Raw genomic sequence first — 72,089 nt, forward strand, 5'->3', positions numbered from 1 at the left:
TATGTATCGCTCGTATACAAATCGCATCGCTACCACTTCTGCGGGACTTGCGGAAAACCCACGATGGCCAGTTCACGCATCGATTCCCACTGAATTCATGATTCTCTAGTACCATAAAATTAATACGTTCACCATCGGCTGAGCATCTTAAAACGAATCATCGTGCATATAGAGAGAACGTCGTCGGTTGTAGAGTTCTAACGTGAACCCTCCCAAACACGTCTTGACCATATTTGTCGGTCGGTCAGTTTCAATATTTTTTTAATACATTACATCTCTTTATTGCAATTTACTTTATAAGTAGGTAATACATATCAAATAAGCCGAACCCTACGCCGAGTCAGGCGACGCAACAGAGCCACGCTGTCACGTCGTCGCCTAAATAGAATATTGTTTTTTTTTTTCTAGTCTGTTTTTAATCTGTTTTTTATTACTATTTATGTGCTATATATTGTTTTTATTTTTTAGTTTCACAGTGCCTTGGTTTTACTGTTATGCTGTGTAACTTATTTGAATAATACGAGTAAATAATCTTTAAGAAAAATGTTTTTTAGAAAACTTTATATCATTTTAAAAGACCTTTCCATTGATACCCCACACGGGTATGTACATCGAAAAAAAAATTTTCATCCCTCAGTTACATGTATGGGGGGCCCCACCCCCAATTCTTTTTTTTACTATTTAGTGTCATAATTTTGTAGCGGTTCATACAACACATATTCCCATCAAATTTCATCACTGTAGTACTTATAGTTTCCGAGTAAATCGGCTGTGACAGACGGACAGACGGACAGACGGACAGACGGACAGACGGACATGACGAAACTATAAGGGTTCCGTTTTTGCCATTTTGGCTACGGAACCCTAAAAAAATACGAAGAAAACCCTTTTCGCACTGCATCTGTATAATGGAAAGTTATCTATAGAGTTAGAGGTATGTATTCTTGACGCATTTCATCCGCTACTGTTGATGCTGATCGTCACGCATGGCATGACTGACCATCGCATTACCTGATTATGCATGTTTGCAGTCGGCGCGGTTACCGCGTGTGTCAACACTATCACTAATGCAGATTCCCGATTACCGAAGCTATTTTAGATTTACGTTTTGATTAGCTTTTTCCCGCGGCTTCGCTCGCGTTAGAAAGAGACAAAAAGTAGCCTATGTCACTCTCCATCCCGTCAACTATCTTCACTTAAAAAATCACGACAATTCGTCTAACATCGTAAAGACAAGGCAACGTATTTCCAACACTCTGTGTTGCAAGTGTTCAAAAGAGACTGATGAACAACTTTTTAAACTATATGCACTTATTCAGCAGTTCTCAAAAGTTTGTACATAGCCACGTCAGAAAAATTTAATTCGATTAAAAGTCGACTTTCGTAAGATATATACAGGATAATTGTTATAATTAAGAAAATATAGATACTCGTACTAGAGAACCTTGATGACGAAATATAACTTACTAAAAACTGAATTCATCAAAAAAAACTTGGTCAAAATAGGAATTAAAAAAAAAAAACAAATTTAACTTTTTCCTTAATTTTTGTACAAACTTTTTGAGAACTGCTGTATTCATAAAAAAGTAGAAAAGCGTTACATATTTAGAAGGCGAAGGAGTAAAAAGGTAAGGTACAGCGGGGCATATCTCGACTGGGGGCAATTGTAACTTATCCATTTTTCCATTATTACACTATGATGTTGAGTTCTGTTCTACATGGATCCACTGAACACGCCTACCATAAATAACCGATGGACACTCTATTTAATAATGCAAAACATTGTAAAACATGGAAAAAATGGACCATTTATATTTGCCCCCAGTCGATATTTGCTCCGCTGTTTATTAATTCAAAGGTAAAGATGACTACTGTAAAAACAATAACATTCCTAACTAGTTATCGTACACAAACCATTCCAATTCAAATGAAGAAAAAAGATAAACTACCACGAAATGACCTCATCTCAGCACGTCGCTATGTAGTGACTGGTTAACTAACATCCCCACAAACTGCTTGTTCTTATTATTACAGATGACTAAATGTATGTACTTACTAAAAAAAAATATGAGAAGTGAAAACCTAATCATGAAGAATTGACGACTCATAAAATGCTAATACTGTGCTACTTCATGCTCTCATCTCAGCTTGACGCTTACGTGTGTTAACTGGTAAACTAGCAGTCTTCGCGAGCACAAAGTGCTTAGTGCTCGGCGCCAAATTGGCCGTTCAGTCTTGTAAATGTAAATGGGACTCGCCGAAAATCCCGTAAACCGGGAAACTGGCCGGGACAGCGCAAGTTGCCGGCGATTGCCAATCTAAAGTTACTAGCTGTTGGCCTGGAATGTCAGTCGGTTAGGAATACGGCCAATTCAGACACTACTATTAAGTTTGTGAAGAGCAAGAGGTTAGGCTTTGGCACAGTATAATAAAGAGTACTATCGTACAGTATAGCCCCACCCGCTCCCCGCTGAAAATGCCGCCCACCCGAAAGAGTAAGCCCATTTATAATTAAAAAATACCGGGTAAGAATGATACATGTATTGGGTGGAAATATCGGAAGATTAAATCAATAAAATAGGAAATCCTGGCAACATAAGTCTAAACATTTTTATATTAAAGGAAAAAATGGAAAAATTTACGCTTCCGGCGGGACTTGAACCCGCACCATTTTTGCAATCCGTGCAATGCTCTTACCAATTGAGCTACGGAAGCCACGCCGGACTTCGCAAATCTTTCCATGCCTTTCCTTTTTGTACACACGTCTTGGGGTGACGTCTAGCGCCATCTACCGACAGACTATTATACATCTTGTAACGGCACTGGAGTCTCAAGTTATATTGAGAATTCACCAGTAACAATGGGTTCAAGTCCCGCCGGAAGCGTAAATTTTTCCATTTTTTCCTTTAATATAAAAATGTTTAGAATCGTTAGCAGACGTTTCTGCTTAATAAAAAATAATTTAACATAAGTCTAGTAAAACTAATCGTGATTATTTTTATATCAAATTTTTAAATATCAAATCATTATTGAACGATAATATAAACTCCTTAACAAAACCCATTATTACATTTATTACTTAAATTATTGAACCTATGTTGCATGTTAAAAGCTTACCATCCATCGACAAGTTGATAAAGACGACAGTAATTTCTATCAGAGTTTGAGTACTTTCTCTACTTTAAAAAAGGATTATTTCCTCATCCACCAGCCAATTTTAACTCACAAACTCCCTCAAAGCCGGATCTCTGATCTCTCAAACTCCAAAAATACGTACCTGTAACAAATAAACAAAGCAATCAAGAGTTTGCAATCGACTTTCAAAAATAGAAGCTAAAGGAAAAATCCCGAAAAACCCCAATAGAGCGGGCGTCCGCCTAATCCAGGCATACGGGAAACGTTTTACACAAAAAATAATTTCGCTCAGAATATTGGCAATTTGGCATACATAGTGAAAAACATTGCACAGTTTTCGAGATCAAATATCTGGTGTTGCTGGAAGGCTTCCAAGCCCGAGGTAGTAAACCGATTATGGAATATATCGAGCACCGCGGAACAATTCCATGTACGCGTCCGGACTGTTGCCAGATAATATGTGAACCTGGCTGCAAAAATATACGCCATAGTTTAAACAATATGGTAAAATCGATAAAATATAATTCGAAAAACATCGAAGGAGGGAATCTATGACACTCTTCCATAGGGGACGGACTTGGGGCACAGAAGGTAGATATATATCTTTTTAATTATTTTAGTTAGTTATTTTATTTTATTTTGTTAGTTTTAGTTTTAAGATATTTTAATTTAATTTTAGTTAATTACATACATATAATCACGCCTGCATCCCATAAAGGGGTAGGCAAAGCACATGAACTACTAAGTTTCTGTGCCACTCTTGGCAAAAAGGGGTTGAAAGAAATGCAAATTGTGACATTGTAGTGACAGGTTGCCAGCCTCTCGCCTACGCCACAATTTAACCCATATCCCACAGTCGACTTTTACGACACCCACGGAAAGAAAGGGGGTGGTGAAATTCTTAACTCGTCATCGTCACCAATTTTAGTTAATTAATTAATTATTAATATTTGTAACAAAATTGTATTTAACATTATTACTTTTATGTTAAACAAACATTCGACATACATATTACAATGGAAATTTCGGCTCAATATCGTCAACAATAATATATATGTTATTTCAATGTTAATTACTTACTAAACCTGATAATTATAATTTGTTAAATCGTTTTTTAGGGTTCCGTAGTCAACTAAGGAACCCTTATAGTTTCGCCATGTCTGTCTGTCCGTCCGTCCGTCCATCCGTCCGTCCGTCCGTCCGTCCGTCCGTCCGTCCGTCCGCGGATAATCTCAGTAACCGTAAGCACTAGAAACCTGAAATTTTGTACCAATATGTATATCAATCACGCCAACAAAGTGCAAAAATAAAAAGTGGAAAAAAATGTTTTATTAGGGTACCCCCCCCTACATGTAAAGTGGGGGCTGATATTTTTTTTCATTCCAACCCCAACGTGTGATATATTGTTGGATAGGTATTTAAAAATGAATAAGGGTTTACTAAGATTGTTTTTTGATAATATTAATATTAGTTTGAAAGTTTGGATGATATAGATGAGATTGATGAATTATGGAGCAACTTTTAAAAATAAAGTTGTAAGTGTGGCTAGGGTAGTGTGTGGTGTGAGTAAAAGGAACAAAGGAGGAAAGGTGAAGAATGTGTGGTTCGATAAGGAAGTGCAAGAGGCGGTATGTGAGAAGAAGAAGCTATGGCGGGATTGGTTAGCAGCACGAGCTAATCAAAGAGCCCATAAAGCCTCTTTTGATGAGGTGAATGTAGCGAAGGATAACTATAGAAGTATGAAAGTGCGTGTGAAAGAATTAGTTAAAAGAAAGAAAGATGAACTTAATGATCAAATGGATGAAAGATTGTCGCAAGATTTTCAGACGAACATAAAGTTCTTCTGGAAATCCGTTCGCCTAGCCAGAGGTAAGAGTTCAGACTCTGAGCTAAAATCGGTGAAAGATTCGAATGGAAGTTTGCTGAATGGGGAAGAATGTATTCTAAAGAGATGGCAGGAGTATTTTGAAAGCCTGTTTGAAAGGGAGGAAGCAAATATGCTAACCTCAGGTTTGAATGGAAACTTATCAATGGATGAAATTAGCATGGATGAGATTGTGAAAGCATTGAAAGGTATGAAATCAGGTAAGGCTGCAGGATATGACAAGGTCTCCGCCGAGATGCTGAAGGCTGGACAGGGCATTGTAGCGAGTCAGTTGTATCGCCTTTTCAATTTGTGCTTCAGTACCGGCCGGGTACCTAAGGACTGGTGCAAGGCCGTCATCGTTCCTCTTTACAAGGGAAAAGGCTCACGACTGGACTGCAAAAACTACAGGGGCATTAGCTTACTCAGCATCATCGGAAAACTGTATGCGAAAGTGTTGATTGAGAGAGTAGTGAGAGTAACCGACGAGAAAGTGTGGGATGCACAGGCGGGATTTAGAAAGGGTATGGGCTGTTCGGATCAAGTTTTTTCCTTACGATGCATAGCCGAAAAGTTTTTGGCCAAAGGTCAAAAGGTCTATTGCGCTTTCGTGGACTTGGAAAAGGCGTATGATAGAGTGATGAGGAATGAATTGTGGTCGGTAGTGTCCATGTATGGAGTAGGCAGTCAACTCGTTCAAGCACTGAAATCTCTTTATGAGGATTCCAGTGCTTGCCTGAGAATAAACGGGTCATACACTGAGTGGTTTAGCATCGAAAAGGGTGTTAGACAGGGATGTGTAGCGTCGCCGTGGCTGTTTAATTTATTCATGGATAGTTGTTTGCAAGATCTGAAAGATTATGATTGTGGGTTGAGAATGGAAGGGTTACTGGTCAAATGTCTCCTATATGCCGATGACCTAGTATTACTTGCGTCGTCGGCCGAGGAGTTACAACTGATGGTAACAAGAGTGCATGCATCCTTCGAGAGGAAAGGAATGAGAATGAATGTCAGTAAGACGAAAGTAATGGTATTTGAAAGAGATGAGATTATGACAGATTACGAAATTGAGATCGATAATGAAAGTTTGGAACAAGTGAAAGAGTTTGTGTATTTGGGAACGTTGTTTACAAGGGACGGTAAACATGGAAAAGATATTGAAAGGAGAGTGAATGCTGGGAATAGAGTGAATGGAGCACTAAACGTTTTTATGGGCAGCCAGAAAGTATCGCAAAAAGCACGTCTGGCAGTGCATAGAGGAGTTTTGGTGCCTACACTTATGTATGGTAGTGAAAGTTGGGTGTGGGAGAAAAGACTTCAAAGTCAAGTGAATGCCGTGGAAATGAGAGCGTTAAGAAGCATGGCTGGTGTAAAGTTGAGTGATAGGATCAGAAATAGCGTGATAAGAGAGAAGTGTGGAGTGGATGTAGATGTGGTGACAAAGATTGAGATGGGTATGTTAAGGTGGTTTGGGCATGTAGAGAGGATGGATGAGAGGAGATTAACGAAGAAAGTATATGAAAAAGGAGTGAAAGGGTCAGTTGGTAGTGGAAGACCTAGGCGAACTTTTCTTGATCAAATCGGGGAAATATTGCAAAAAGGCCAGGTCAGAAGTACTCGAAACCGACGAGCGTGTATGAGAAACGTTATGAAAGTGTGTGAAGCGAAAGTGGTTTGTCAGGATCGTAGTAAATGGAAATCCGTGATCTCTGCCTACCCCTCTGGGAAACAGGCGTGATTGTATGTATGTATGTATGTATTAATATTTTCGGAAATAATCGCTCCTAAAGGAAAAAAAAGTGCGTCCCCCCCTCTAACTTTTGAACCATATGTTTAAAAAATGTGAAAAAAATCACAAAAGTAGAACTTTCTAAAGACTTTCTAGGAAAATTGTTTTGAACTTGATAGGTTCAGTACTTTTTGAGAAAAATACGAAAAACTACGGAACCCTACACTGAGCGTGGCCCGACACGCTCTTGGCCGGTTTTTAGGGTTCCGTAGTCACTAGGAACCCTTATAGTTTCGCCATGTCTGTCTGTCCGTCCGTCCGTCCGTCCGTCCGTCCGTCCGTCCGTCCGTCCGTCCGTCCGTCCGTCCGTCCGTCCGTCCGCGGATAATCTCAGTAACCGTTGGCACTAGAAAGCTGAAATTTGGTACCAATATGTATATCAATCACGCCGACAAAGTGCAAAAATAAAAAATGAGAAAAAATGTTTTATTAGGGTACCCCCCCTACATGTAAAGTGGGGGCTGATATTTTTTTTCATTTCAACCCCAACGTGTGATATATTGTTGGATAGGTATTTAAAAATGAATAAGGGTTTACTAAGATCGTTTTTTGATAACATTAATATTTTCGGAAATAATCGCTCCTAAAGGAAAAAAAAGTGCGTCCCCCCCCCTCTAACTTTTGAACCATATGATTAAAAAATATGAAAAAATTTACAAAAGTTGAACTTTATAAAGACTTTCTAGGAAAATTGTTTTGAACCTGATAGGTTCAGTAGTTTTTGAGAAAAATACGGAAAACTACGGAACCCTACACTGAGCGTGGTCCGACACGCTCTTGGCCGGTTTTTAGAAATAATTTCGAGCAAATGTGCAATTACGATTATTCTCTTTATAAACTGCATATTATGGTGAAAATATACGCTATTTATTACAAAATTTAAAGGATCGAGGCTATAAACCGATTACTGGCTGAGGTCGAAAAAGCTGTTTCGCGTAAACGTTTTTACAACAAGTTAAATTTGCATGTATTAAATATTGAAATTTCAGAGAAAAACCGTTTTACAGGAGTTGGTAATACAATATATTTAAAGTATATTTAATGCCTATACAAAATAAAGTAAATCAGATTGTTTTAAATTGTACTCTAAGCCCAGTATAGTAAATTAATGATTATAAAAAAACACTGGGTGCGCCTTAGACAGATCGACCCAGCCCACAACTAATCATGTCTGGTCCTATGGGCACAAGGCGGCAGTACATGTATACTTATATAGATCAATATAACTTGCATAAATAAAAATAAAAACCATGTCAACCAAATAAATACCCTTAACTGGATTCGAACCCAAGACCATCGGCTTCACAGCCAGAGTTGCTTTAGTACCCAATACAATAGTTTATATTAAAGAAAAATACTTATAAAAGTAGCAGAACTACAACATTTTATTCTTATCAGTAAAAACTGCAATTGAAAAACATAATCAATATCTTTTGGAAGATGTCCAAAGCCCAATGCAATAAACCGTTTATATAATCGCGTTGCGTCGTATAGTTCATGTGCAAAGTATGTACAATTGTACACTTGTACAACCAATATTGAAATAACGGGCATATCTCGTTCCGCTAATCTAAAATGATGACATATTTGCGCTTCCATCCGGCGTATCATGCTGCCAATTTTATCACTTATCCACGTGGATAAAGCATCCGTCACGCTTTAGCAAGTATGTCAGTGTGAGAGTGACAGATGTCTTATCCACGTGGATAAGTGATAAAATTGGCAGCATGATACGCCGGCAGTTAGACATTAAACATACGTACACACATTTATATGTGTATTTATTTAATTATTTGTCTTTCTGGTACCTGGTTGTATAACCAGTACATGTTACTGCATTTGTCACATCCATCTTTTTATCCTCTCATTTACTCAAAGGTTAACTGGAAGAAATTCCTCAAAGGGATAAGTTCGCCTTTGTTCTGTTCTTTACTGTAATTACTGTGTTTTTTGTTATTAATTGTACAAATAAAGAGTTTACTACTACTACTACTAAAACACTCGTGTAGCCCTAGTGTTACATTACAAACTCGCTGTGGCGGAGCGTCGATACAACTCGATTCCCAACGGGTTTCCTAAAATTCTCTAGTATCTGTAGAAGTCCATACAAAACAGATTCCAAAAACCACTCCGGCTTTACCAACGAAAATTTTCACGCCCCGCCACTGCAAGACATTATAAGTCTTTCATTATGTAGCAGTCAGACGAACTACTATTATATTTGTTCATAGTAGACAATTAAATTGAAATTTTCTGGAAGATTTCCAAAGCCTGCAGTAAAGCGCTTACATAATCGCGCTGCACTTGCATAGTTCCTGTGCATGTGCATCCAATATTGAAATAACAGGGAGGGCTCGCTAATGCGAAGGGATGACATATTTGCGCTTCCGCTCTCACGACTATGGTGCTCTGGTACCTGCATACATTATAAAATGACGCATGAGGAGTTTGAATTCAATTTGATATACAGAATATGCAGATAAGTTAAATAGTGTGTTTTGAAGGTACAGTTGCATTAATTGTTGGGTAATTATTTACATTTTGTTGATATGATAAAATTATGCCGGTCCATTAATACATAAGTATTATGAAGGCAATAAAAGCAATTTTGCACAGAAAATTAAAAAAAAGTAAGCCAGCGACGAAAATTTTACCCAAAAAATGTTGACCCAATTTGACATATAAGTAACTAGCTTTCGCCCGCGGCTTCGCTCGCATTAAATTCGAAAATTGCGGAATGTTCCATACTAAATTCCACCCTTCATTAAAACGGAAAGCGGGGTTGGCAAAAAATAGCCTATGTTACTCTCCATACCTTCAGCTATCTCCACTTATAAAATCACGTCAAAACGTCACTCTGTTTTGCCGTGAAAGACGGACAAACAAACAGACACACACACTTTCCCATTTATAATATTAGTATGGATTCAAAAGATAGGCTGACTTTACATTCTGTCAACCATACGCGTATGCACCTAATGAGTAGTTTGTATCCTACCGACTGCGCCAATACATACTCGAATGTAGTATAGGGCGATATATGAAAGAATTACGATAAACGAAAAATAGAAACACATTCACATAAAAAAAAATTTTTTTTTTCCAAACTACTCGCAAGAAACCGGGACAAACACGATGACAATATTACAGTCAAAATTACCAGTAGTATGTATTCAAATCATTTCTCACGTCACTCCACTGAGTTGCGGCTGTATTCTCAGATGCAACTTCCGAATGCCATTAACTAGCAGCTGCCTACACTAACTTTGGACAGACCAGACAAAGACAAGCCTCCATAAATAATAATAGCGCCAATTCTGTTTTAAAAAAAAATCTATGGTTATCATGTTGTTTTGTTCGGATTTTCTTATTGTATAGGATTTTTGATACAATTCTGCTGCATGACGTTGATGGACATTTTCAGAATTTGGGTCCCCCCCCCAATTAGCGTAAGTTGTTAACAAAAATTAACTCACTGTCAGTTTGTTAAAAATATGGTTTTTGGGTTAATTACATAAACTTTAAGCGATAATCTACATTCTAAATGTGAAAAAAGTAATTTATATACAGATTTAATGCTTAATTGTAGTCACAAAACTGACAGCGAGTTAATTTTTGTTAAACTTACGCTAAATGGGGGGACCCAAATTCTGAGAATGCCTTTATATGTCTGTTAATTGTGGTTGAAGCAACTGGTCGTAAGAGTAATAAATAGAATAATGGCGTTACTTCACGTCTATAGAATTCATTCCATACTATATTATGAATTCTATAGAATTCATTCAATAAATGTCTATTTGTATTTTATATTCGATACAATGCAAACAATAATTAATGTTTCATTCATTGCATTAATGGCATGCTAATCAGTACTGATAAAAGCACATAATTAATTCGCAGGTGAGCAATTCCCGAAAAGTTAGTACATTTTGGTAGGCTGATAGAGTCCGTGATGCTGAGCAAAATCCACTAGGTTTCCCAAAATGTCCTAGGTAGCTTGTATGAAACCCTCCTTTTTTGTTATCAGATTTCTATACATTTTCGAGTTACAAAAAAGTATTTAAATTAATTAGGACATTTTTGGAAACCTAGTGGATCTTGCTCAGCATCATGAATTCTACCAACCTACCAATTTTTATCCAAATCGCAGACGTGATCCAAATGTACAAACTTTTCGGAAATTGCTGAGGTTAGCAATAGACCACATTTTGATTTATTTATATTTCATGTCATGTTAGCGAAACAGAATCAGCCCCCTCCCTGGATGTCCGTACCGTCTGAAAGTTTTAATTTCCCCGGGTATGCTTTAATCGGATCTCGCAACAAAGAAGTGCAGTATTTCAAAACTATTGCAGTTCTGTTACAAGTCGGTAAAGGAAGGCAGAACTTCTTCCGTGGAATACAAGACACAAGATAATAGATGGAATCTTTGAAGGGTGTCCGAATGTTATACTGAGCCACTTTGAGTTTGTTTTTAGGGTTCCGTAGGAAAACAAACCGAACCCCTATAGGATCACTTTACTGTTCGTCCGTCCGTCTGTCAAGATCCTTTTTCTCAGGAACGCGTGAAGGTATGAAGATGGAATTTCTATCAAATACTCAGGTCTAGCTGTCCCTTGGATATATGAAAAAAATGAAACATTCCGACACAGATAAAAATCACAGTAATTTCTATTGAAAAAATCATAGCTCTAGCTTCAAGAGGAAATAGTCGAGGCGTTTGTATGGATAAATGACCTCTCCTGTTCCATTATAATTTGCGCGAGGTGTTTTTTGACAAATTTTGGCATTGATGTGATAAAACGATAATAGACAAATTCGACTTTTTCAACATGTTGTGTTGTCGCTTCATGAAGCGACAACTAAATACGTTAACGTAATCCATTTTAAAATAATGTAAAGTAGCGGTCTCACTTATATTTTTTAATTCACAAGACAAGGTAACCGGACCCTCAACCTCAACAAATTTCCCCTAAATTATTGACGCACAAACAAAAACCTCGAAGCAAAAAGTTTCGTTTTATGACACGATTTTTCATGTTAAATTATTTAAAGTAACTTTAAGCGGTGAATTAATTAAAAGTTTGGTAGAGTCGTTAAATTCGAGAGAGCCGCCGGTGAAAAAACGGCTCTCCTTACTTTTAATCCGTTTAGCTGGCGACTGCTTGGGCCTTCTCTTTAAGATAATTAATGGGCTTGATGAAAATTATTTTGATGAAACATATTACTGACCTCAGACTCGCCACGGGGACAATACTAAAAATGTGATGTGTAATAATCGTGAAAGTTTAAATCAGTGTTTTGATGAAAATTACTTTCAGACTCGCATACTAAATGTATCTGAAGATAATAATAAATCTGAACTAGATAAAATGATACTACCAATACTTTTGATACTACCAAGAATCACTAATTTTACTCTTAATGGTAATCTTTAAATAAACGACAAGATATTTTTAGTATTATGTCCCGATATTTGTAAATAAAAATTTTCATTTCATGAATTTATCGTTTTTGGTTTAAATTCTACACCAGTCTACAAAAAAGACTGTATCTACTTAGTTATCGCGAGTTGTTAAGATATTTTTACTGATTTGTTCGTTTTGAGACCACAATAAACCATGTTTATGGGAACCAACTTCTTGTCTTTTGAAATGAGCATCATAATTCATAACCAGTATTTTATAGAAATTTCATAGTCAATCCCTTAAATATTATATAATATTCCTTTAATATTTATTTCCGGAATCAACTCAGGATTATTGGGTACTTCTTCTACCTACACTATTTTCTGAAAACTTCCATAAGTTCCAAAATAAAGGCCCCTCTGCCGTATCCTTTCCCATTATGTACGTAAGCTGTCTAGTTCCACCCGGCATACATAAACACCGAGGAGATTATATATTAATTATTACCTTGCGAAATAACTCCGTAATAGCGAGGTTTAAAATTTAAATAATTTCCACGGGTAGGTGCTTCCGACGGGTTCGGCCGTAATGCCTCGAATTAAATTAACATGAACACACAGTGTCTGCTGTTTACTGACAGGAGCCTCGATATTTTCAATTTGAACATAGTTAACCCTTTAACGGGCAAGAAAAAAAAAATCGTGAATATTAACCTCATCGCCATCCTGTAGTCCTTAAAATTCTGTAACTGATCCATTTTTTCCATGTTTTACAATGTTTGCATTATTAAAATAGAGTGTCCACCGGTTAAACATGGTAGGCGTGTTCAGTGGATACTCGTACATGTGTAACTCATGTTTTCCAGTCGGCAATTGTTCCACTGTACTTACAGGAAAAAAAACAGGAAAACAAGAAGATAGTCGTACAGGGTGGTCTTTGTTGATACCAGTGCCCTATAAAAGGTTAAACCCCCTCTAGGACAGTGGTAGGCAATTTTTTTCATTGCTGGCCAAAATTTCTAGAAATTTTAGAAGAGGCCCAGATTCAAACCAAAAACTAGATCTTACTATATTTAGCTTTCCATATCAAACATTAATCATTTCGAGGGCCGGACCTGACTCGCGGGCCGTAAGTACTTTCCACTGCTCTAGAAATTGACATTCAAATGAATGACTTTTCTTTTCACAGAAAGTTCTGTGAAGAACTTTCTAAAGTTCAAATTATGTTGACATATTTCTGTGAATTGGATCTTTTTCCTTAAACAACGTCAAATTATGTCCCTTAAGTTTAACTTCGGGGTATGAGTTCAGGAAAAATAATTGGATGAATCGACTCAAGATTATATTTCGTCGACTCTGTGTGTTTTAGTTGCTGATCGTGTTCAATATACCTACAAGTTTCCTCTAAATTTCAACACCAAAGCACAGAAAATTAGTTGAGGATGAGTGCGGCCACTTTGCAGGTGCAAATTCAAAGTAGCGCCATAGATTAAATATAACAAGATCATACCAACCCATACATTAAAATGCGACCACGTAAAAACGCGCGTATACTACACCACACATAGATGGAACCACAAAAATGTCTTGTAGCTTTCCATTATACTTGTAGATGGCGTTAAGTGTCACTTTTTACACAGATTTATGGCTCGAAAGTGACACTTAACGCCAATCTACAAATAATCGATGGCAACAAGGCATTTTTTGTGGCGCCATCTATGTGTGGTGTAGTGTATGCGCGTTTTTAGGCGGTCACATTTTAATGTATGGGATGGGATGGTATGATCTTCTTATATCTATGCTAGCGCTTAAAAATGCGAACTCTTAAAAGGAGCTTTTCACGCAAAGAAAATTACTGTTACAAAAAAATGGCTTTAATAATTCAATCTTTGCCTCCTCCTGGCGGTAACGGCGTCATTTAAAATGGTAATGCGTTTTACATACTGCATTTATTACGCTGTGGCATACATTAAGCCGCATGGTATTATCATTAGTTTACATTAAGGTTCGGGCATGCTTTCGCGAGGGGTCACAGACCTTTCTGTTGGTAAATTTTAGCACTTTGCTCTCATCTGAACAATCGAATATGTCGTCATTAAAGGCCACGAACAGAGATCCTTTACATATTTAATAATAATAATTGCCTGAATTAATTTATGAACAAGTAAATATATTGGTGTCATTGCTTTATAACCAATGCAGTTTTATTATGTCCCATATTTGCCAATTGAATTACATATTTAAGTTTATTCCAAAAATAAATAATCAGGATTGCTTAATTGCCCAAACTGTAAAACAAATATATGTTTATAATTATTTTATAATATTAGTCACTTCAGGTCATATGACATTTGAGTAAAGATAATTTGTTCTTTGGAAGTTAGTTATTTCGTCATATTAGTAGTCACTTCAGGTCATATGACATTTGAGTAAACGTAATTTGTTCCTTGGAAGTTAGTTACCTTTCTTGAAGTAAAAACGTTGATTATTATTTTGAACAAAAAAAGGCTGTTTATTATACCCCTTTAACATACTCGGTCGCATAATTAAATTGATATGATCTCTCATACAAACATAAAATAAAGACGTTTCATTATAAATATCCCAAATGCTAAATTCAGAAGTGGAGATACGTTTTACCTAGCCATCTTTTAACACTGGTGAATTATTTCAGAGATAACGGATTGAAATCTGCTGATCAACTTTCATACCACCATTCGAAGTGCAGTTTCTTCGGGCTGCCGATACCACAACATTGTGCTTCCTACATTTGGTCCTACTGACAGCGATGATGGGGCTGCACGGCCGACGCATGGTGCACCGATTTCGGGACCTTCTGAAAACCTGAATGGACTGGCGTTGTTATGATCATTAAAGTCGGTAAGGCCCTGAGGGCTCTGCTTTATCATGTAAAAATTCTTGCTTTGAAGAAATATTTTTGTACCCACTGTGTTTTAAACTGATTTTGTTTACTTATTACGGAACTGCAGTTAATCGAGCTAGTTATTGAAAGAGCTATTGTTATGACATCTTGAATAAATAAATTACCTCATCTTAGATCATGTTGTTTAAAAGAAAAACAGTTAAGTCCTGAAGATAGGGTATAAAAGTCAGAACTGAACAATACTGGTTTAGTTTCTTCCTTTGGGAATAAATTATATTTTGTTAATGACATAATTCGGAAAATAAGTTCTTGTTGTAAAGATTGTATTAGGACACGACTGATCCGGAGTGATCCTATAACTGCGAAACAATATTAGCTATTTCTCTTGAGAAACACTAATTTGAAAATCACTAATATATTTTTTTTTTGTTTATGTATTTAGCAAGTTTTCACTTAATAAGTAAAAATTTGATGACTCAAGATCGATGTTTTCAAGCAAATATGTACATTTCAAAAATCGCTTTCATTTTTTTTAATACTCGCTTTTCAATTGTCCAATATTTGTTTTCGCTTACATTTTATAAAGATTTTTCTCCACATTGACCAGAATGAGACCTTTGTTTTTCTTTATGGCCCTCTAAAAATACTTCTTCCTACAAAATATAAAAGGAGGTTTAAGACTGTAACGATCAGTTCAAGGATTTGACTCTGACTCATTATGTTATAAATTACTTTGCGTTAAACGTTAAGTAGATTGCCATTATAATTCGATACAAAAAAAATTGGCAATCGATGTGTGATTTACCTTAGAAGGCGGTTTTTGTTGTTTATTTAACTACCTATACTATACCAGAAACAAACAAATTAGTAATTAACCCTGTCTACCTGCAAAAATGTCAAATTTAAAGGTAGTATATTAGTGCTTTCTTCAAATAGTGGCATGGCTTCAAAGTGAAAGTTATTGATTTATTTAAATACAGTAGTTTAGTTACCTACATCATAAAAAAAATAGACTCAAAACTTACTGCTAAAAATGCTGTGCTTATTTTAACCTGTTACTGCCCACCATGTAGGTACAGTTTGAGGCATTGAAATTTAAACCAAATTATTTAATAAATATGGTAGACTTTCTTTTCTAGTTAAAAAAAAAAATAGATTCAAAACTTGCTACTAAAAATGCTGTGCTTATTCTAAGAAACGCTTAAACGTTTGTATCCCGCACTAACTTATTTCACAATTATTTTACAAATTGCGGAGCAATAAAATTTACTGTTAGTACCCAACAGTATTGTTACACACACATCCCTATTAGTTTGAACTCAATTAACATTGAAACTTTTTCCAAGTTGCTGTTACCTCGGACAAATTACTGATCTGATCTATTTATCATCATTGCGAGTATGTTTACAATTTTGTTTTCTCTTTTCGTTGAGAAGTAACGATTAAGGACGTGTCTGAGATTTTAATTCTACTTCCACGTTTGTGTGTCTATTATCGCATATCTTAGGCTCAAAAACGAATAAAGTTTTATTTATTTATTTAAACTTGCCATTTTCTATCAGTCAACCATTGGGCAAAACAGAGATAGTTTGGTGGACGCCATTATAAAGCCAGTATGAGATTTTAATGATTAAATACAAGTCGATTCTATTATAAAATAAACATACATAGATACAATAAATGAACTTACATACATATTAACATATACGTAGATAAATAAATGGACCTAGTGCGAGACACATAGACATTTAATCTGGAATGTTTGCAAATAAAGGCTTACGCAACTTGCTTTAAAAAGAAAGTTTACTCTGTGCTTGCCTGGTTTTCGAGTTTGGGTAGATTCATACCTACAACGGCTACAACGTATTTTTATTGATTTCCGTTAATATTAGGGGACGGTTCTTTAGGTAAATTAAAATTAATTTCCGTAAGAAAATATTGTCTTTTCTCTTACTGTTATCGAGTTATTCAGGGAATGAATTTAGTGGCTCAGTAAGCGTAGTAATAAAGGCTGCCTTTGTAATTCCTTATTGTTATTTATTGTTACATGTGAAGTCATTTACTTGAGACTGACTTCACTGTTTCTACGGGTCTCTCACATGATTGACAAATTTATAAATGTATGAAAACGATGAAAAAAAAAAGAGAAATCATTTTTCGAATTTAATAAGTGATTTGCCGGGTGTTTCCTGATATCCTAGCGACTGTCAAATTTAACAAAAAAAAAAACTGTGTTTTCATAATAAATATCACATTATACGTTTGCTACAATATGTTCTCAGCGGGTTCGTATAAGTAATAAAATTAATTTGGTCTCCCAACAAGAAAGTCATTAGTAAAAAAAAAGGGGAGCAAAAAAAATAATAATAAGATTAATAAATTAAATTATGAACAATAATAAAAACACAAATGCCGAACAATAATAAAAATCTCACAGAACAAGATACTGCAAAAAAAGGGTCACTAGGTAGGTACTTATTCATCTTCCATGCTGAATAGAGTACGGAAAATAGTGTGAATAGGTTCAAATAAGATTCTTTGGGAAAGGGACAATTTCCAAAATATAACTGTATAAATAAGTGGGCGATTCTATATGCTTCTTTTCCTGATGATTCGTCAGGGTTATGCTTTACTTCTCAAGATAGCTCATTACATAGTTAATATGTGATACTGTAATGCTTAAAAAATATATTAGGTATACTATTTACTTAAAACCGTTGCTGATAATGCGATATTTGTCATGTAATAAGCTACGAATAAAGGAAGATGGGTTTTCAGTTTGTACGTCATTTGCACCTTACATGACATGCCCTTCATAGAATAATATGTCGTTAGGTCAGACTGGCCGAGCTGTTTGGAAGATATAATAATATTCACACTTGTTGATTGATCATTAAGTAATCAGAAATAAATATAAATATATAGCTCGATTAATTGAAGTCCTAGGATACTGTATCTTTTTACAGTACAAGGATAAAAACATTTTGTGATAAAACTTGATGAAAGATATACCTATCGATGATGCTATATCTGTAATAAAAATGTAAAATGGCATACAAAATGGTAAATGGCCATATAAGTGCTGATTATCTTGAAGCATTCCGCAAAAAAAAAAACTGGCTATATTTATTGTGTACTTATAGCAATTACATCAATTTAAGATTACAATAAATAACTGAAAAAAGGTAGCTTCTTTTTGCCGATTGCTTTAAGTCCGGATTATCCGTGTTGGATATGTACGTATGTAATAAAATGTGTAATATATATTATATACTATGTATAATTGACAACGTTTCAAAATTTTCAGTGTCCCTAAATCGGAAACCATTTCGAGATACATATATTAATATAATATTTTTTTTCCGTATTTTTAGTATAAAAAAAATCTTAAAAAAATAGTTATGGGGAAGTGACGTCAATAGCTGATTTAGAGCTGTCACTATTACAAAAAAATCTTCCAGTTGGGAAGTCACTTGAGTTTGACAGTAACACTTGACAGTCAGACATACCGGACTGTTTAAGCTGACTGTTAAAACTTTTTTTTTTAGAAATAATTTTGTCGTTTTCTTAGGTGTATGAAACAACACATGTGACATCATAAAGCTGTCTTCTTACGCTCTTTCTGCTCGAAGTAGTAATAAGGGATTTTCTCACTAAAATAGTAGTTTTTGGAAAAATAAAAAAAAAATACGTGTATCTTTTAGTATTGAGTTCTTTCAAACCAAACAATAAAAAGTAATACTCAAAAATATGAAATGTTGTCAATTGTATATATACTGCTGGTCGGTTATGTGTCTGATGATTGCTTGACGTCATGGTGCAGCAGGTGACGGAGCTTTCATGCCAGGGCACATAGCTACAAAAATACTGTTGGTCGGTTGTGTGTCTGATGATTGCTCGACGTCATGTCGCAACAGGTGACGGAGCTTTCATGCCAGGGCCCACAGCTACAAAAATACTGTTGGTCGGTTGTGTGTCTGATGATTGCTCGACGTCATGTCGCAACAGGTGACGGAGCTTTCATGCCAGGGCCCACAGCTACAAAAATACTGTTGGTCGGTTGTGTGTCTGATGATTGCTCGACGTCATGTCGCAACAGGTGACGGAGCTTTCATGCCAGGGCCCACAGCTACAAAAATACTGTTGGTCGGTTGTGTGTCTGATGATTGCTCGACGTCATGTCGCAACAGGTGACGGAGCTTTCATGCCAGGGCCCACAGCTACAAAAATACTGTTGGTCGGTTGTGTGTCTGATGATTGCTCGACGTCATGTCGCAACAGGTGACGGAGCTTTCATGCCAGGGCCCACAGCTACAAAAATACTGTTGGTCGGTTGTGTGTCTGATGATTGCTCGACGTCATGTCGCAACAGGTGACGGAGCTTTCATGCCAGGGCCCACAGCTACAAAAATACTGTTGGTCGGTTGTGTGTCTGATGATTGCTCGACGTCATGTCGCAACAGGTGACGGAGCTTTCATGCCAGGGCCCACAGCTACAAAAATACTGTTGGTCGGTTGTGTGTCTGATGATTGCTCGACGTCATGTCGCAACAGGTGACGGAGCTTTCATGCCAGGGCCCACAGCTACAAAAAAAAATGCTGGTCGGTCACAAGTCTGATGTTTGCCTGGCTTCACGGGCAGCAGGTGATGGGGCTTACATGACAAGGCTTGTGGCTACTTACTATAAGAGTTAGATTAAGATATGTAACTATGTAAATACTTTTGTACTTCGAGATCGAAGTACTTGTCAGTATGGCCGTGTTGGATTTGCCATTATAATATTTAATAATTGTAACATTTTAAGGTACGTTTCTCTCAAACATTTAAATTTATGGCAATAATGTCGGTAAACAAAGAAACCGGGTCGGTTGGCAAGTTTACCTGGACTGGTTATAAAAGGGACTGCTCGTCGGCGAGCAGTCACTTTTAGTTCTACCAGCGCCACGAACAGAGATAAGTACCTTAATCTGATTATTTAATAATAATAATTGCCTGAATTAATTTATGAAATTATTTTATTTTATATTTTAAGTACCTTAATCTGATTATTTAATAAATATAAATACCTGAATTAATTTATGAAATTATTCAATGAAAATTATCTGAATAGGTTTATGGAATTATTCAATGAAAATTATCTGAATTAATTTATGAAATGGATTAATAAAAATGTATTTAAAAAGTTAATATGTTTTAGTGTTTCGTAATAACTCGACAACAACACTGTTTATGTCTGATTATTTCATAATAATTGCCTGAATTTAACTATGAAATTAATTAATGAAAACTACCTGAATAAATTGATAAAGTTGACTAATGAAATTGTAATTAAAAATTAGTAGATATATTTTACTATTTCATTATACGAAACTTAATAGTAACCCTGTTTATGATTTTACTCCCTTGTCGAGTATTTGATGTGTTTCCAACAAGTAAATATATTGGTGTCATTGCTTTATAACCAATGCAGTTTTATTATGTCCCATATTTGCCAATTGAATTACATATTTAAGTTTATTCCAAAAATAAATAATCAGGATTGCTTAATTGCCCAAACTGTAAAACAAATATATGTTTATAATTATTTTATAATATTAGTCACTTCAGGTCATATGACATTTGAGTAAAGATAATTTGTTCTTTGGAAGTTAGTTATTTCGTCATATTAGTAGTCACTTCAGGTCATATGACATTTGAGTAAACGTAATTTGTTCCTTGGAAGTTAGTTACCTTTCTTGAAGTAAAAACGTTGATTATTATTTTGAACAAAAAAAGGCTGTTTATTATACCCCTTTAACATACTCGGTCGCATAATTAAATTGATATGATCTCTCATACAAACATAAAATAAAGACGTTTCATTATAAATATCCCAAATGCTAAATCATTAGGAACCTTTAAATCAGAATTTCTCTTTGAATTTCAGATGAAAATGACTATTATTTCAAAACAGCTAAAAGAGAGGCTTCGACTAAATTAAACCATAGTAAATCAATCCGTCAATTTAACAAATATTTATGATTCGAAATCATTATTTACACGTAAATAGGCTACTTGACCCTTTTTTAAAGAGTCAAATACTACAGAAGACAATCATTTGTTTTGCCAAATTCGATATGAGTCTAGTAGCCTACCAGCCAGGGTAGAGGATGTCAATTAAAAATGTGTTTGAACTTCTTTGGACTCTTTTGAAATAAATAAAATATTGTTATCAGTTTTTGAAGTATCAAAAGTATATTTAAGGTACAGTGTGTGGTAAATCCCGAGTATCCCGACTGGGGGCAAATGTAACTGATCATTTTTTCCATGTTTTACAATGTTTGCATTATTAAATAGAGTGTCCACCGGTTATATATGGTAAGCGTGTTCAGTGGATACATGTAGAACTCATCATAGTGTAATAATGGAAAAAATGGATCAGTTACATTTGCTCCCCAGTCGAGATTTGTCTCGCTGTACCTTATTTAAAATAAGTACTGATACTTTTAAACTGTACACTTTTAAAACATGTTTAATTTTTAATTTAAAGTAGGTAGCTTTTAAATTTTGTTGAATCCGTATTGTAATGTTGACATGTAAAAGTGCCCCTGTGGCCTACTTACTGAATAAATGTATTCGATTTTTTATTTTGAAACTGTGTATATTAGTGGCAATGTTGTGAATATTGGAAGCGCGTGCGGTCTCGCTGCGACGTAAGCTGGTTAATTAATTAAGTTTTAATAAGCCGCCGCCGGCCAACTCACTGCCGAGTGCGGTGCGTTTGGGATTAAAATGAACAACTTATTCATGATAATGAACATACAATAATAAAATATTTTTCGAAAAATCGGCTCAATTTATACCACTCAAACATATGTATAGTGAGGAATACCGAGATCCGTCGTCGCACTAAGGTGCAAGAAGTAGGTTTCGTTAATACTTAATACCATACTAAAATGGAGTTGGGCGGGACATGTTGCTAGGCAGAGTGATGGCAGATGGACTAAAATGTTAACGGAATGGTGGCCGCTAACAAATGTAAGAAGTGCCTGGCATCCGTTGGCCCGTTGGGTCGACGACATCCGAAAAACTGCGGGTCACAACACTCACAACTGGTTGAGATTAGCCCAGCACCGGGAAGAAGTGGCGAACTAGAAGAGAGGCCTATGCTCAGCAGTGGACGATAAAGGGCTGATATAATGATGATGATGATGATGATGAAACATATGTATACTTCAATGTACCTATTTAGTTTCCAATATCTTTATATTTCGTCTCGATTTTTAACCCCCGACGCAAAAACGACGGGGTGTTATAAGTTAGACGTGTCTGTCTGTCTGTTTGTCTGTCTGTCTGTATGTGTGTCTGTCTATGGCATCGTAGCTCCCGAACGGATGAACCGATTTAGATTTAGTTTTTTTTGTTTGAAAGCTGAGTTAGTCGGGAATGTTCTTAGCCATGTTCATGAAAATCGGTCCACTTAGATGGTTTCTTTTTAATTTTAATTTTGTGGTTATAACACTTATCAAGTTATCATCAACGACAAACAACCAAAAAAAAACACATGCCTTTTGCTATTTTGAAAGTATTGAAACACAAACTAAAACCTAAATGAATATTGAAGTTGCTAAAAAGGCTTAAAATACAAGAAATTGTGAGGAAATATTTTCCATTATGTCAATATCCAGGAAGAAAATTGGGGATTACGCTGTATGAAAAAGCTGTCGCCCTTTTTCCTTCTGAGTGAAATTCGACACCTTAGAAAATTCAAATCACATAATTTTCTGTAACACGGGTACAGACCGTACAGAGAAATCTGTCACCCGTCGTCCTCTTGTCAAAGTGCCGACGAGGGGGTATTGCACTTTCGTGGACCCAAGTACTAGGGGAGCAATAGTAATCAGAAGGTCGCAGGATCTGCGAGAAGGATTTCCTTCAAGCGAAAAAGTTGTATTGTTTTAGAGCTAAATGGGACAACGTATTTTGGAAAAAATAATATTGTTTTAGAACTTAACGAGACTTAATCGCGTAAACACTTACATTTAATTCCCTTTTAATTCTAAAATTATGAGTGCAAATCTTGTTAGTTTAAATCAATATAAAAAATAATATTCTAATTATTAACACAAGTCAAATGATATTCTGTCGAAAATATTTCAACTTGTGCTAAGTATATCACGATTGTATAAAATCCTATTGTCGATTTTACACCGGGCACATTTAAAAAATCCGACCAGACTACATTTTCCTCCGACACCTACCTACACTCCGGTACCTCTGTCATCTCATCTGTCATCCTCTTGTCACGTTGCTGACAGGGGTGATTGCACTTTAGTGAACCCAAGGACTAGGGGAGCAAGAGTAATCAGGCGACACCAGGATTTGCGGGATTTTCTTTAAGCGAAAAAGTTTAAAGATACCGGCAGGTGTTGAAGAATTTGAAATGGTAATTTCAAATTGAGAGGCCTACAGTACACATGGTTTTAAGATTCATTAGCTCACCCAGTTGCATACCTCTGAAATTAGGTATCGATAACTGCTAACCAACGGGCGGACCGAATGTTTGTTTGCTACCGTGTCGTATAGAAAAAAAAAATACTTAAGCAATTTTTTTACGCGACTCTAGTTCTTTTTAATATCGCTCGCAGACGTTTCTGCATGATAAAAAACAGACTCTAGTTATTTGTTGTTAATATTTATCCATACTAATATTATCCCCCCCCCTCCCCCCTCCCCCCTTTCTTCCCGTGGGTGTCGTAGAAGTCGACTGTGGGATATGGGTTAAATTGTGGCGTAGGCGAGAGGCTGGCAACCCTGTCACTGCAATGTCACAATTTGGATTTCTTTCAACCCCTTTTTGCCAAGAGTGGCACCGAAACATAGTAGTTCGTGTGCTCTGCCTACCCCTTTATGGGATACAGGCGTGATTATATGTATGTATGTATGTATGTATGTACTAATATTATAAATAGGAAAGTATGTGTGTCCATTTCTCTGTCCATCTTTCACGGCAAAATGGAGCGAACAAACGGACGTGATTATTTAAGTTGAGATAGTTGAAAGGATGGAGAGTGATATAGACTACTTTTTGTCTCTTTCTAACCTCCCAAATGGGGGGTAGAAGTTTGTATGGCTATTCCGCAATATTCGTATTTAACGCGAGTGAAGCCGCGGGCAAAAGCTAGCAGTAACATAAAATTCATGGAAGATCCTGATCTTCCGATCCTATTCTATAGTGTGGTTCATAATTGTCCTAGTGTTATCTATTCCGTTGGAATCTCAGATGGAAACTTAAAGCGTAAGGGCCCTTCTGTCGTTGAAAGACACACTTATCCCAGCAATTACGAAAATTGAATTCAAAACTTGGGCCATTCCAAAGTGAACGCGCGTTATTGGCTGGCTTGTATTGCCGCGCTGTGATTGGTTGATGAAGTTTTACGGCTGAGAAAGTCGTTAAGGCTTATTAGTTGTTTATTTCTGTCGTTATTACATGTTTACTTGTATATTTATTGGTTGTTTTGGACTGTTATTGGGTCCTTCTGTTAAATAAATGGAACCAAATTACAAAAATCAGTCAATACAATATGAACTTTGTGTCAAAATGAAAAGTCAAAAATTTCGATGTCAATTTTTAGAGGATGAATAATGAACGCTAAAACACGTCCAAATAAAAAAAATATTTTGGAAAAAAATAAGATGTCTAGAAGTTTAAGAGGTCAGGACTCCCAGCAGGGAAATTCGACGAAATATTTACCCGATTCGACACACAAGTTGTTCGAAAAACCAGCTCACTATATTTCGCCAGCCATGCATGACTAAACAAACAGCCTGTATATCTATAATCGAAACCTATACGTCATACAAAGCTTGTAATTTCCACAAAACCTATTTGTCAGCTTCCGTGTAAACGAGGGGGAGCAAAAAAAGCAAAATACCGCACAATCCAGCCCCGGGGGGTTGATAGACGAGAAATTTATTTTATTCGCCGTAAATCCTCCTAGCGTCAGTACACAGACATGTTTGTAATAGACATCACATGATCTACGATTCACATGATTCCACATTCATCACATGATTTCCGTTAAATTCGACAAGTAGTTAGGTTCATCATCAGGAACCACTATGTGTATCCATTTTTGTTAAAATTCGAAAAAAAAAATTCGCTTCCATACTTAATAAATGTAAATAAATAAATAAATATTATAGGACATTCTTACACAATTTGACTGAATAAATTAATTAATTAGTATCAGAGGACCTTAATCATAACATTGAAGTCAATGTGAAGTGTTTGAAGGCACATGTCAAAACAAACAAAATTAGGAATAAGCAAGGGATGCCACACACGTGTTCAGTAATTAAATTTTTTTTTTAATAATTCGATAACCGCAAGAGTTAAGGCGCTAGTTTCTCAGAGAAATATTGTATTTTACCTAAGAAAGTAACATTAAATTAATTCAACTGCAAATTAGCCTAACCACAACCAATGGCCTGAAAAAAAAATGTGTAATAATAATTAGGTAACTCATTGCTAGACATACATAGGTGAGCAAGAGGTACATTCACATGAGGAATTTGCACTCTTCCTTACCTTAAGTCAAAGAGGACCGAGTATTATAAAGAGTTTCTGTCAAAGTAAAATGTGTAATCACAGTGCTTTGGAAAGTCAGTTTTGACAATTTGGCCCATATTCTAACGGACACACTAGACATTTAGGTAATTAGACCTAATGGACCGCTCCGCATATTCTTAGCTTGATATGTGTTAAAATGTCAAATATGTATTAATATTAGCGCCATCTAGCCGAGCGTCCCCCAAAGGTGTAACGCCATTTAGGCCACCGTACCTTTTTCTGTATGGTTTTGAGGTACGTTTTTTTCTTAGACTTTATCTGTCTATACGGAGTTACATGTGTCTTTGCCTTAAGTTTAGGACAGCGACAAATGAAAAACACGTATTCCGTGGTCTATTAAAACAAATATCTATGTAACCTTTTCATGCAATACAGGATGTCCATAAAGCCAAAGTTTTGGACACAGTGCGGTAAGGGCAGTAAAATTTAAATTTAATCGGATTGACCCTGGGTAACTTCCACATTTATGAGACTACGCACTAGGGGCTGATTTTAACTTACAAATGGAGTTTGTTTCATTCAATTCGACTTCATATGTGTATGACTGTTACTTCGATCGAGTGATATAACCAATTTCCGTCCCATATCAATACTTCCTGTTCTAAGTAAAGTCTTTGAGAAGCTAATGTTAAATGATCTACTGGGACACTTCAACAGACATAGATTACTTACAAGTAAACAGTTCGGTTTCACAAGGGGCCGTTCCACGACCGATGCTGCTTCGGTACTCATTAAACATATATATAATATTTGGGAAAATTCTTGTGATGCAATTGGCATATTTTGTGATCTTTCAAAAGCCTTTGATTGTGTGGATCATGGAACGCTCATTTTGAAATTAGAACACTATGGTTTGTCTATAAATGCCCTAAACTTTATGTCTTCTTACCTTAGCAATAGAACACAAGCAGTAGTTGTTAACAAAACTCGCTCTAGCGGGACTGTTGTCCAATTAGGAGTGCCACAAGGCTCAATTTTAGGTCCATTCCTGTTTTTGGTTTATATAAATGATTTGCCATGTATAGTAAAAAACTTTTGTGAAATAGTACTTTTTGCTGATGATACATCACTGCTTTTTAATATTGACCGAAAATCTACGGATTACAATGTAATTAATAGCATGTTAGCTGATGTACTGCAGTGGTTTACTGTCAACAATTTACTTCTTAATTCTAAGAAAACCAAATGTATTCGATTCTCTCTGCCGAATGTTAAACCAATCGATACAAAAATACTTTTGAATGATGAATGCTTAGAGATGGTAGATACAACACTGTTCCTTGGCTTAACATTGGACAAAAATCTACAATGGAGTCCTCATATAAGGAAACTAGCAAGCAAATTAAGTTCAGCCGCATACGCCGTTAGGAGAATCAGGCAACTGACTAATGTTGAGACAGCTCGCCTAGTGTATCATAGTTATTTTCACAGTGTAATGTCATACGGTATTCTGGTTTGGGGCAAAGCAGCTGACATACAGACTATCTTTGTATTACAAAAGAGAGCCATTCGTTCTATTTACAACTTAGGAACACGTGAATCAGTAAGAGAACTCTTCAAAGAAATTAATATCTTAACTGTAGCTTCCCAATACATTTATGATAGTATAATTTATGTTGTTAAGAATTTAGTAGTAGTAGTAATCACTTTATTGTGTACAACAGATTCATATACAGTTTACAGGAACAGAGCTACAAAGGCGAACTTATCCCTATAAGGGATCTCTTCCAGCTAACCTTAGATTAGATGAGAGGAACATTAAAGTAGGCAAGATAGACAAACTTACAGAAGTACAATAAAGGTCAGAAATAAACCAAAATAATGTCCACAAGTAAATAAACTACATAAATACTAAATAATATTATGAAATAAACTACATATACGAATACACAAATAAAATACGATATATAAATATATATATACATAAATATGAATATCGCAAGAAATATGTACTTCTCAAATAGGAGTAGGTTCAGAAGGAATACACATAACCAGATGACGCTTGGTTGGAAAGCCAAAGCTTCTTCAAATTAGTCTTGAGTGATGCCACAGACTGAGACTGTTTGAGAGACCGGGGCAGTTCATTCCACAATTTCACCGCGCGCACCGTGAAAGACTTTGCATACGTACGTGTATTATTTGTCGGAATGGCAAGCGTAAGATTAGTGCTTGAACGTAAGCGGTGTTCACTGCCTTCAGCCAGATAGTTAAATCTCTCAGATAGGTAAGTTGGCGAACAGGGGTTATAGAGTACGTTGTACAGCAACGACAGGACACGCACATCTCTACGTCGGCGGATCGGTAACCACCCAAGCCGGGAACGAAACTCAGAGATGTGATCGTATTTGCGGAGGCCAAATATATACCTGATACAGACATTCTGCAACCGTTCCAGTTTGTCCAGCAATTCCTCGGTAAGATCTACAAACGCAACGTCACCATAGTCAATAAGAGGAAGCAAAAGAGAACGAGCAAGAGTAACCTTAGTATGAAAAGGAAGGAAATTCTGCAGTCGCCGTAGAGAGTGGAGGGAGCCAAAGATATTTTTTACTCACTTGAGTAACGTGAGGAGCCCAAGAAAGCGTCTGATCCATGGTGATACCCAAATTTCGGACAGTAGAGGAAAGGGGGATAGTAGTCCCATCAAACAAAATGTCAGGTATCACCATGTCTGAGAGCCTGCCCACATAGTAAGGGCTACCAATGACAATTGCCTGTGACTTCTGAGCATTAATCTTAAGGCCAAATTTACTCGCCCAATCCCGTATCGACTCTAAGTCACAATTAACCTGAGCAATCAATGAGGAAATATCGTCTATACAGGCCGCTGCATAGATCTGTAGGTCGTCTGCATAAAGATGATACGAAGACGTAAGCGCGGTGGTGATACCATTAATAAAAATTGAAAATAAGAGTGGTGAAAGGATCCCACCTTGCGGAACACCGGCGGAAAGCTCGCACCAGTTGGACATATTGTCATCCACTCTCACACGCTGGCGTCTGCCATAAAGATAATTACGAAACCAGGCTAAAGAAGTTTCGGAAATGTTAAGGCTCCTCAATATACCTAAAAGGATGTCGAAATCTACCGTGTTGAAGGCGCTACTGAAATCAAGGAGTACAAGGACAGTAAGTTTTTTGGATTCTATATTGAAACGAATATCGTCGGTGACTTTAACCAAAGCAGTAACTGTGCTATGCCCGGGGCGAAATCCTGATTGGAGGGGATTAAAAAGTGAATTTTGATTAAGATAAGATAGGAGACGACGGTTCACATAATGTTCAATAATTTTGGATAATACAGGGAGAATAGAGATAGGACGGTATTGGGAGAAAGAAGCAGGATTTGAAGTTTTCGGAAGAGGGATGACATGGGCATACTTCCAGGATGCTGGAAATGTTCCAGTGGATAAGGAGAAATTGATGATGTTGGAGATGATGGGTGAAATGAAATCTGCCGCAAGCATAAGCATGTCCACACTGAGGTTATCGTCACCGACGGCTTTCGTTTTAATAGATTTCAGAATTTTAAGTGTTTCTTGTGGGGTGATAAGGCCGATTTCAAAGGGGACTGAATTAAAGTTATTAGTGGTACCCGCAAGAAGTGATAAAGTGGAACATTTAACTATAGGATCAAGAATAACCGGCGAAGTACTGAAAAAAATGTTAAGGCCATTTATATCTAGGAAATTAGAACCAAACGATTGAGTTTTACCCACTCCAAGTGTTTTTAAAAATTTCCACAACTTATCAGGAGGACACTCCTCAATAGATTGGTGTATGTACCGACGCTTTGACTCTCTACAGACCTTGTTGCAGCGGTTACGTAATGATAAATACTTTTCACGATTACTGTCAGAAGGAGTTTGTCGGAACTTCACACGAGCACGATCTCGCTTCGCCATCAGCAGCTTAATTTCCGGTGTGAGCCACGGAGCAGGGAAGTGCTTAACGCGTGTGGGCTTCAACGGTGCGTGTTTGTCATAGGTCCTAAGCAATATGTCATTGAAAGTCCTCACCTTCATATCGATATCAGCGAGACTTTCCAGGCCTTGCCAATCCGCACTCGATAAATCGGCATAAAAGGCCTGCAGATCCATGTCACGCAGGTTGCGACGCATTATAATTTTGTGTTTACGTTTTGGAGGACGGATTCTGAAAGCAGCGTATATTAAATCATGGTTGGAGAAACCAGCCGCATTAAATTGGCCGTGAGAAGAAACCAGGTCTGGTGAAGAAGTTAGAATGAGGTCTAATAGGGAAGGAGGCCCGTTATGCGAAAAATGGGTGGCTGTGATAGGTAAGATACTAAGGTTTAGAGAAGTAGCAAGAGAGTGTAGCTTTGAAGAGCGAAGGTCATTTTTAAGAAGGCAGGTGTTAAAATCACCCATGATAATACTATGGTCAAACTGGGGGGTTATGTCAATTAAAGTATTGTGTAATGTGTCAAAATAATTAATACTGGAAGATGGACTGTAAAAAACGCCTAAAAGAACTTTAGTGTGATGTAATATGACCTCTAAAAAAAGATACTCTGCAGAACTCGAGTAGACCGATGGTGATTGCGCGACTATCCGACAAGCAATATTACTCCTAATATAAATAGCTACACCCCACCTCGGATGGCCCCCGCTCCACTTCCACTAGTGCCTGTCCGGTCGTTCCGTATCAAACAGTACCCCGGCAATGGGTAAAGTGTTGAAGGTAGAGAAGGTTTTAACCAAGACTCAGAAATTAAGATTGCATGGATATTCTTATTCGAGCTGAAGGCTGATAGCAGTTCAGTGTAATGTGCTGGCACGCTCTGTGCATTGATGTGAACGACATTAAAGTTTTTATACGAAGAGTCAAACGTACATTGCAAACGGTCTCCCAAATCAGTTATATCTGAAACATCACTCAAAGAATCGTAAAAGCTTGAAGAAGAAAGAGAGAAGAACTCGCTTTCTAAACTAGTATTAGAAATATCTGACATTGTGTATGGTTTTGTACTATTTTATGTATATATAAAATTGTCTATAATATATAAAGTATTATAAGAATAAATAAAATATATATTAAGTACTATTAAGAGTAACTTAATAGTAAACCTCCTCATCTGCTCGCCAGCAGCTTTTACAAATCGTACAATTTTAAGACATTTTAAACTTAGAACAAAGATACAGAAAATAATAGTAATAGGAAAATAGGCACAGAGAGCTGCGCCATCCATCATGAAAAAATAACTTTAAGTTATAAAACGCACAAAATTATTGGAAGTTGAAATAATCAGAAAAATACACCTTAGCAGTGCAGAAACAAAACGTTGAAGACGTCAAATCAAATGTCAGTTCAGTGTGACAGGTGACAGTACTGCACGGTAGTATAATAACAAATCGAAATTAATATCTCTATCTCTAACTGACTCTACCTTTTTGCTTTGCCTCCATCTTGCATCTTACGTTTCTAACGTTTCGTTTCTGCCGAGCTTTCTTGTTGTCTATGGTGTAATTATATATTGCTCTATAGTTGCTTTAAAAATATAAAAAATAATTTTAAATCCGTTTTTATCTCCCTTTCATGTTTATAACTCTCGAAAATTAGCTTCTTCCAATGCCCTTCATAATTAAGTGTTGTTTTGTCTGTGACGTCTAAATAACAATTCTTTCATGTCCATGTCAGGTTCCCAATCCTTCCCAAAATCCTCAGTTCACCGAACATTCTTTACGTGCGTTGTATGTTGAGAAACGTCGTCATTGGCAAAATCCACCTCGGAAAAAAGACCGAGGAGTGAAAGCCATCAAAAAAAAAAAAAAAAAACAAATCGACGAAAAACTTATTTTAAAGGTACCGCTGCAAAAACTGAAATGATTCCATAATGTACCGTAGTAAAAATAAAATGCAAGTGAGGCTTGTGACGTCACGGCTAAAGGTGAAACTAAATTAAAGTAAAATTGTCAGACGTAGAACCACCGAACACACACTGGAGACGTCCTCAACGCTTGCCGGCACCGGAGCCCGCCCCAGACCTTGCCTGGCGAACTGGTCTTGGTGCTACAACCGCCGGGGATACTTTCCCTTCTGCCGCTCCTGCCCCTGCCTGTACACCTCCCACGACATCAGCAGCATTTGGCGGGGCCGGCAATGCCTCCAACTCGGCCATCGTAACAACTCTGCGGCGTACTCCGTCGTGGCACTGCACCACTATGCGCCCATCACTGGTCCAGCTGTCCTTGACACCATACCGCTTGCGGGCCTCCAGAAATACCGCATGCCGAGTGCTAGTAAGAAACTCCGACAGAGTTTGTCCTGAGCCCTTCAGCAGCTTCTTACTAGCCCAGACTGCATCTCTAGTCCGCTGACAGCTGAACTTGAGTAGAATAGGCCGTGGCTTTGTTGGTATCAACTTCTTACCCAGCCGATAGCATGCTATGAGAGCGACCCCCTCCACCTTAAGAGTCTGTTGGACAATTGCCGCTGCTGCAGCTGAGGTGTTTTCTCCCTGTTCTTCGGGTACACCATGCAGAAGAAGTATATTGGATCTTGAGCGGGACTCCATCTCTTCAAGGGTGCTCATCACAACTTCCATTTGCTCTTGAAGACTAGAAAGAGCATTCCACACAAAGCTTTTAAAGGCAGTGTACTCATCTGGCAGCGCTTCTTTCCCCTGGGGGGCCACGGTGTTCTCGAAGCAGGTCATACGGGACTCGAACATGGCCCTCATCCCATCAATGCTATTCTGGAGCTTCACCAGGCGATCCATTGTGTGTCTCGGGAGTACACCACTAACTGCGAACTTTGAACTTTGGTGTATGAAACTGTGAGATGTTGAAATTTTGTATGTGAGTGTTGATAACTGCTGTGGGTGCAAACGAGGATCTATGTATCACATGTAAGCAGTTTTTACATTCATACAATGTAAATTACTATTTTTCCGAAAATTAAATTTTAGCTCTACCAAATTTGACGTGTTGTTTGTTTGGCTACCCACACAAAAAAAAAAAAAAAAAAAAAAAAAAAAAAAAAAAAAAAAAAGACTGTTTCACTAAGAATTCTGATATCCATAATTATAACACTAGAAACAAAAATAAGCTTGCCATAAAGAAGTTTCGAGTCCGTAAAGTACAGAAGTCATTTGTTGGGCAATGCATTCATTTTTATAATAAGTTACCTGACACTGCTTTGAGATTACCCCTCCCAGCTCTTAAGAACTACTTAAAAAAATCATTGATGTTAAAGGCTTATTACAGAGTCGAGGACTATTTGACAGACAAACATGCATGACCCGAACCAGAAACTACAAAAAACGAATAGCAATTAAAATAATTGTATTATGTATAGAGGACACAGTTCAGATAAGAAAGCACATCAAATATTTTATATTTTATGTTGTGTAGGTAAATTACATATTTAATGATATTGAGATTCATATTATCTTTTTCTTCTGTGACAATTTGATATGTTTTCTCTGAAGAAGAACGACGTATTATTAAGCAATAATATAATTGTTCATATTCTTTGATGAATACTTTTGCATGTTAAATTGTATCTTGTTATTTAATGCATGTTAGTTATAAGATGTAATGTTTTGAAAAGAAGTTGCCCGCCGAGTTTCTTGCCGGTCCCATAGTGGATGGAAATCTTCTCGAGGCTGAGGCGTAGGGTTAGAGCCGGCGTAGCTTTATTTGACGTTCATATGCGCATTGTAATATGCCTACTTGAAAAATAAATATTTCATTTTCATTTTCATTTTCACTTGTATTGTACGTAATTTTAAAACATGCATTTTTCATCATCATATCAATTTGCTGTGGCCTATTTTTCACAATACGTAGAGACAATTCTCGCTCGACAGTGACACTTGGCCATTCATTGCCTGTTCAACAAGAAAATATTGACGCTGAGACAATGTTACTTATCAATCCAGAAATAGATATGGCTGTGTCAAGTGTCAATGTTATTGTGGCGACACTTTACCCCAAAGAACACTTTTCAAGTAAGTACAGTTTCGTACACTGACCCGTCTATTGATATCTCTATTGCACGCACATACCTATTTATATTGCTATCAGCGTGCTTAGCACGATAGTGTGATACCGTTTATCGCGAAACGGACACATCGACGCGACAGGCTTTAGTCCATCACGCTCACAAAGTCATGAAAAAGTAGGTTTACCCAATTACAATCAGTTATAAGAAGAATTTGTAATTAATTATACATTAAATTAAATTTAAACGACTTCCTAAAGTATAATGCCACCAAATCATAAAACACCAAAACTCGATTCAGTCAAATCCTCCACGACTGTCGCATTAAATTGACATCTCATTCAGAGTCGTAAAGCCTCAGCTTCAAACAAAACCAGTTGTCCAATACAACATGACCCCCTCAATCCATCGTACACTTTATAAAACAAAGTCGCCCGCCGCGTCTGTCTGTGTCTGTGTTCGTGATAAACTCAAAAACTACTGAACGGATTTTCATGCGGTTTTCACCTTAAATAGAATGAGGAAGGCTTAGGTATATAATTTGTAGAGATTTTGTTTGAATTGGTTGAAATACGACGATATTTGCTAATGGAGTCAGACAAAATTCGTCAAATCAAAAACGCTGCCCAAACCTTTTGAGCTATATCGAAACAATGTATGGCGAAGTTGTGTCTCTCTCATAGGGGTACAAAAAAGTCCGCGATGGCGTACGTTTATCTTTTACGGATAGTCCCCGATCCCCGTGCGTAGCCGGGGCGGGCCGCCAAAGCAAGAGGCAAAAGAGAAGACAGGTCGCCTGATGGTAAGCGGTCACTGTCGCCCATGGACACTCAAAGCACTAAAAGTGCTGGAGGTGCGTTGCCCGCCTTTAAGGTGGATGTACGCTCTTTTCTTGAAGGTCATTTATGAAATCATTGTCTTACAGGTCTTATTTAAATAGTATTTTATACAATCGTGATATATGCCGTATGCTTGTTTGCCACCGACGTAGTATAAAAAAAAATACAAAGCTTTTCAGTCGAGTATCGTGTTTAGGCCACGAAGCTTGCTGAATTGCGAGATTGAAATGATTAATTATACCACTATTGTATACAATACTTTTTCTATGAGTCATCATCTTCATCATCAATGGACGAAGAGTATCATCATTTTAGGTTAAATTTAATGTTAATAGTGTCGTTCACCGTTTTTTTTTTTTTTTTTTTTTTATTATAAATGGGCTTACTCTTGACCACAGACTAGCCAAAGGCAAAGACTTGTATGTTGTATCAACATTGAATTACCTGGCAACCAAATTGTTTGTAATAACCGTCAGTGATTGGTCGATAACGCAATAGATAAAAAAATGTGTTTCAGATGCAGAAATATTTGCCAGGTATCGCAAATTCGTATAGAACTTGTATGAAGTTGTATTTTTGATTTTTTTTCGGTTAACTAAAGTGAAGTGTAATGAAATATTATAGTTAACTAAGTGTCAAAGACTATCCGACACTGAAAATTAAGCACTTATAGTTTAGTTTGTGGTATCCTAATTGACACATTAAAGTCGACGAGTAGAAAAATTATAAAATATAACACTGTAAAAGCGCTATGAAACAAATAAAAATAAGATAAAAAACGAAAGCAATTTCAACGAATCGATTAAGGTCATCTGCATTGAAATATATTGCAAAAATAAAAATCTAGACTTCTGTCTTCATAATGTACGCTTCAGTTGACAGCAATTCAAAAATGTGACAGCTATATTAGGGTGTTTCATATTTGTATGGGAAAAAAAAATTGTGATATTTTTTCTGATTTCGCTCGGCTTTCGGTTCTAGCTTATCTTAAACGCCTATATACCAATTTTCAAGTGATTTGGACGTTGTTTAGAGGTCGCACACATGAACAGTTTGAAAAAATGTCGCTAAAAAGTAATGTTACTCAATTTTATTTTCAAATAAAACAATAGAGTAGTTGTAACTTATTTGAAAGTAAAACTAAACTTAAAATACAACAGTTGTAACATCCATTCTTCATAAAATAAGTCATCATCATCATTTAGCTTACATGTGTAAGCCGCAACCTTATCTTTTGTTCGCAAGTAGTAACGCATTTTCTGTGATGTTCGACGACTTTCAGCGAGAACCGTTTTGCTCTTCATCTTTGACTGGAGCGTTAATTTTTTTATTAAATATATAGGTATACTTACTCTTCTTTGCGGTATGATAGACTATTGTTAGACTATCGACCAAGTCTGGTGTTAGGGCTACAATAATCGCTAACATCCTGAACATTAAATAGTTCTAAGACAAAAATCAAAAATGTAAGTAGGGTCTATATCCCGGTCAATATACTTAAGTCAAAGAACGATCTTGTTTTCTTCTTTGTCGTCACACTCTTGACAGAGTGGTCGTGGCCGTCACATCAGGGGTGGTAGCAAGCTTAACAATGCATCGACATTCCTTACGCATTCGTAGAGTGGGCCACTAAGTGCAGCCTTGACTTGGCTGGTCCATCGCATCTGAACCTTCTGCAGGATACTCTTAGCTTTCTTCTGCAGCACCACATTTCTAGGAAATCTATCTTCTTTTCCCTTGAAGTCCACGTCTCAGCACCGTAAAGAAATATGGGAAAGTTGGGAGATACTAATGCCCTGACAAGTCGCAGTTTAGTGGCATTTGTGATGAAGATTCTCCATATTTTGCCGAGCCGGTCCATGGCGGACCTGGTGATAGCCAATGTACCGCTTGATATCATCCACCTATCCTGTTATCAGTGCCCCGAGAGGGCCGAGAGACCACTGCTTCATGCCAAAAACAGGACAAAAAACTAAAAAAAACTTGTTCCTTAGAAGGAAGTCGAGCGTCCAAAAAATACCATAAGAAACCTTCCCTAGAAACTAAATGCCACGTCAACTAGTATTTTTTTTAAAAGAACTTGCTTCAATATAAAAACTTTTCATTAAAATCACTTTTAAACCACCTACTACAAAAAGTGACATAAATTTTGTTTCTAGCCTTTCCTGCGCCCATACTAACTTCTTCAGACAAAAGTTGCCACAGTGTGCGACCTCTAAATATTGTCCGATTTCCCTGATTTTTGGTATATGGGCTCTGTATAGGTGTAGAAACAAGAAGAAAAGCGAAGTCAAAGATAAATCAAAATTTTGGAAAAATGAAACACCCTAAGCTATATCGATTCTCTATGGTCAATCTTCTTGCTGGCCACGACATTCTCCCGCCTGAAGAACAGCAGAATCCTTTCTTTCAACATCTGGTAGTGGGCACAGCTTCGAAATCGATCTAGTTAACACTCCAGTTGCTGTGCGGACGTCGTAGACTCGCGTAACATTATCTTTTCCAGGATGTTTCAATAACACTCTACCTAGTAGCCATTTACTAGGAGGTAATCTATAGTCTTTGATTAACACTAAATCTCCGACGTTGAACTCTTGTTGTCTAATTTTCCACTTAGGTCTCTCTTGTAATCTTGTAAGAAATTCTGTTTGCCATTTTCGCCAAAATATCTGTAACATTCTTTGCATATTTTGCCATCTCGATAGGGAGTTTGCTTTATGTTGAGTCAAATCTCTCTCTGGTATTGTGACTAATGGTTCTCCGACAAGAAAGTGTGCTGGTGTCAACGGCTCTAGGTCATCAGGATGATCGCTCAGCGGTGATAAGGGTCTCGAGTTAAGACAAGCTTCGATCTGGTTCAGAAGCGTTGATAATTCTTCGAAGGTAGGTGTAGTATCTCCGAGGGTTCTCTTTAGATGGAATTTCGAACTCTTCACCCCCGCTTCCCATAATCCCCCGTGATTTGGTGATCCAGGAGGGATGAACTTCCACTTGGTACCTTCAGTGTCTAGTAAGGCTGCTAGTTCAACTGGGATCGTTGATTTGCCAAGTCTCCAAGTCTCTAGTATTTCTTTGCTCGATGCAATGAAATTAGTACCGTGGTCGCTCCACATCTCTTTGACGAATCCTCTTCGTGATGTAAATCTTCGAAATGCAGCCATGAACTCTTCCATTGTCATGTTACTCACACATTCTATGTGTATAGCTTTAGTTACCATGCAGATGAAAATACATATGTATGCTTTGAACGTTTTCGTTCCTCGTCCAGGGCTCATGCGCACGTTGACTGGACCTGCGAAATCTACACCTGTAGTAAGAAATGCTCTTGATGGCTTAACTCTTATTTCAGGTAAATCGCCCATCAGTTGAGTTACAGTTTTCGCTTTTTGTTTAGCGCAAGGAAAGCAGTTTCTAACATACTTCTTGATAGTATTTCCTGCGTCAATCAGCCAGTGTCTTCCTCTCAAGTATATTGTCATAAGTTGCGGGCCTCCATGCAATGTCTTCTTGTGTGCGTCATCGAGTAAAAGTGGTAGCAGTACATTGTTCTTAGACAGAATGACAGGATGTTTGCTCAGGAACTCTAAATCTGCATGTTTCAATCTTCCTCCAACTCTGAGTACTTCTTTTTCATCAAGAAAGGGTGTAAGTGACAGTATTCGACTTCTTTTCTTAAGTGGTTGACGATTTCTCAAAGCTTCGATTTCTTCTGGAAACTCAAGTTGCTGTGAAAGCTTGATACATGTAGTAAGTGCTTTTTCTCGCTCATCATGAGTTACATACTGAGGTAAGTTTTCTTTTACATCTTTGTTTTTGAACATCAGCCATCTTTGACAGTAAGCTATGACTGAAATGAGTCTTCTCAATGATGAATATCTCTTTGAAATTGTGAGTATGAATTCTTCTTTCTTCTCTAACACTGTAGTAGTAGCACATTTGATAGACTTTCTCGTTTCTTGATCTGTATCTTCTACTTCACAAGATTCTCTTTTCCATTCTCTTTGTTGTAAGAATGTTGGACCTTGAAACCATAAGGTATGTTCTTTCAATTTCTCAGGTGTGACTCCTCTCGACGCTGGATCTGCAGGATTTTCTTTAGTATTCACGTATGACCATGTAGTATTTATGTTATTGTTGATTTCAATGACTCGGTTCTTCACAAATGTTGTCCATTTCAGCGGGTCTCCGAGAATCCAAGCTAAAGTTACTTTTGAATCTGAATATGCGTATGTATTTTTGTTCTGGATCTTCTAGCTGTAGCAACATGTTTCAGCAGTTGACTCAGTAGTAGCGCTGCACTCAATTCTAGACGGGGCAAAGTAAGTTGTTTTTTCATCGGTGAGATTTTTGTCTTTGCCATGATAAGTGACACCTTGACTTCTCCATCTGGTTGTATTACTCTGCTGTAGACTACTGCTGCATAGGCTGACATTGATGCATCAGCGAAGCCATGTAGTTCTATTAACTCACTGTGGTTGTTTGTTCCAATCCATCTCTCAAGTTTAATTTGTGACAGGTGCTCTATACCATTGCAAAAGGTTTTCCACTCTGTCTTTAAGTCTTCTGGTAGTTCTGTATCCCATGATAATCCTCTTGACCAAATCTTCTGTAGAAATATCTTTCCCATGACTACAGATGGTGCTAGCCAACCCATTGGATCAAACAAAGAAGCTATGACAGTTAAGACGTTTCTCTTAGTTACTCGTTGTTCAGATAAAGTGTTAATTTTGTTAGTTACTAAGAGAGTATCTTCGTTTGAGTTCCATGTTATTCCTAAGGTTTTGATTGTCTCTTTTTTGTTGATGTCTATCTTACATTTCTTCGCTCTCTTCTCTGTTTCGACTGTATTGATGAATTTTTTGCTATTTGAAGACCATTTTTGTAGTTCAAAACCTCCTCTTCTTAGTACTTCTGTTAATTGACGTTTTGCTTCTATTGCGGTTTCTTCTGTATCTCCCCCTGACAGTACATCGTCCATGTAGAAAGAGTGGTTGATAATCTCTCGAGCTTGGGCATATTCTTCTGTGTTTGCCTCATCAATTGCTATTTGTCTCAAGGTTTTGATAGCTAAAAATGGCGCACATGCTGTTCCAAATGTGACTGTTAGCATTCTGTATTCTCTTATGTCTTCATCAGGGCTAAATCTCCAAAGTATTCTCTGAAAGTCTGTGTCTTCTCTACTTACAAGGATCTGGCGATACATTTTGATGACATCAGCCACAAAACAGACTTTGTGTGTTCTCCATCTCATAAGAATGTCTCGAAGATCTCCCAGAAGTGACGGACCAACTAGCAGTTCTGAGTTGAGGCTCACTCCGTTGCTTCCTTTGCATGAAGCGTCATAGACTATGCGATACTTGGTAGTTTCTCTATCTTCACGGATCACAGGGTGATGTGACAAATATACTCGTTTGTCAGTTTCCTTAACAGATTCATCTCGTTCGATCAATTCCATATGTTGAAGTGTTATGTACTCTCTCATGACCTCGTTGTAGGCTTCTCTCAATTTTTTGTTTGCTTCTAATCTTCTCTCAGTGTTCATGAATCTTCTCAGTGCAATTTCTCTCGAATTCTCAGGTAAAATAGGTTTGTCGCTTTTAAAGGGAAGTGCCACAACATATCTTCCATCAACATCTCTAGTTATAGTTTCTTGATATATTTTCTCAGCTCTAAGTTCTTGTGGGGTGAGAGTGTCGTTTTCCCCTGACTCTAATCTCTCTGTCTCCCAAAATTTTTCTACCATCTCTTCTAAAGTTATGTTCAGATGCATGGTTTTGAATTCTCTTGTGCGGTTGTTTGTCAAATGACCTCCTGACAGTATATATCCCAAGCGTGTTTGTTGTGCTATGGGAGTACCTGGTTCTCCTTTAATCACTCCATTCATTAAGATGTCTAAGTAGATATGAACTCCAAGTAGTAAATAAATGTTGCTTGGTGTATGATAAGTTGGATCTGCCAGTGACAGGTGTTGCAGATGACTCCATTTCTGTGGATTGATCGGGACTTCTGGTATTATGTCAGTGACATCTTCAACAATGTAGGCTGTGCAGTCAGCTTTGAAGTTGTTGTCGAATCTTGAGTAAATCTCTATGTTTGTAGCGGATTTGATTGTAGTTGACATGTTACCCACTCCGGTAATTAATCCATCAACTGTTTTTCTTCGAAGTTGTAGTTTTCTAACAGTTGCTTCACTTATGAACGACTCTTGAGAACAGGGATCAATGAGTGCTCGTAGTACTTGCATACCATGGCCGGTCTTGATATTTACTAGTGCGGTAGCCATTAGTGCAGTATGACTCTGAGTGATAAGATAATTTCTCAGTTTTGGTGTTTCTGAAGTTTTAGTGGTAGACTCTTCTCTCATGGTATAGTTTGAATTGGATGCGGGTGCTTTCGACGTGGATTGTTGATTGTTCTCTCTCTCTTCAGCGGTTTGATTCTCAAAATGAAGTAAAGAATGATGTCTTCTTTGGCAATGATGACAGGATACTTTGGATTTACAGTTTTTCACATTATGTTTTGATGACAAGCAGTTGAAGCATAGTCTCTCCTTTTGGACGTGTTGAACTCTATTGTTGACATCTAAATTTGCAAATTCTTTGCATAGATAGTTCAAATGGTCTTGCTTGCAGTAGGAACACTGTACTGTAGTTGTAGCGGGGCTTGTTAGAAAGGATCTTTGTCTCACGATAGCTCTCTCTCTGTCCTTCGAATAAGTTGTCGACGGAATCATTTCTAACACTCTGAAACGTGTGTCCAAGAAGGTTGTTAACTTCTCAAGTTTCGGCAACTCTTGTACAGGTAGCGTGCTTATCTCCTCTTCCCACTGTTTGCGTGTCTCTTCGTCCAATTTGTTGAGAATAATGTGAATAACAATTGTATCCCACTCGTTTATCTTCACGTCGTTGTTTTTAAGACTGTTCAGACATTCTTGAGTAGTATCGAGAAGTTCTCTAATAGATTTGGAAGTGCCGTTGTATACTCTCTTCTGATTCATAAATCTATTCAAGATTGTATTCACTATCATGCGTTTGTTGTTGTACCTCTTGTCTAAAGTTTCCCATGCGACATCGTAGTTTTTCTCGGTTATTTGTAGATGCTTCAATAATTGTTCAGCTTCACCAGTGACACTTGATTTCAAATAATGAAGTTTTTGTACCTTGCTCAAAGATGGTTTGTTGTGAACGAGTGACGTATATAGGTCTCGAAAAGATGTCCATTCTTCATAATTTCCCGAGAATTGGGGCAGTATTACTTTGGGAAGTTTTATATCTTGCGTAGATTGCTTGTTTACATCTGACGTGTTATTCTGCGGATGCGGTTGCGGGTTCTCTCTCACAGCGGTAGATTTGTTGAACAGATCAATAGTATCTGACAATTCTCCTTTTATCATAAAATACTCTTCTTCTCCAACAGAATAAATGTCGTTGACGAAATAAACATGTTCTTTTCTTTGAGCGCTCGTTGCATATTTAACAATTTGGAAATGGTTTGTCTGGAATTTCTGCCAATACTCGTTAAGTGTGTCGATTCTTGCTTGTACGTAGCCTTTCGTAATGCGTGTTTTTCCTTGCTTTTTGAAGTTTATTCCTATCTTCCGTATTAAGTCGTAAGTAGTTTCTTGTTCCGATACGTATGTATCCATTTTGTAGGTTATGTAGTAAAATCTTGCGACGAAATATCTAGAATCTTCGGTCTTGTTCTTCGAAAACACGAAATGTTCGGAAATTCACACTTTTTCTTCCAATTATTACGAATCGCGATGTATTTTCACTACTTTATGTCCATTGTTTACACTGATGCGCGGATCGTTTTTTCATCTATTAAGTAGATCCATAATGGATTATCCTGTTTATAACATCGGGGTTCCATTTCGCGTGGACAATATCCGGATGCCAAATTTCGGGGACTATAAAGGTACATTTACACGAAGCAACTGACTCTCCCTTGGACGGTTTAGCGGCGGAAATGTATCTTGTTTAACTTATTTTGGGCTACTTTTTAGCAAAAACTGTTTTTTTTTCTGAACTGAAACTGGACACTATTACAATAGTTGAAGTCAGTCAGAAAGCGACAAAATACCTACAATATTAAAATTTTAGACATTTGTAAAAAAAAACATAAATGAATTAACAAACATGTGAACATTTAGTGCGATTGTAAGATCAAGTAAGGTAAACTAAGCTGTTTCTAGATTGAACCACGCAACCTGTGTGAATTTAAATAGATCAGGAATATACATGCGATCTTCGTATAGCGGTATTTGGTTACATTAGTTACCTAACTCAATGTACTTTGATATCATTTTATTAAATATTTCATGAAATCCTGGAAACGTCTAAAGCGCTTTTAAATTGTCGATTTATTTACTTCGAGGTCTACTCGCCGGGTATATATCGTTCCTAAGAAGAAGCCTCGCGATTATTTAGAATATCTGATTGAATCGGAAGCCCCCTCTTTTACCCCCCCCCCCTCTCCCCCTGCTTAGACGTTTATCTGTGACAGCCGAGATTACTCCGTTAATTCTCTGCCGCCCTGGTGTATTTATTTTATACAATTATTTACTGCCTGTAACCGTCTGCCCTCAGAGTAGATTGGATAGATTACTAAATTGCTTCGCTACTTCGTCTTCGTGAAATGGTTAACTAAATTTCAAAAACAGTGAAGTCGTCTTAAATGTTACGAAATTATTTCCCGAATAGTTATTCTTTAGGGGTAGTTACAAGCTAAAGCTCACAAACTTATTTTCTATGAGACATATTTTGAGCACATACCAACTTGGGATTGCCACGTTAGAGCAAATACTGACGAACTGCAATCCTTCTGAAATCCACCTGCAACTTGTATCGGAACTTCACGCTTAAGGTGCAGCGGGAAAAATCTCAACTGGGAGGCAAATGTTAATGGTCCATTTTTTCCATGTTTTGCAATGTTTGCATTATTAAATAGACTGTCCACCGATTGTAAATGGTAGGCGTGTTCAGTGGATACATGTAGAACTCAACATCATCACGCAACGAAGCCTCGACGTTACGTTGTCACCTAAATCTAGATAATTTGTGATGTGTTGATTTTTTCTTACTTTTATGTGTTTATATTTTATGCTTTTATGTATTTTTAGTTACTCAGTGCTTTGGTTTATACTGCCATACTGTGTAACGTATTTGAAATAAAATAAATAAATAATAAATAAATCATAATGTAATAATGGATTAGTTATAATTGTCCCCCAGTCGAGCAATCTGTCTGTATTGGACTTAAGCAAGAAAGATGAGAAAAGGATGAAAATTAGATGAAAAGTAATGTGACTTGTCTCAGACTTTATTTGTAGTTCCTATTCACGATTATCTTATCATTTTGACGATAGGGGGGCGCGTGAACTCTTCCGAGATATCGGAAAGCACCTTAGAGACAAAACAAAAGATCCCCGTTCCGAGTCACGGCTTGTCCAACAGACCCATCGCCATACATCGGGGTAACGCTGCTAGCGTGATGGGGAACTTTTGGACCCGGCATGGCACGGAACGGGTTCCTTTAGGTAGGTACACTACTATTTTTTTCATATAATTTTACAATATGATAAATATAATGGGCTAACATAGCCACCAAGTGGATGCCGACGAAGAAGCGGGGGCCGGGCAGGCCCAGACAAAGATGGCGAAACGATCTTGACGCCTTTCTGAAGAACTAGCCGGAGGAAACAGAGAACAGGGAGTCATGGAGAGCCAGGGGAGAGGCCTTTGCCCAGCAGTGAGACACTCAAATAGGCTAACAAAAAAAAAAACAATTGTAAAACAAAATTAGTATTATATTAAATAAATCATATTCTTTTTTGGCGATAGAGATAATATGATCATCAAAGCGCAATCAAATGTGCACTGTGCATCCATTTGTTGCTGTACCAAAATGAACGACACTAACACCAATGCTCAATCGTCTGTCCAAACATTAACACCAACAATTTATTGGCACATCTATTCGGAATGTTTTAACACGATATCCATGTTAGACTAATGTCAGTCCATCCCTTTTACAAGATATGAGTCAAAATGGGACGTATATAATATAATATTGTAATTACATTCTACCACATACCTATACACCCAGTTTTTATTGAATTCCGTTAACTTTAAGGGAAGATTCTTTAGTTCAAATACAATCAATTTCTCTAAGAGGTAACGCTGCTAGCGTGATGGGGAACTTTTGGACCCGGCATGGCACGGAACGGGTTCCTTTAGGTAGGTACACTACTATTTTTTTCATATAATTTTACAATATGATAAATATAATGGGCTAACATAGCCACCAAGTGGATGCCGACGAAGAAGCGGGGGCCGGGCAGGCCCAGACAAAGATGGCGAAACGATCTTGACGCCTTTCTGAAGAACTAGCCGGAGGAAACAGAGAACAGGGAGTCATGGAGAGCCAGGGGAGAGGCCTTTGCCCAGCAGTGAGACACTCAAATAGGCTAACAAAAAAAAAAACAATTGTAAAACAAAATTAGTATTATATTAAATAAATCATATTCTTTTTTGGCGATAGAGATAATATGATCATCAAAGCGCAATCAAATGTGCACTGTGCATCCATTTGTTGCTGTACCAAAATGAACGACACTAACACCAATGCTCAATCGTCTGTCCAAACATTAACACCAACAATTTATTGGCACATCTATTCGGAATGTTTTAACACGATATCAATGTTAGACTAATGTCAGTCCATCCCTTTTACAAGATATGAGTCAAAATGGGACGTATATAATATAATATTGTAATTACATTCTACCACATACCTATACACCCAGTTTTTATTGAATTCCGTTAACTTTAAGGGAAGATTCTTTAGTTCAAATACAATCAATTTCTCTAAGAAACTAGCCTCTTAACTCTTACGATTATCGAATTATTAAAAAGAAAATTAATTACTGAACACGTTTGTGGCATCCCTTACCACTTTTTAATGTTATTTTTTTTTTGACATGTGCCGTCAAACACTTGACAATGACTTTAATGTTATGATTCTCCTTCCTCTCACACTAATATAATCCATTTATTATGAATGGAAACGAAAAAATTTTTTTTTTCGAATTTAACAAATAGCGATATACACTGGTTCTTGATGATGAACCTGTGTGTCGAATTTAACGGAAAACAAAAAAAAACACGGTGTATAAACTCACGCCTGTATTAAAAACCCTAAAAAGCACATGAAACTGAGCAATACAGTGCCACTTCAGCAATAAGGGTCGAAAGATAACGAAATTGTGACATTGCAGTGACAGGATAGCCCACCGCCCCGACACAATAGGCTGGTTTCCTACTAGTCAACAGCTTCTTTTTAAGAACTGTCAAAACGATTTGCTAATATGGAATTACTATGAAATACTGAGGAGTGACGTCACAGTCAATTCATTTACTTTATATCTTTCTCTTTGACTTATTAAATAGAAATTATGTTTAAACATATTTTTCTTGTCCATATTTTTCTTCTAATTATGTGGTGCTTTATTTCGTGCACTGCATAAAATATTTTATTTTAAGTATAGGAAACTAGCCTATTCAACCCATATCCATTCAGCTACGTCACCCACGAAAGGAAACTGGTAGGGAAAATTCTCGAAGAATCATATTTTCAAAATCCGAATGTTCTCCACGGAAATGCACATTTCTCTGAGGCCGTTAATACTCGCGCAGGCCATCTATGGCCGCCAGCCGGCCATTATTTGTCCGGGCCAGGGATCGCGGTCGTCAATGGCTGCTGTTAATGGCCTGGGCCGGTGTCGACCAATCGCGGGTGCGAGCCGCGTGCAGCTTGGACAGGCTTTGGAAAAAGTGGCCTATTCAATTTATTTCAATAATTTTACTGCGTACAGTCATATTTGAAAAGCAATAACAACGTATCACATATTTTTGCAACTTTCGTAAAGTAACATAGGTCTATATTTGTGAGTTTACACGGGAAAACGTCCCACTTTTTCGATTGCTATCAAGCCGCTTTGTCAGTTGATTCATATAAAGATACTTACAAGTAAATCTCGCTTTAATGGTAACCGACAAAGTGGGACGTTTTACTAAACACACTCACATTTTTTCTATATGTCTACGTAGAGAATTAAGTTTCAAAGTAAACCATGAATCCAACCATTACAAATGTGTACAGTCAGCGTCAATAGTTTGTAGAAGTCAGAATAGTTAGTAGCGCAGGAATCACACGATACAGTTAATTATGATTCGCCACACTGGTTGCTACAATGCAAATAATTTTTGCTGACTGTCCCTATCGATTACAAATAAAAGAAAACTGCAGAGACTTAATATTCAAGGCGGTTCCTGTTCAAAAATGCAATTAAAACCCGACATTTAGGAAACATTCCACATAGATCGTGACTTGAATTAGCCCAGCAGAATCTACTTTTTTCGTGTGTATTTTTAATCTAACGTAATTTGTTACTAAAACTGTTTAATATTAATAATACCTATGAGCACACGAATTACATACCCATACAACCATTTCAGTCGCAAAATCTTCAAATCAGTAACTAACTGTCAAATGTGACATAACGCGTGGTAACGTCGTGCAAACAATGCGACCGTATTGATACAATAACAAAATGTAGTCGTCGTGTGCACTCGTTACGGTAACAAAATGTGTACGAATTTGTGGCTGTCAATGTCACTGTCAGAATGACTTTTAACGACACTTTATTAGTCGACGTTTGCACACATAACGGTAACAACATGTGGACGAATTTGTGGCTGTCATTGTCACTGTCAGAACGGTTTCTGACAGTGACATTGACAGAATTTGTACACACATGTGTAGGTCTGATTACCGAACTGCTCCTAAACCACTGTATCCGCAAATGACAATCTGAAATACGAAGGTTTCTCAAACTGTCTTGTGAAGTTGTGGACTGGTTGCTTTGAATCATTTAAATATGAGCGAATTAAATAATAATAAACGACGACGACCATTTAAGCACTCTTCGACATTTTATAGAAATGTGGGAAAGTTAAGAAAAGTGCAGAATGATAATACAAATAGATAAGCACTTTATAGTTACTTAATGTATTAAATATATAATTTTAATTCTTATTGATAAAAATGAAGTGTAGTGTTGCTTTACACAATAAAAGTAGGAATCAAATGAAATAGAGTATTTACTGTGATATTAATAGAATTTCTGTTGCGCAATGATAGTTTTTTTCAGTACAGATGCTGCTTTTTTTAACGCAGTAGTGCGAGCAAATCAAGCAATGATTCATTTCTTGTCTGGTCGAAACTCTTAGCTTAGATTTAGGTACTGAAAATCGTCGTACGATACACGTGCGAAAAGGACATTCACAACTCGTGTCGATTTAAAACACTCCCTTCGTTCGTGTATTAATTTATCGCTACTCGTATCGATTTTCCTCTTTTCCGCACTCGTATCTACAAGTATTTTGTTTGGGTTACAAAAAAAACACATTATTTACTCTACTACGTTTTATTTATGTCTCTTTAACATTACAAATTTGTAGACACTTATCTATACAAAAATCTTGACAAAAGAAGTACAGATCGCTGAAATTAATGTTGATAGTAATATTAATGACGACTACTTCAACAAGTGTCAATTGTGAAATGCCGCAAAATACTAGTTGCTCTATAGAAGACCATAATAATATGATCCCCGATCCTTTACAACCCAGCAGCTCGGTACGCACGTTACAATTTTTTTTTAATCTTCTTTAGTGAGGGCAACTGAGTACGACGGCATATTTAATTGTTTATTAAGTTTGAGGATACCTGGAAAAAATTAATACAAGAAGCCATTTTGAAAATATAATAAATATTCACTGCTTTCGGTCACGCGTGTACGCTGCGACCATTTTGCGACCGTTTGTCGACCGTTTGGTGACCGTTTGGCGACTGTTTTTTACATGGAATATTACCGTCTTAATCCATATTTTAACAACTTTATTGGTTTTCTAGGCATTATTTTTATTATTTCAGTATAGTATATGGACCGGAGTACTAAAACTTTACCAATCAATATACATAACACGCAAACACCCCCATACAACCATTTCAGTCGCAAAATCTTCAAATCAGTAACTAACTGTCAAATGTGACATAACGCGTGGTAACGGCGTGCAAACAATGCGACCGTATTGATACAATAACAAAATGTAGTCGTCGTGTGCACTCGTTACGGTAACAAAATGTGTACGAATTTGTGGCTGTCAATGTCACTGTCAGAATGACTTTTAACGACACTTTATTAGTCGACGTTTGCACACATAACGGTAACAACATGTGGACGAATTTGTGGCTGTCATTGTCACTGTCAGAACGGTTTCTGACAGTGACATTGACAGAATTTGTACACACATGTGTAGGTCTGATTACCGAACTGCTCCTAAACCACTGTATCCGCAAATGACAATCTGAAATACGAAGGTTTCTCAAACTGTCTTGTGAAGTTGTGGACTGGTTGCTTTGAATCATTTAAATATGAGCGAATTAAATAGTAATAAACGACGACGACCATTTAAGCACTCTTCGACATTTTATAGAAATGTACACGTGGGAAAGTTAAGAAAAGTGCAGAATGATAATACAAATAGATAAGCACTTTATAGTTACTTAATGTATTAAATATATAATTTTTAATTCTTATTGATAAAAATGAAGTGTAGTGTTGCTTTACACAATAAAAGTAGGAATCAAATGAAATAGAGTATTTACTGTGATATTAATAGAATTTCTGTTGCGCAATGATAGTTTTTTTCAGTACAGATGCTGCTTTTTTTAAGGCAGTAGTGCGAGCAAATCAAGCAATGATTCATTTCTTGTCTGGTCGAAACTCTTAGCTTAGATTTAGGTACTGAAAATCGTCGTACGATACACGTGCGAAAAGGACATTCACAACTCGTGTCGATTTAAAACACTCCCTTCGTTCGTGTATTAATTTATTGCTACTCGTATCGATTTTCCTCTTTTCCGCACTCGTATCTACAAGTATTTTGTTTGGGTTACAAAAAAAACACATTATTTACTCTACTACGTTTTATTTATGTCTCTTTAACATTACAAATTTGTAGACACTTATCTATACAAAAATCTTGACAAAAGAAGTACAGATCGCTGAAATGAATGTTGATAGTAATATTAATGACGACTACTTCAACAAGTGTCAATTGTGAAATGCCGCACAATACTAGTTGCTCTATAGAAGACCATAATAATATGATCCCCGATCCTTTACAACCCAGCAGCTCGGTACGCACGTTACAATTTTTTTTAATCTTCTTTAGTGAGGGCAACTGAGTACGACGGCATATTTAATTGTTTATAAAGTTTGAGGATACCTGAAAAAAATGAATACAAGAAGCCATTCTGCTTTCGGTCACGCGTGTACGCTGCGACCATTTTGCGACCGTTTGTTGACCGTTTGGTGACCGTTTGGCGACTGTTTTTTACATGGAATATTACCGTCTTAATCCATATTTTAACAACTTTATTGGTTTTCTAGGCATTATTTTTATTATTTCAGTATAGTATATGCACCAGAGCACTAAAACTTCACCAATCAATATACATAACACGCAAACACCGAGTAGTCAATAATATTATTACTGGTTAAACTGAGGTAAATTGATGGCGCGTTGATAAATTTAGACTTATTTTATGAAATCACTCGAGCAATTTAATTGGCCATGGTAATTAGCCCACATTATATTACAAATGCAAACAATATTTATCTTTAACAAATTCTTACGCCATTACATTTTAATGTCAAATGATTTTATTTCTTTTTTACTTTGACGTCTCTGACAGTCGCCATTTGAAAAGAATGAAATGAACGAATGATTTTGGGAAAGTAGTCGCCAAACGGTAACAATGTGTGCACGCGTAGTGCACACTTCTGTCACTTCTGTGACCATTTGTGCCTGTTACCAATCGTCCCCATTTGGGTCGCCGCGACTAAACGTCGACCGTACTGCGACTAAGCATTGAGACCCGAAGACCTGTGTGTACACAAAATAGGAGGATTTGCGTAGGAACGGCGACCGATTATGGTTATATGGGTAGGAACTTGAATAATTTCAATGAAAGTATATCAAATCTTTATGTATTCCAAGTAGGTGTGCACATTACTATGTAGGAATATATTCTAGTAAATACGTCTCTAAATTCGAGGCTGAAGCCAAAACGTTCTATGCCACTCAGTCCCACAGGCAAATAACATGCAAGTTTATTGAATTTCGTACAAATTTCGATTTTACGATCCCCATTTTACGCCATATCACAATGTCTAACCATCCATGTAAAATTCAGCGCCGTATGCCGCAATCTTCGACTTGAATTTATATCCGACCGGAAAACCTACCCCGAAAACCACGTCCGACGTTTTCCTGCCCTGTCACACTTAACGTACAAAGTTACAGGTGCGACAGAGAGGGAATGAATAAAACGTGGCTCGCGATAGGCCCCCAGGGTGGAAGGGTAAGCTAAATCAATTTGGGTAGCTCGGGGTCCCAAATTCGATTCCCGGGCGACGCTGGAAGGAAACAGTTATATAAATATATAGCCATTGACACTGACACAAATTTGATTTATTTGGGAGGATATCTTAAATATCTTTTTAGCATCTCGCGGGCGATAAAACGAATGTGGATTTGGGTTGGAAACCGCGGCGTCCGCAAAATCATAGGTAGCAGAAATATTTTAGGCTATTGTGTTATTGGTGCTGAATTCCTGTAGTTTGTTTTTGCATGGATAAATAAATTAATAATTGTTAAAATCAACGGAGATGAATCATTGGAGTGTAAATTTAGCACAGACTAAATAAAACCCATTGAAAAAAGTCTGAAACGTGAATCATGCTTGTTTAAATTTCGCAGAGTTCAAATATACATTTAAACTCACGCCTGTGTTGCCAACAGGGGTAGGCAGAACACATGATTGTAATAAAGGAAAATACTGAAAAGAATAGAGAAAAATTTATTTCTATCTAAAATTATTAAATTTTTGATTCATAGAATTGAATCATAGAAGGCAAGCTGTAAATAAGGCAGGAGAACACAAAGAGTAGCAACGTTGAACAGATGTAATAAAATACAAATATAAATAAATAAATAAATAAATAAATATTGGGGACACCTAACACAGATCAACTTAGCCCCAAACTAAGCAAAGCTTGTGCTATGGGTGCTAAGCGACGATATACATACTTAAATAGATAAATACATACTTAGATACATATAAAACATCCATGACTCAGGAACAAATATCTGTGCTCATCACACAAATAAATGCCCTTACCGGGATTCGAACCCACGACCACGGCTTAACAGGCAGGGTAACTACCGACTGAGCCAGACCGGTCGTCATATCATGTTGTATATTCTATATTTAATCCACCTGTCTTAGGAATATAACCGTGAGCACATCACTAGCGCCACTGCAGCCTTAATGAACGCTGAAAGAATACAAATTGTATTCAGATGCAGACTAGCTGCTGTCCTGTTCCATTTGTCTCCCCACTCCTCCTCTATTGTACAAGTGGGAGAGAATTGTAATTCACAGTAGGTGCATTAGGGTAATTTCGAAAGTCACATAAAATCACCATTATTTCCATCATATCAAGATTCCCTTTTCAAAATTACCCGAGCATTTCTGTGCTTCGAAATTACCTCAATGCACCGTATTGCACATTTCGTCATATATGACTGATCAAATATTGTAGCAATTCGCATTCTTAGAATAAGTTAATTGGAATAATTGGTACTGACCAATTAAGTATATACCGTATGTCGTTTACCTAGAAAAAGGTACCTATACACTTGTACAGTCAACCTATTGAAACCCTAGGCCACTCTACAACCATGTCAAAATGACAAGCTGTAAGAGGTTTCTTACAATCTGATTTATAACGTCACTACGAAATAGTTCTACAGTGGCCTAGGGTTCCAATTGGTTGACTGTACCAAACATGACACCAATAAACTAATTTAAAATAGACCATAATTCGTCGCAAGAGAACTCATGAGAGATCCATCATTGTGAACGATTGTTCGGAGTAAAATATTCGATGTTATAGTATGTTCTCATCTCCGGTACAGACATCCGTTATGGGACCACTAAAGAAAATAGAGAATAATACATTTATTATATTTCCTCAATAATGATAGGAAATGAGAAACGTGTTTTCAGAAATACCAAAGCGATAAATAATATTTTTGAGATATTTGTTGTTGGAGCGGATCAGTATTTATGTTGGTAGTTACATTACAGTGCAATAACTGAAAAAATCAAAATTCGAATCTTTTTCTGTTTTCGAATGACCCCTTAGACTGCAATTTCGATACTGAGTTTACCAATAGGCATGTGACAATCCAGAAATAAAAAGGACCGTACTAAGTTTGCATAGTGACTTTTGAGGTCGTAATGTATTTATTTATTTATTTAATTATGAAACAAACAGTCATCCAATGAAATAAGGTCACAACATGTTTTCTTAATTTTAGACTTACAGTTTCCAATATTGGTTTTAAGTTATTAATTACACAATGTGGCACGAGAATAACAATGTGATATACAATTTAAATGATTATCTTAATGATAATCTAACTAGCATAAATTGTGAATGTTCAAATGTACAACTTTTATTATGGGACCGATGCTAGAAATGTACAACTTTTATTATGGGACCGATGCTAGAATTGTACAACTTTTATTATGGGACCGATGCTAGAAATGTACAACTTTTATTATGGGACCGATGCTAGAAATGTACAACTTTTATTATGGGACCGATGCTAGAAATGTACAACTTTTATTATGGGACCGATGCTAGAAATGTACAACTTTTATTATGGGACCGATGCTAGAAATGTACAACTTTTATTATGGGACCGATGCTAGAATTGTACAACTTTTATTATGGGACCGATGCTAGAAATGTACAACTTTTATTATGGGACCGATGCTAGAAATGTACAACTTTTATTATGGGACCGATGCTAGAAATGAGCGGCATCATGAGTCGAAATGTATGAAACAGCCAAAAAGGTTTCCGGTTCATTAGAACCTAAATTCAAATGACCTATTACACAGTATAACATAAAATCAAAAACACATAATTATTCTCATGATTATAGACATAAATTCAAAATAGCCTAACACCGAAATACCCAAGTCCCAAAACACCCTAAAAGTCTAAATTCAAAACGAACTCATCTCTATTATATACTATTACCATGATCGCCTACTGTCATAAAAGCAGAAGGCCCAAACAAGCTATTTCCGTAATACACGGGTCATGTTCTACACGATTTTCAAAATACAATAGTTTCAAAACAAGCTAGTCCCAAAATACCCTAAGTGTCCTAGTGTTTACAATAATCTTGACGCGACCTTATTGTAAATAAAATAAGGGCGTGTCAGGAGTCAGGACACTGGGAGTATTGAAAATAATAGGATGTTTTGATACTATCGTGTTTTCTGACTGTTTTATTTTCGAGAATGGTGTATTTTAGGATTAGTCTATTATGGGATTAGTTTAATCTAAAAGTTTCAATTGTTATGAGATTAGGTGATGCGGGAGCAGTACATAATCAGGATAAGTTTGTTTTGTATTTAGGGTGTTTTGGGATTTGGGTATTTCGGTGTTAGGCTATTTTGAATTTATGTTCATATAAGAATATGTGTTTTTGACACTATGTTGAATTGTGTAATAGGGTAATTTAAGTTTAGGTTCAAATGAACCGGAAACCTAAAAAGTTGATAATTATTGCCATGACCTCAAAAGTCACTATGCAAAGTTAGAACGGTCATTTTTATTCCACCTTGTATGCTTTCCAGCAAAGACAGCAGAGAACGTTCGTGACGGGTGCTCTTTACCACGCATGTGCGCGTCGCGTAAGCTACTTACGCGCTGACAGTTGGGGACGCTCTTATGTGTAATGGACGCTTTCGTTAACAGCTGGATAGAGTATGTTAAAATGTTTACAGTGGTAGAGTTTCAAGCTGAAAATTGATTAATTTTGAGAGCCACCACATGAAATTAAAACATATAATTATATTACTTATAGCCCCGACAAGTATTATTTCACAGCTTTTGTTAATTTTGATGGTGCGAGCAGAGCACTCACGTGCGATTTAACAGTAGGCCTTTAGACAACAACACATACAATTAATTCGACCGATCAAATGTCACATTGTAATGAAAATCGTATACGAGATTTCGTATCGTCTAAAATTAGGATTAGAAATAAATCAAAATATAAAAAAAAATACTTTCGTAACCCACGATACAAATGGGTGCGTAACATAATGAATACAAACTTTTGGCATATTCTCAATTTACAAACGCTCAAAAAGTATACTTTTTTTATGTATAATGCACAAAAGGTATAATTTCAATTTGTATAAGATACAAATAATATAACATACAATATACATACTACCGTATACTATAATATACATATTAACTAATTACATTTACTATATCTTTAATAATATATAAATATTAAAAAATATAACAACATGTCATATAAATCACAAAATTAGGTTGGTAACCCCACAGAAACGAACCCTGTCAAAAAAGTAGGTTTAGGTTAGGTTTGAACTGTGACCCCACAGAAAGGAATCTTGTCAAAAAAGTAGGTTTGAACTGTGACCCCACAGAAACGAATCCTGTCAAAAAAGTAGGTTTAGGTTAGGTTTGAACTGTGACCCCACAGAAAGGAATCTTGTCAAAAAAGTAGGTTTGAACTGTGACCCCACAGAAACGAATCCTGTCAAAAAAGTAGGTTTAGGTTAGGTTTGAACTGTGACCCCACAGAAACTAATCCTGTCACAATAGTAAGTTTAGGTTAGGTTTGAACTGTGACCCCACAGAAACGATTCCTGTCAAAAAAGTAGGTTTAGGTTAGGTTTGAACTGTGACCCCACAGAAACGAATCCTGTCATAAAAGGTGACCCCACAGAAACGAATCCTGTCACAATAGTAGGTTTAGGTTAGGTTTGAACTGTGACCCCACAGAAACGAATATTGTCAAAAAAGTAGGTTTAGGTTAGGTTTGAACTGTGACCCCACAGAAACGAATCCTGTCAAAAAAGTAGGTTTAGGTTAGGTTTGAACTGTGACCCCACAGAAACTAATCCTGTCACAATAGTAAGTTTAGGTTAGGTTTGAACTGTGACCCCACAGAAACGATTCCTGTCAAAAAAGTAGGTTTAGGTTAGGTTTGAACTGTGACCCCACAGAAACGAATCCTGTCATAAAAGGTGACCCCACAGAAACGAATCCTGTCACAATAGTAGGTTTAGGTTAGGTTTGAACTGTGACCCCACAGAAACGAATCTTGTCAAAAAAGTAGGTTTAGGTTAGGTTTGAACTGTGACCCCACAGAAACGAATCCTGTCAAAAAAGTAGGTTTAGGTTAGGTTTGAACTGTGACCCCCACAGAAACGAATCCTGTCAAAAAAGTAGGTTTAGGTTAGGTTTGAACTGTGACCCCACAGAAACGAATCCTGTCAAAAAAGTAGGTTTAGGTTAGGTTTGAACTGTGACCCCCACAGAAACGAATCCTGTCAAAAAAGTAGGTTTAGGTTAGGTTTGAACTGTGACCCCCACAGAAACGATTCCTGTCAAAAAAGTAGGTTTAGGTTAGGTTTGAACTGTGACCCCACAGAAACGAATCCTGTCATAAAAGGTGACCCCACAGAAACGAATCCTGTCACAATAGTAGGTTTAGGTTAGGTTTGAACTGTGACCCCACAGAAACGAATCTTGTCAAAAAAGTAGGTTTAGGTTAGGTTTGAACTGTGACCCCACAGAAACGAATCCTGTCAAAAAAGTAGGTTTAGGTTAGGTTTGAACTATGACCCCCACAGAAACGAATCCTGTCAAAAAAGTAGGTTTAGGTTAGGTTTGAACTGTGACCCCACAGAAACGAATCCTGTCAAAAAAGTAGGTTTAGGTTAGGTTTGAACTGTGACCCCCACAGAAACTAATCCTGTCACAATAGTAGGTTTAGGTTAGGTTTGAATTGTGACCCCACAGAAACGAATCCTGTCAAAAGAGCGAGGAGCGAGAGAGAGAAAACAGCAGGCGCTTATATCACCTGTATGGTATTCGTTTTGTATATTCTATTACTTCAACGTTATACCACATTATACTTATAGGAAACAATATTATATGTAACAAACATTATATAATTTGAATATATGCTATCTAAAATTATATATAACAGCAATTATACTAATTGAACTTTATACCATACAAAATTATACAAATTGAAATTATACCTTCTACCGAATATACCATACGTTTGTATACGTTCTATTACTTACCCGATACAAATATTCACTTGATCAATAGCCCAGTGCTATATATTCCATCTGAGCTAACAATTTTCCACTTTTACTTTATCTTTTAGTTTTATAGTATACTAGCTTTTGCCCGCGGCTTCGCACGCGTTAGAAAGAGACAAAAAAAACCGGCCAAGAGCGTGTCGGGCCACGCTCAGTGTAGGGTTCCGTAGTTTTCCGTATTTTTCTCAAAAACTACTGAACCTATCAAGTTCAAAACAATTTTCCTAGAAAGTCCTTATAAAGTTCTACTTTTGTGATTTTTTTCATATTTTTTGAACATATGGTTCAAAAGTTAGAGGGGGGGGGGGGGGAACGCACTTTTTTTTCCTTTAGGAGCGATTATTTCCGAAAATATTAATAATATCAAAAAATGATTTTAGTAAGCCCTAAACATTTTTAAATACCTATCCAACAATATATCACACGTTGGGGTTGGAATGAAAAAAAATATCTGCCCCCACTTTACATGTAGGGGGGGTACCCTAATAAAACATTTTTGTCCATTTTTTATTTTTGCACTTTGTTGGCGTGATTGATATACATATTGGTACCAAATTTCAGCTTTCTAGTGCTAACGGTTACTGAGATTATCCGCGGACGGACGGACGGACGGACGGACGGATGGACGGACAGACAGACATTGCGAAACTATAAGGGTTCCTAGTTGACTACGGAACCCTAAAAAGTAGCCTATTTCACTCTCCATCCCTTCAACTATCTCCACTTAAAAAATCAAGTCAATTCGTCGCTCCGTTCGGCTGTGAAAGACGGACAAACAAACAGACACACACACACACTCTTTTCCATTTATAATATTAGTAATTAGTATGGATTTTGCAGATATTTCTGCTAGATACCAAATTCATTTGGTACGGTAACGAGATAAGCAGCCTGTGACGCTTCGTAATATTCAAGAGAAAATCTCCAAAGCATCTGAGCGGCGTGAAAAGCGTAGAATAAACACGGTTCGGGTCGAAGGTGGTTAGCATATGTACACAACCGCACGTGCGTAACGTAATGGCGTTTCTATTAGCCCCGGTTGCTTGCGTTGGAGGGGCGAGTACGAACGAAGCGTTTAAGGCCATTGCACACTAGCGCGGCTCCTAAGCGTCAACTCTATGGTAGCTGCTGGACGCAACGTGAGCTATACTGATCAGCGACGCAGCGATGTAGGTTATTAGTTATTACTACATAGTTCACTAACTTAGCAACTCAATAACCTAACCACAAAATTGAAATTTTGAAAAAAACTCCGACATAGTGGACCGATTTTCATGAAACATGGCCAGGAACTCTCCCCGACTAATTCAGCTTTGAAACAAAAAACACTAAATCTAAATCGGTTTGTCTGTGGCGTCGTAGCACCTGAACGGATGAACCGATTTAGATTTAGTTCACAAACACGACGGGGTGTTATAAGTTTGACGAGTCTGTCTGTCTGTGTGTCTGTCTGTGGCGTCGTAGCACCTGAACGGATGGACACACAGACAGACAGACTCGTCAAACTTATAACACCCCGTCGTGTTTGTGTCGGGGGTTAAAAAGGATGTGCCGTATGTGCGTCAATAATGCCTGACTAAAAATAAGATCGAATAGTATTTTATGCAACTGGTGGTTAAAAGAGGTCAAAAAAGGTGAGTGGCGTGGGTAACAATTTGAGGCGAAGCCGAAAATTGTTAATAAAGACGCCACGAGCATTTTTTGACTCAGTTAAACACCGTTGCATACAATACTTTTTCTACGACCAAGCACTTATTTTGAAAGAAAATTATAAATTCAACAAATACCTACTTTCAGTCATCTTAGTTATCTAGGTGGACCGTCTACCATTTTGAATATGCAGTTTGAGTGCAAACATGAAAATAAAACTGTCTATGGTATGGTTCTTTGAAGCCTGGCCACTAAGACGAATCGAGCCGAGTTGAATCGATACATTTGAATGCGATTCGACGCGTCGCCAATGAACGCAGCAGAAAACGAAGGAGTCTCGACTCTGCGAATTGGTTTGTTAAGTTGGTAGCAATGTATTTACTAAACTGTAAAACAGCTATATCGTGCGACTGCTACTAAATGTTTTCAGGGTATAGACTAGATAGACTTGTCCTGACATCTTTTATGTAGGGTTTTAAACTTCTATGCACGACCTTGTAACTCACGAATAACAGTACGGGAGTAGAAAAAATATTTAAAGACAGATAACGCCGCGTTCGCGCGGGGCTTTCGGTTGTAAGCAGCGTGATGAAATGCAATAAGAAAGAACTTAAAAGTAAATTTCTATAGCCATCTACGACATCGCAAGTAGCGCAACGCTATAAGTCGCCTCTTTAAGGTATAAGCTGGCCCTGGTTCCACTTAGCCCCCAACTCGCCCTATTATAGCTCGTTCAGCGATTGAAATGACACCTTTTGTTCTTCAGTTCCCCCGTGTTCGGAAAACACTTACCCCCGCGAAATATGTAAACATTTTTGTGAGGCGCCATCGCCCGCTTGTCAGATTGAAAACACTTGTGTTGATGATTGGTTTGGGGCGAAATGTAAATGCGGCCCTGCGCGCTTTACACGTTCGCGGTCTTTACACACGAGTTTTCGATCGATTGGGAAGAAATAAAGGAAAAGGAAAGAAAAAACGACAAGGCCCACTGGTGGCCGAGCCGGGAATCCGGGTCTTCAGCTTACGCGGCTAACGTCCTTACCACTAGACCACCCGCCCGCCGTGATACCCGACGAAATTTCTCAAGTGTATGTTATCTCTGATGAGGATGGTCTAGTGGTAAGGAAGTTAGCCGCGTAAGCTGAAGACCCGGTTTCGATTCCCGGCTCGGCCACCAGTGAGCCTAGTCGTTTTTTCTTTCGTGTATGATATGTATTTAAATTTATATTGCTATTATTTACAGATGTTGTATTAGGTAACTGTATTGAAGTTACTTTAATGGTTAGTTTCTCCACAGCGACATTGGCACTAAACTTTCAATAATTATTACTTCGATGGACAAATGTACGGGGAAGCATCACAGTCGGGCGACAAAATAAAATGCCACTATGGTGAAACAAGGATCTGTATTTTTATACATATACATACTTAGGTACTGTAATGTATGTGTATGTACCTCTATTATGTGTGCTTGAAAACGGATCACATTGTATAGAATCTGCATCGCTTTTAAGCACTCAGAACGCGTTAAAGGTTAATACGCTCAGAGAAAAATCATTTTTACAAAATGCTCTCAACTTAAAGCACCTACGTGATTATCTACTTGTACTTCTTCTTACTTTAGCCGTGGGCGTATCAAAAGTGAATACGTAATACCTAAGTGCTTAGAATAGTACATTGCTGGGCTGAGAAGTGGGGGGTGCGGCTAAGTTATAGATGAGTGATTCAAATCAAGAGTGAACAGGCATCTTCTGGGCGAGCTCACTCTACCGTAGGCCACGCCTTTGACTAGTCCGTGACCACGAGTAAGCCCATTTATAATAAAGAAAGATATCATTAATTTTAACTCTTTAGAATATTTTGTACTAGTACCTATCTCGAATCGGGCGATTTATAATTATATTTCGTGGACTTTACCAGGACTAATTGAGATTTGAATGTCATGTCATCAAGTCTTAGGTACTTATACGAAAGCGACTGTCATGTATCCTGTATTAGGCCATTTACCCACACCGTTTTCTTCGCCAAAAAACAAAATAATTATAGGCACATATGTATGTTATTAGAGTCACAAGATCAAGGAAGCTTATCAGCGTCCACCAGGGTCCCATGGGGCCGCAATAAGCATATTTTCCCGGCATATTTGGTTAGGACCGGGGTCCAAATGTCAAGTGTCAAAATGTCAAGTAGTAAGAGATTTCTTACAATCTGATTTATAACGTCACTATGACTTATGTAGTAGTGCCCTAGGGTTCCAATTGGTTGACTGTACATGAAGAAATAGGTTAACATAAAATAATACATAGCTTGTGCAAACGTTGAACCTTCAAAATTATAGTCCAGACAATCCAGCGGATTGACACTTAAATGCGCATGGTGCTCCCACACTGGGCGCCATCCATACTAATAATTATAAATGGGAAAGTGTGTGTGTCTGTTTGTTTGTCCGTCTTTCACGGCAAAACGGAGCGACGATTTGACGTGATCCGTTATGTTTGATAGTTGAAGGGATGGAGAGTGACACAGGCTACTTTTTGTCTCTTTCTAACACTAGCGAAGCCGCGGGCAAAAACTAGTACAAAATGTAAGAAAACGAAAAAACTGCGGGAAAAGTAGTTGGTTCCTTTCGCTAGGATCGGTGTGGCACTATAAGTAGTTTATTTAGTAACTACTTTTCCCGCAGTTTTTGCACTTTGTCGGCGTAATTGATATACATATTGGTACTAAATTTCAGCTTTCTAGTGCTAACGGTTACTGAGATTATCCGCGGACGGACGGACGGACGGACGGACGGACGGACGGACGGACGGACATGGCGAAACTATAAGGGTTCCTAGTTGACTACGGAACCCTAAAAAGAAGCCTATGTCACTCTCCATCACTTCAACTATCTCCACTTAAAAAATCACGACAATTCATCGTTCCGTTTTGCCATGAAAGACGGACAAACAAACAGGCACACACACTTTCCCATTTATAATATTAGTATGGATATTCCCCAACGCTATCCCGAATACTTCAAACTTGTTAAAAATAACATAATTAGCATTTAAGGGTTGAAAAAAAAACCTATTAGCATAAACACGATCTTGGCCGCGCTTTATTTAGCCCGCAATTCCGGTTAACCCGCAATTTGTTATCGCAAAAAATATGCTTCGCGTTAAACGTCCCGTCCTTCATAATTGCGGTGTTTGTCATTTTTTATGGCTAAAGTTAGATAATGGACTATTTAATATTGGTAGTTTATGAAACACTGATTTAAACTGTCACGATTATTACACAATTATTTTTAAAAAAGCGACTTAATCGCGTATGACTACATATTAAACTGACCTCCAACGTTTCAGGGACGGCGTTGTCCCCGTGGCCGTGGTGTCAGAAGAAGACTGCTCTTGTAGTCTTCTCCGAGACCACGGGGACAACGCCGTCCCTGAAACGCTGGAGGTCAGTTTAATATATAGTCATAAGCGATTAAGTCCCTATTTTAAAAATAATTATAATGGTTTATGGTCCTGAAATTAGTGTTGAGCCAGAAATAAAGTGTGCGAATCGGGTCAACTTATATTTCGTCGACATTCCAGGGTACGGCTATCTTTTAAGAACACAGTAACAATCAACATTTCAACAGTCCCAAACATTAGCATATGTAGCGTAGTTTTTGAACTTTTCAATATAGGAGGTAGGAGGTTTTTTCATACGCAAGTTTTCCTTAATTGCCATTTACCGCTTCTTTTCTTGAAAATATGAAATCGTATATTCTGCTCGCTATTTTTGATTCAGTCGACAGTTTGTCATTCATTGGCTATTAAATGAAACTTTATACAGAAATATCAAAACAGATATTTTCCGTGAAAAACTAGGCTTAGCCCCTTGTCTAGGTCTGGCAGGCAAGCACGATCGCATGATGAACTATATAACATCAGGCCGTCCTCTTAGCACTATTTGTAAGTGTGATAGAGACGCACCAGACTGACAGACTGGATGCGTTAAAGTTTTAGGATAAACTAGTGTGCTAGGCCCGATGGCTTGTTATCGCTACGACAACGAAACGTTTTGTTTCTCTCTCTTTTCTCTATAACCGCTACAGTGACAGCATTTCGACCCAAGAGCGTAAGCAACCGGTGAACCGTCACCTTGTCTATGCCAGCCGTACCGCAAGTACTAGTACATCCTACCCACATCACACTACGACACTACACACAATCCAATATGTCTACTCCGAGCACAATTAAGGCCAGATTAAACGCGCGTAACTCAGGCCTAAGTCCTAATTGCCCTAAACTTAGATAATGTGGCCTTGTTCTGCGGGACTTACGTAACGCGAACATTTGGGGCTAAAATCTTCGGGGACCGGAAATCGGGGTTTCCGGTAGGCTTGTGTCGTTCACGAACTATGAACTGTTAGGAATAAAATCCCATCAATGACCGAAATGAACTGAATCTTTCCGTGCTCTGTGAATCGGTCTTTGCTCATTTAGTTCAGTATAGGATCGGTGAGCGCGAGCGGTTCGGAACGAGAACGAGTGTTTGACTGCGCGAGCAAGAGCGAGAGCTACTTAGCAGAGCAACAAAAAAACGTCAAGTTTTCATATTAAACTTCGGTTACTTACAACCTTTCGGCCCGGAATGTTACTATCTGTGGACTATTCGTATCATTTTGACACTATTCGGTCCCATTCGTTCTGATCTTTCCGACCGCAGTGGTCATTGGTCTGGCTGAACTAAATGAGCAAAAGACCTAAAAGAGCGAACTAGTTCGTGGGAGCGATTGAACGAGATCGGAGCGCTCCGATCAACGAACGAAATGGCACAAGCCTAGTTTCCGGTACAATGATAAGTTAGATTGGTTTAGTTTCGGCTGCATTAAGAAATAAATATTCTTTGTGGGTATTGCTTCTTTCAATTTTATTATGAAATTAAGTATAGCATAGCGGATCGCTTCGAGCGCCTCGGCTTTTTATGGGGTACTCTTGTTTTAGAAAAGATAGATATGCTATCGCAGACTTTTTGTAGCCCTATGAAAGAGAGACCATTGCACTATACAGTCATAGTGTTGTTAACTATATCTCGAAGCACTTGGGCAGCGTTTCCGATGATTTTTTTTTACTTGCCAATGTAAATAATAACCGGACTGCCGACTTACCTGTAAAAAGAAAACAATTCATTAGTAATTTAAAACAAAAACAATTGTAGTGATAAGTTGTAAACATAATATTAGTTATAACTGTTATAAGTTTTCCGAAAATGTTTCTGTCCAGTGCCCCCACATGGGTCAGCAAGTCAAAAATGGAACAAATGCAAAATCTTCAGTGTACCAGGACAACATAATGTATTAGGAACTGTTCCAGGTGTCGCAAACTACCGGCACGTCGATCCTCGGCAACTTGCCACATTGTTCGCCAACTTGGCTCGCGATACGAACGTTTGGTATATTTTGTAGGCTACGATAAAGTTGCAAGCTTCGTCGGAAGAACTATTGTTGTTATGGCTATATTCAAATAACATATTGTACCTTCCTATATACGGATCACCATTATCACCAATTAGTTTTAATATGGCGGATATCAAGATCCGGTCCGCTAGTAAACATAACTGTGTACAATACATATAATAATTATGATAGGAAAAACTGCCGCTGACTTTATACATTCCACCAGCCCCTTTAGCACAACTTGCCTTGTCGCGCGCGAGTCTATACTTGAAGTCGCGCTTCATGTGCGGACTCTCGCGCGACAAGGCAAGTTGTACTAAAAGAGCAGATGGTTCTTTATTTGATAGAATGTACCTACGTGTTGTTTCCCGATAAACCAACGAACTTTTTTAGTCATTTTGGAGTCGGGGCTAGATAAAATAACAGCATAAAAAAAATACAATTTGAGTGAAGCGCTGGTGGCCTTGCGGTAGGAGCGTGCGACTTTCAATCCGGAGGTCGCGGGTTCGAACCCGGCTCGTACCAATGAGTTTTTCGGAACTTATGTGCGAAATGTCATTTGATATTTGCCAGTCGCTTTTCGGTGAAGGAAAACATCGTGAGGGAATCAGACTAATTCCAATAAGGCCTAGTTACCCTTTGAGTTGGAAGGTCAGATGGCAGTCGCTTTCGTAAAACTAGTGCCTACGCCAAATCTTGGGATTAGTTGTAACAGCGGACCCCAGGCTCCCATGAGCCGCGGCAAATGCCGGGATAACGCAAGGAGGATGATGATGACGATGACATGATATTTTTAGTAAATATTATAAAAGAATTAATGAAACTCGCTTCATTTTCATATAATTCGGCGCAAAGTTTGCTTAGACAAGACTGACTCAACGGACGGTTTTGTTTTTTACGATTTTAAGAAAACAACCAACACAGCGAACGCTATACCAGGGCAACATGACATGCTCGAAGTTCCAGGTGATACAAACTCCCGGTATTCAACTTGCAGGCGAACATTGTTCACAACTTCGCTTGCATTCGGGACATTTTTCAGTCTACAAGTCTACATTGTGACTATGAAGAATTTTACTGTAACAATATGAAATCTTGTACACAGTACCAACTTTTGTTCGAGTTACATAATAGTGAATTTCAAAACGAAATTGTAAATTCTGTCACAAAAGAGCAAAACCTCTATCTCTAAAAGAGCTACATCTAGGCCGTTTATTGAATCCTGAACCCATTAATGTGACACATATGTACTGTTTCACACCACAGATCTTTTTTTTTTTAATTATAAATGGGCTTACTCTTGGCCACAGACTAGCCAAAGGCAAAGACGTGGCCTACGATGGAGTGAGCTTGCCCAGAAGATGCCTGTTCACTCTTCATTTGAAGGTTGCCGGGTTATATGAGCTCGGAAATATAGCCGCCGGCAAGGAATTCCACTCCTTGGCAGTGCGCATAAGAAAAGAAGAAGCAAAGCGCTTCGTGCGGATCTACATCTAAGGGCCACTTGCACCGACGAAAATGGAGGGTTAACCCGAGGGTTAACCCACCATTTTATATGGAATTTGACAGATGACAGCCCACTAACCCCGAGTTAAATGTTTGGTGCAAGTGGGCCTGAGAGAAATTTTAAAATAATAACATTTACGTTAAATGGTTTCCTTTCAAGATTTCTTCGATTTGAAAAGAGAGTCCGCCGATTTCTATACCCCTTCCCTTTGACCTCTTTGACACCTAGCCTTTTTTCACTAGTACTTTCCGGGCTTTAATTCATCTCAACGTTTCTTTCTAAATATTTCTCGCTATATAAATATTTTTACAGTTTTATTTCACTTTTGAATTACTTCCAAAAAATATGCACAAGGAAAAACAAAATTATCTAGGTCAAAATATTTAAAAAACCTCCACGATTTCTATGAAATTCCATCATCCCTCACCCTATCTAACATTGGCACCTTATCTTCAAAGCTCTAAAACGTTTTCACGCTCTTTTCCTTGAAATATCTTTTAAAATTCCCGCTAAAGCTTTAAATAAACAAGAAAATTGTCAAAAGACTGTTTATTCCGAACGTTTGTCTATACTTTGAAAATCGCTTCGAACCGAAAGCTTTCTCAAGAACCCTTTGCGACACTACAAAAATGGTTTCCATTAACGGGGAAAACTGTATGCGATTATTTACCTTAAGTCTATTCACATCATGTTTATAACGACGGGAATGTTTCTAGTGTGCTCTTGAAAGCAACGATGTATGATTATAATGCGTTAGTTTTACAGTCCTTTAGATATATCTGAACAGCTAAACCGCTCACAAAAATCTGATGGACACTATCGTTTTTTCCTCACCAGTTGGCGCCACTGTTAAGTAAGCTATATCTCAGGTCAGGAGACCTGAGATATAGCTGTCAAAGGGCGACTTATAAGATAGGCGCCGAAACAAAGTTTTGAATCTCATTGATTAACTATAAAAAATGTCTAGATTATCCATACTAATATTATAAATGGGAAAATGTGTGTGTGTGTGTGTGTCTGTTTGTTTGTCCGTCGACGAATTGACGTAATTTTTTAATTGGAGATAGTTGAAGGGATGGATATATCTGACATAGGCTAGTTTTTGTCTCTTTCTAACGCGAGCGCAGCCGCGGACTAAGGCTAGTTAATTATAAATAACTTATCATTATATTTTTACACCTTTTTTTCTTAATTCCGCTTTTAAAGCGTTTACATTCATCGCCAAATAATCCATATTTGCATTAATTTCACGAAGGAGATGACTTTTCAACAGGTCAATTACAGAAATTATAAATCATGTCACGAAGCCCGCCAAAGCCCTCTCTCTATCTAGTAGTAGTTTTTGGGCCTCACGCGAAAACAACGCCTCTTAGTGGCAAATTCATACGCGTTAGCCCCATTATCAACGTGTTTACATATTTTGAGCACCCTGGCCGTTCCGATATATTTGATAAATGTAGGTCGCGTGAGGACGCGTAATGCGAGTGCCAGGTGGAGAAAAGTGGTTGACAAGTGCTTTAGGAAGTCCGTAGTGTGCGTGAAATCGCCATTAAGGGTATTAGAGTGAATGTGTGTAATGTTTGAATATTACGTGAAGCGGTATCCAAGGTCGTTTGAGCCTGGCACGTTAACTAATGAAGTGAAGCGTGAGGGAAGATTACACTTTTGACTTGTAGCCTGTTTTATACTATAAAATGTAAATAATACAGTATAACATTGAAGCTACTAAATTCATAAATATGAGATGATCAGAAGATTTTTTTTTAGTGTCCGATTTTACCGTCCGATGTTTTTGTGTACCTATTTATCTTTCTATATATTTATGATTCTCTAGTTGGTCCCATACTAAAAGTGAGTCAGTTCAGCGAATCGTGAACCCTGCTTTAAAACCCTATAGTGGACGGCTGACTGCATACATTGAATGAATGAATGAATGATTTATTTTGGCACGTATTTAACCGGGCGACTAAATAACCATAGAAATGGGTATCAAAAATAATAGTTTGGCGACTAAAATGGGGCCTCAAAATATTTCAATATGAGGTAGCAATTTAATGTCATTACGGCTACGGTTTATTCAGACGCGAGTACCAACTATTTATTTGGCAACTGAATTATTATATTGGAAACAATTTAAGAGATACACTTTAATAGGAAAACGGCTGTCTATTAATATAAACAATACAGTTCTTTTAAAATATTTATATAGCAAATTAACATAAAAAGTACATTTAAAATTTATACATCGGCACTCATCATCTGAGCTGTCATTTTAATAAAAAAAAAGGATTCTTATAAAATATAATGGTCGACAAAATATTATACTTATGGGTAAGAAATTAGGTGTTTGGGGGTGCTGGCAACTTCGACTAAACAATGAATTTAACTTTTCATGACGTTCTCTAAGGCCGGCCTTACGCAGTCTCATTAGTCTTACTTCCTCGACTCAGAATATGTTTTGTAAATCGTTCCGCAGATTTTATAATATCGAATCTTATGCTGGCATAATGTTAATGAGCAAAATAATCTTCTAAATTAAGAGTACTTACGTAGATTTTTGTTTGCATAATATTTAGGCGGTAAAACGTTGTCCATCTTCTTCCTATTTCTTTTTTGATAGCGAGTCGTGTGTGGGGGATGCAAGATACCTAACACTCCTCCTCGCTTCGCTCGTCGTCGTACCTAACGGTGCCTCTTGGACTATATTTCATTTCCTTTTTGCTATCGTTGTTTTGTTCATACAAAGTACTTAAGAATTATGCCATAACAAATTTGGTAGGACTTAAATAATATATTCAACTTAAAAAATAACCTAACCCTAACCCACTTTTCTGCTAGCATAAAATAATTCTGCTCTTGTAATATTATACTATACGATTATCATGGTAATTTTTTTCAATACCACGTCGGTGGCAAACAAGCATACGATCGGCCTAATGGAAAGCGGTCACCGTAACCTATGGACGCCTGCAACTCAAGGGATATCATATGCGCGTTACCGAACCATTAGAAGCTTATACACTCCTTTTTGCTGTGTACTTAATACTCATAAAGAAACGATTTTATATGTATTTTAAAAAACCTACTTCCCAATAATTTTTTTAGTTACCTCCGCAATTTAAATGCTACTTTAAACGATGAGCTAAGTATAATTATTTAGGTGCTAACATCTATATGACTACAAATATTAAATGTTTTACGCTTTATAATACTAGGTGCCAATTATTATTTTAGTCGCCAAAGTATAGTTTAATGTTCCTCGGCAATTTTTTTGTCGCTTAAAATTTGCTGCCGTCTTTTCAATAATAATGATGCTTAATATTTGAGGCTCATATATTTTTTTTGTCGCCACAATATTAAAACACTGCCACATTATATTATTGTATGCCCGACTTAACTTCCCGTTTAATACTTTAGTTGCCCGGTTAATTATATGCCATTTATTTTCATGTGAACATTGGGTTTACATTAATAGGTGTTAGGTACAATATATTCGAATCTCCAAGATTCTACCTATTAATTAATAGGATCTAAGCCACACCTCGGACACTAGCGATCAAATATATGAAATAGGCGCGTTCCTAAATACTTATACACAGTCTAAGCACGTGTAGGTGAACGCCTATCGTGCTTATATGAGTGAGATATGACAGGGGCCGATTTTTGAATCTCACGGCGTTCGAATTCAGAAAATTGTCACCGAAATTGCCTACTATTTTCAGTGACAATTTTCTGAATTCGAACGCCGTGAGATTCAAAAATCGGCCCCCAGGTCGACTGTTCGCGTTTTTGACAGGCGGTAACTGCGAGGTAACCGAGAGCGGAAGGGGGGCACTTTCAACGGGGAGCGGGAGTGGCCATACTGTACGATACGTGCCACTTAAAGCGAGTAAGCCATGAGCTTTCTATAGGTAATAGAAAGGAACAAAAGATAGTCGCCCCCGTGTAAAAAAGAGAGCGAGCGATTAATATCCACCAGACAGACCAGTGCCCTAGTGCCCTAATATCGTTCAGTCTAATTTCAAGTTATGAGACAACTAAGAGCACTATCGTTACTATCAATCACATTAGAATCCAACTAATCACAGTTTAGCCAATCTAATCGCTAGGGTTACCCGGTTATCGCACCGACGCCCACCCGTGCGACCTACGAGTTCATACTATACATGGTGTTCCACAAAGTATACTGAATTTCTATCACATATGGATATTAAGTTGTGGAGGGGAGAAGAGTATGCGACGAAGCCTGGCTTTAGATAGCAAAAGGCGTCGCGCAGAAAGCAAACCGAGACTGGAAATCAAATCAAGGGTGAACAGGCATCTTCTGGGTGAGCTCACTCCATCGTATGCCACGTCTTTGCATTTGGCTAGTCTGTGGTCAAGAGTAAGCCAATTTATAATAAAAAAAAACCTCCGGTGGCATGTTTTTTCTCTGTGGACGTTCGTGCCGCTGGTGAATCGGCCTCCACAGTCACTAATCCCGTTGTCGAAACAGCAATGCGTAAATCGTCTGCAATAGACCCAAGTCGCAAAGACCTTTGATGATGGATATTAAGCTATTGAGTGGATACACATTTTTAATGTAACCTAAATAATTTAATGGCGATGTTATGAGACATATCCTAATATACCTATCCTCAAAACGAAACGAATAAAACTTTGCAAACAAATTTTTCACGTAAATAAAAGTGAGAATTCTGTTAAAGTGGCAGGTTTCTCATTCAATATAAGGTTTTTTGGTAGTTGTTACTTTTATTTAAAGCAGTTTCTTCTTTCTTTCTTTGTAATTTATACTTAATAGTAAGTTGAACAGTATTCCAAGTTGTAGCAATAAATATTTATATTTATTTCACGCCTCAAACTTCTAGGTTCCTCGTGTTACACCGTGTATACGTCCCGCCCGCACCCCGCAGCGGCGTGCGGTCCAACGAGCGGGCGCCCCGGGCGTCCCATTTCACGTCTCAACCAGGGATCGGAACCCGTTCCCAAATACCATTTGATATCGTTCTTAAACCGTTACCTATAAATTTTGTTCAATGGGAACAAAATAATTTCGGTTACGGTTCTTATATCGTTCCCTAAACGAACGGTTCATTATAAATTTTGTTCAGTGGGAACAAAATAATTTCGGTTTCGGTTCTTATTTCGTTCCCTCAAAGAACAGTTCCTTACAGTAACGTTTAAATGAACGAACAGAATTTTAGCGTTCCTAAAACCAATATTATTTCGTTCCGAGCCGCGCGGGAGTAGGTATAGCGACTGTAGCGAGCGCCAGAGCCGAACGTTTTCGCCGACGCACGAGCCGCCTTTCGCTGTCTCTTTTTCACACGAAGTTCATGTATATTTCTGTTTCGGTTAGCCGGCCGGCCGCGGCCGGCAATGAAGGTGAAGGTAGGTTGTTTGTTTTGTTTACTTCATTTACTTGAGTTGCAACTTTCGGCGTATAAACAGCGAACGTGCAGTGATAGTGTATGCTTGATATTGAAACTATTAGGATAGGAAGAAACAGCATAGAATATACACCATGTATAAAGGGCGGCAAATTTTAAAATTGTAGGGCTCACCGGCCAATTGTCTTCATAAAACCTGTCTACTTAAAGTTTCACGTTAACGGAATCATTAAAGGATTAAGACGATACAGGAGGCAAGCACGAATTCAGATTTTTAGGTCTTTATCGCCGTCGCGTTGACGGGGGCGGAACCCACAGAGAGGCCCTGTATAGTAAAGTTGTGTGTGCGCGTGGCGCACGCACACAGACGCGTACGCCGGCGGCGCAAGTACTCGCGCTCGAGCCGACCGGCGCCCGCAATCGCTCTCTATAGTCTCTATCTATATTTTTCTAGTTTTGGACTTCTGATTTGCGTATAGTTTTGGACTCCGTGAAGTATACTCGTACTGATTTGAATAGAATGCAAATTTGTCATATTTTAGGTATTCTAAATATTATTCCTTACCTTATACATAATGTAATTATCTTAAAAGGAATCATGATACCGAAATAAAGTTATTCGGTATGTAAAAAACTAAAGCCTTTTCGATGTCAAAAAGAAAGTTTAAAATAATTTTGTGATAAAGTAAATATTTTCTGAAAGGATTGGGTTATACCTAGGGATTGCAATAATATAAAATCCGGATTTTCGGATTATTTTTAGGGCAAAATCCGAACTCCGGATTAAATCCGGATTTTTTTTAGTAACTAAAGCCTGACAAGTTTTTATTTGACCCTGGAAGAGTGTCGCTACAAATCGTTTTCATATGGCAATAATGTGCCGACGTCATGTATAATCGGGACAGCGAGTACTGGGTTTCGTTTCGCGTTAATATTTGTAGAAAATTAAAGCATGGTTTTAGAGAATGACAATTTAATAAGCTAGGTTTGAAGACTTGCTACTTCCACACAGGCTTAAATTCATGAAGCTTGTGCCTGTATCGAAGTCGTCGATGTTTATTTTCTTCTTACGTGGGACCTTGTTTTGTACTGGTGGCGATGATGAAACGGCCTCCTTATTTCTTTAAATATTTTTCACGGCAGAGCTAAATACAGACACCATAAATAAGAACAAAAAATATATTAAGCTAAATCGAAACCAACTAATCATTGCATGAGAACATTATTAGGGTGCCCGCCCC

The 72,089-nt window shown here is 37.5% G+C and overlaps 2 protein-coding genes across 2 annotated transcripts; one reads left to right on the forward strand and one right to left on the reverse strand.

The window, feature by feature from the left end:
- The first annotated feature begins 4,628 nt into the window (after positions 1-4,628).
- On the forward strand, positions 4,629-28,213 carry LOC125235808. The gene is made up of 2 exons (XM_048142397.1): positions 4,629-5,507; positions 28,088-28,213. The coding sequence occupies exons 1-2, from the start codon at positions 4,629-4,631 to the stop codon at positions 28,211-28,213; spliced, it is 1,005 nt and encodes a 334-aa protein (XP_047998354.1).
- An 8,637-nt stretch (positions 28,214-36,850) lies between these two features.
- LOC125235809 lies at positions 36,851-42,144 on the reverse strand. Its single transcript, XM_048142398.1, has 2 exons — positions 38,970-42,144; positions 36,851-38,715 (listed from the first exon to the last, which is right to left on the reverse strand). The coding sequence occupies exons 1-2, from the start codon at positions 42,142-42,144 to the stop codon at positions 36,851-36,853; spliced, it is 5,040 nt and encodes a 1,679-aa protein (XP_047998355.1).
- Positions 42,145-72,089: the final 29,945 nt, after the last annotated feature.

Source organism: Leguminivora glycinivorella, chromosome 18 (assembly GCF_023078275.1).
Source record: "Leguminivora glycinivorella isolate SPB_JAAS2020 chromosome 18, LegGlyc_1.1, whole genome shotgun sequence".
NCBI classification, from domain to species: domain Eukaryota; kingdom Metazoa; phylum Arthropoda; class Insecta; order Lepidoptera; family Tortricidae; genus Leguminivora; species Leguminivora glycinivorella.

Bases quoted from the DNA above. Each gene is read 5' to 3' on its own strand.
- LOC125235808 (XM_048142397.1), top strand. From the start codon at position 4,629: ATGAGATTGATGAATTATGGAGCAACTTTTAAAAATAAAGTTGTAAGT. The intron at 5,508-28,087 runs GCGGGATTTAGA...CAACCGTTCCAG, and splicing joins AGAAAGTGTGGGATGCACAG to TTTGTCCAGCAATTCCTCGG.
- LOC125235809 (XM_048142398.1), bottom strand. From the start codon at position 42,144: ATGGATACATACGTATCGGAACAAGAAACTACTTACGACTTAATACGG. The intron at 38,716-38,969 runs GTGAGTTAATAG...ACGCATATTCAG, and splicing joins GATTGGAACAAACAACCACA to ATTCAAAAGTAACTTTAGCT.